This window comes from Drosophila bipectinata, chromosome 4, assembly GCF_030179905.1.
Source record: "Drosophila bipectinata strain 14024-0381.07 chromosome 4, DbipHiC1v2, whole genome shotgun sequence".
NCBI classification, from domain to species: Eukaryota; Metazoa; Arthropoda; class Insecta; order Diptera; family Drosophilidae; genus Drosophila; species Drosophila bipectinata.
Genome location: NC_091740.1, coordinates 6,132,584 through 6,204,672, shown reverse-complemented (window position 1 = coordinate 6,204,672; position 72,089 = coordinate 6,132,584). Strand labels below are relative to the sequence as shown.

At 43.9% G+C, this 72,089-nt stretch overlaps 5 protein-coding genes across 5 annotated transcripts; all 5 read left to right on the top strand.

Annotated features, from left to right (window-relative positions):
• Nucleotides 1-27,327: 27,327 nt before the first annotated feature.
• Nucleotides 27,328-29,822, top strand: LOC122322126 (uncharacterized). The gene is made up of 2 exons (XM_043213567.1): nt 27,328-28,434; nt 28,647-29,822. Exons 1-2 carry the CDS (start codon nt 27,328-27,330, stop codon nt 29,820-29,822), a joined length of 2,283 nt encoding a protein of 760 aa, XP_043069502.1.
• Nucleotides 29,823-29,879: 57 nt separating this feature from the next.
• LOC138926887 (uncharacterized) lies at nt 29,880-30,293 on the top strand. The gene has a single exon (XM_070282493.1). It carries the CDS (start codon nt 29,880-29,882, stop codon nt 30,291-30,293), a length of 414 nt encoding a protein of 137 aa, XP_070138594.1.
• A 7,135-nt stretch (nt 30,294-37,428) lies between these two features.
• LOC122322125 (uncharacterized) lies at nt 37,429-40,644 on the top strand. Its single transcript, XM_043213566.1, has 5 exons — nt 37,429-37,833; nt 37,935-38,528; nt 38,741-39,096; nt 39,133-40,096; nt 40,501-40,644. Exons 1-5 carry the CDS (start codon nt 37,429-37,431, stop codon nt 40,642-40,644), a joined length of 2,463 nt encoding a protein of 820 aa, XP_043069501.1.
• A 1,400-nt stretch (nt 40,645-42,044) lies between these two features.
• LOC122322124 (uncharacterized) lies at nt 42,045-42,764 on the top strand. Its single transcript, XM_043213565.1, has one exon. The coding sequence runs from the start codon at nt 42,045-42,047 to the stop codon at nt 42,762-42,764; it is 720 nt and encodes a 239-aa protein (XP_043069500.1).
• Nucleotides 42,765-57,946: 15,182 nt separating this feature from the next.
• On the top strand, nt 57,947-63,240 carry LOC138926886 (uncharacterized). Its single transcript, XM_070282492.1, has 5 exons — nt 57,947-59,256; nt 59,337-60,621; nt 61,026-61,164; nt 61,852-61,939; nt 62,493-63,240. Exons 1-5 carry the CDS (start codon nt 57,947-57,949, stop codon nt 63,238-63,240), a joined length of 3,570 nt encoding a protein of 1,189 aa, XP_070138593.1.
• Nucleotides 63,241-72,089: the final 8,849 nt, after the last annotated feature.

The following is a 72,089-nucleotide window of genomic DNA, read 5'->3' as shown; positions in this document are numbered from 1 at the left end:
GATAACATATTACATTTTATTATTAAGTTTCCGAAGATAAAGTCGGCCTGCAGCAAGATCACCGTTTTCCCAGTGTCACATCACCACACCATGCTCAGCCTGGAAGACAACGTCATTGCCGAATGCGACAGTGAGATCCACACCGTGGAAAAGTGCTCCCTGATATCAGGAGCTACATTTTGCCGGCTGGCTCGCAGAAGATCATGCGACCAAGAGTTTCACGCTGGAGGCACGGTGCATTGCGAGATCCAACAACGCGATTTACACCCCATCACTTACGTTGATGAAGGGATACTAATTGAAAATGATCCCTCGGCTCACGTGTGTGTGGATAATGGCACCTGTGTCCATATAAAGGGCACATATCTTATCACTTTTGAAAAGAGTGCCATTGTCAACGAAACCCGATTGGTCAATCATGACACAGCCCAGAAGAGGGCTCCAGGAGTGGCCAGCTCACCTTCCCTGAACATCACCATGGAACGTGACGTTCTTAGCCTTCCATACCTTCACCGACTTAGTGAACGTAATCTGGAGCACATCAAAGAGTTCGGGAAGGAGATTAACCACCAGCGACTACATCAGTTGGTGTTCATAGCGGTATTGCTCCCGCTGCGCTTTAATTTCCATCGGCTTGACCTATCGGCGAGTCACTCAGGCCCGAAAAACCGCGGCCCAGCTGAAGGAGATGATTGCCCAAATAGGGTCGGCCGAGGGCGGCCTCATTCTTGAAGGGGGAGTAGTTATCTGAAGTTAACCAAGCAGCGGCAATGTCCGATTATTTAAGAGCTCGCTCTGGCCAAACTGCTGACATAGCGTCTGGCCGGAAGCCCATGCATAGCGGCAAGCACTGCACATTTGCGTGGCCGCTATGAAATACTTTTTGTTAGCTTTAAGTTTCAGTTTGTGTCAGAGTCTCATACAATAAAGAGCATAAAACCAATCTCCGGCACTGCCGTTAATTTGTAAATTCATTTGTTGAATTGGTCACCGCGCCTCAAGGGCCGTGACAACGGGGCAAGTGCTCCCATCATAACTCCTGTCACAGGAAGGATCTCCCCCCGGCAACCGCCAGGGATCTAAACCACTGCCTATAACTGCAATAAAAATCCACATTTTTTATGTACCTGACCCACCTGTTTTTGCAATTTAGGTATAGTCCCAATTTACGGTTTACCTGATATTTACCTCCTCCTAAACCTCCGGTTTACCTCCCAATTTACGGTTTACCTGATATTACCAATTTACTAGGTTTTAATGGGATAATCCCAAAGATTTCTTTAAATAAAAATTTGAGAGTTATCTAAAAAGTAAAGGGTTGTAAACTCAACCGTAACTTTTATGACCGTTTAGCTTATACAAGACGCTGAAAAGGGAGATATGTCTAGTTCAAAAGAGTATTAGTATTAAGAAGGCATCATGTGCTTGATTTTGGAATTATAATTTATAAAATATTCTGCAAGGGTATATCAACTTCGGTTATCATCGCCGCACTAATGTATTTTTAATTTTTTCATTAATCTAATGTAAGCCACTACAAACTCTCCAATTCACAATAATAACCAATTTACAAAGCACTGTTACAACCATTGACTGCAAATAATACTTATGAGTTCAAAAAAATTGAACCACAAAAAAGCCTTTGTGGGGAGTGGGAAAAGGGCACATATACCATTTTTTAACGGTGAATGCAGAAACACAATATACTTTTATTTCGTTTTCTATTGTTAAAATTTAAATATTACTCTTATTTTCCATTTTTATAATAATAGTTAAGAATAAGAATTTTTATTTTTTATTTATAAAGGGCTAACAGATAATTAAAATTATGGGCTAGCAATAATTTTGAGCAATGGCCACTTGGGCCTTCAGCTCGAGATGAACATAATATTTTTAGGATTTCTTATAAGTATTTATTTACATGATCGGCTAAGATAGAATAAAGTTATATGCGGTGGTATAAATTTGTGTTTTTTAGGAATTGTAGGATTGTTGAAATGTTTGGTGGTGTGGGGTTTGAAAGTGCTTCCAGTGGGTTGGTGTTTTGAAACATTTGTTGTCTTTGAATGTTAAGCGCGTTGCAGGTGGAAAGTAAGTGTGTTATTGTTACAGTATCGTTGCAGAAAGGGCAAGTGTTGTTGTAGTTTGGATCGATTTAGTGTGTGTGGGTTAATTTGGTGTGTCCAAGTCTGAGTCTTGTTATTTTTATTTGGTCAAGACGTGAGATGGCTGGGTGGTGGTTTTTGGTGATGTGGTAGCTGTTGAGTTGGAGTTGGTTGATTGATTGGTACCAAGTTGATGTCTTCGTTATGTTTGATAGTGTTTTTTCTTGGTGGGTGTTTATTATATATTTTTGTATATCTTTTGTGTTTAGATTTTCAACTGTTAGAAGTGGTTGCGTGGTTGCGTTTTTGGCTAGGGTGTCCGCCAGTTCGTTACCTGGAATACCAACGTGGCCGGGTATCCAAAGTAGTTTGAATTTAGATTTGAATTTTTGGAGCAGGTTCCATGCGTGTGAGGTGTAGTGTTCGCTGTTGTTAGGGTTTTTTTATTGCATCGATTGCGGAGAGAGAGTCGGAGCATATGCAAAATTTTCCTCTTTTATTTTTAAGTAGTTCGATTCCCTCTATTATTGCTAGAAGCTCGGCGGAGAAAACTGAGGAGTATAAGGCATATTTTTATGACTTCTGTTTCGTTCGTGATTGCGAGACTGGTGATTGAGTTTGCGTGAGATCCATCTGTATAAATGTAGGTGAATTTGTGATTGTCTTTGGTCTTGATTTCTGTGAATAGTGTCCGGAATGTTTGTGGTGATGTGTTTTTTTTGTTGTACGTGCTTAATGTTGTGTTAATTTTTAAAATATCAGTGTTTCAGGGTGGTGTGGTCTGTGAGTGTTGACTAGTCAGCTTAAGTGGGAGATTATGTGCTTCGGATTTTTCTATAATGCGGTCTATTGTTGATTTGTATTGTGGTCGCTTTGGGGGTCGGTATGATTTAAGGATTTTTAATAGTGGGGAGTTTTTGGCATTCATTAAGGGTTTGATTATTTTTGTTGTTAGGAGGTCACGTCTGTCTTCTAGAGTGTCTGCGCGTGCTTCGTACAAAATGTTGTTAATAGGTGTAGTTCGGATTGCACCAAGAGCAGTTCTGAAAGCGGTGTTTATTGTTGCTTTTACCTTCCGTAGGTTTGTTTGAGGGCAATATCCGTAGATTGGGAGACCATAGTCTGCTTTTGCGGTGATAGTCGCTTTTGTGACGTTTAGAAGTGTGGATGTGTTGCAGTTGAATTTTGGGTTTGAGAGGCATTTTATTATGTTTATTGCTTGTTTGAGGTTGTATCATAGTTGTTCTGTGTGTGTTTTCCATCTGTATTTGTTATTGAAATGTACGCCGAGTATTTTAAGTGCTGTTACGTTTTGTATTTGTATGTTGCCAGTGGATAGAGTGCAGTTGCAGTTGTGTTTTCTGCAAACGTGCAAGTGTTTGCATTTTGTGGTTGAAAGCTGATGGCCTGAGTACTCGGTCCAATCTAGTATGGTAGTGATAATGGGGTTGAGATTTGTGTTTATATTTTTCCTTTTTTTTAGTTTTACAATCAAGTTAAAGTCATCCGCATATGCGCTTAGATTAATATTGCGATGGAGGGTGAGATTTTCTGCGAGTTTGTTGTATGCTATAACAAAGAGGATCACGGAGAGTGGAGAGCCTTGAGGTATGCCGTTTTGGATGGATTGAAAGGAAGAAAGGTCGGAGTTGATACGTACTATTATTTTTCTATTTGTCATATAATTTTTTATGTAGTTGGTTATTTTTGGTCCTGTTCTCCAAATGGCAAGTTGGTTGAGTATGGAGTGGATTCCAATTCTGTCGAAGGCTTTTGCGAAATCTAGGGATATGATGGAGGTATGGTTTCTTCTTGAGATAGCTCTTGCTAATAGATAGTCTACGAGCAGTAGACTGTCCATAGCCGACTTACGTTTTCGGAAACCAGTTTGGCTGTTTTGGATGCGTTTGTCGTTTAATACAAACCACCACAGTCGTTTAGCAATAATTTTGTCCAGAATTTTTGAAAGGCATGAGTTTAGTGAGATTGGACGGTATGAGTTTAGGTTGGTTTTGTCTGAGTTTGGTTTTAAAATTGGTACTATTAGGCTATTTTTGTAGGTTTGTGGGATATAGTTGTTAAGGATTGAGTTTTGTAGGCTTATAATTCTATTTTTTGTTGCAATATCTATGTTTTTGATCATTGCGTAGTTAATTCTGTCCAGTCCGGGTGTATTTCCTTTTAGTGTGTTTAAAGCTGCTGAGAATTCTATTGAAGTTATGGGCTTTTCTATTTCTTTTGCTCTTTTGCAGGGATTGTACGATAGGTTGTTTGAGTTACTGATTGAAGTTTGTTTTTGATTTATGAATGATGTGTTAAAGTTTAAGTCGGATGAAATTTCTGAAAAATGTTTGCAAAATAGGTCTGCGATTTCTAATTTGTGGGTGGTGTTTTGATTTGTGGTTGGGTTAAATATGCAGTGTATGTGTTTTTGTGGGTTGAGTCCGCAAAAGCGTCGGATGTTGCTCCAGATTGTTTTTGGCGGTGTTTCGGGTGAGATTTGTGCAGTAAAATTGTTTATACTTCGTTTCTTTTCTTGTTTTAATGTTAGTCTAAATAGGGCGTTAGCTTTTTTGTACTTTAGAATGTTTTCTGTAGATATGTTTCTTTTTAATTCGTTCCATTTCTTCATTTTATCGTCTCTCAATTGGTAAAGTTTGCTATTCCACCATGGTACATTTTGGGGCTTTTTTGTAGGGTGTGTCTGGGGTATAGCCTTATGAGCGCTGGAAATGATGATTGTGTGAATTGTTGCGGCTTCCTTGTTTATGTTTGTGCTTGGTTTTCTCTGTGCGGAGTACACTTCAGTGAGCTTGCAGAATTTTGGCCAGTTTGCTTTGTCGGTTAAAAAAGATGGTTTGCGTGAAGTGACTTGAAGGCTCGTTGTGTTGGAGGTGAAAAGGTTGATTAATATGGGGAAGTGATCGCTGCCAAAAAGATTATCTTCGGTGTGCCAAGAGCTGTCGATTTGGAGAATTGGGCTGCTGAAGTTTAAGTCGACGTTTGTTAGTTTGTGGTGTGTGCTAAAGTGAGTAGGTGACATGTCGTTTAGTAGTATGTAGTTTGATTGAGTTATGAATTTATCTAATGTTTTTCCTCTTGCGTTGTTTTGATTTGAGCCCCAGTTTTTGTGCCAACCGTTAAAGTCGCCAGTGATCAGGGTGGGTATATGTGAGATGTCTAATACGGCCTGAAGGTTTTGCAGTGAGAATGATTTGTTAGGAGCTATGTATGCTGAGATAATTCTGAATTTAAGTTTGGAGTTCAGTTCTATGCATACTGCATCAAAATCGTCTCTAAGGGTTATCTCTCGAGCTTGTAGTGAGTTGTGGGCTAGGAGACTTACGCCACCGTGGGAAGATGAGGTGTTTTTTGAAATAAGTGTGTAATTTATGGGTATGGGAATGTTATTAGTGAATTTTATATGTGTTTCTTGTAAGGATATTATAAGTGGTGCGTGTTTTTTAATGATTGTTTGAAGTTCGCAGTAGTTGTTTAGATAGCCGTTAATGTTCCATTGTATAATTTTCATGGTCGATTTTAAAGATTAGTTGTTTGTCGTTGATGAGGGGTTAGTTGGTTGCTATGGGTACTCTGTTCTTTTTTAACTGCTGCTAAGAGTGTTAAGTGCTTTCAGAATCGCTTATGTTATTGGTGTGTTTGTTTTTTTTTTGACTTTTTGGTTGGTTAGTTTTGGTATGTTTTAGGTTGGTCGCTAGTGTCTTATTTTTGTCTTTTTGAAAAATTCGTAGTTTTGGGTCTTGGGTCCTTTCGCATGCTATGTTGTTTTTTGAAGTGCTGGGGAGGTCGATATCCATGCTGGAGATATCAGTATTTTGATGAGCGGGTGAAGTTAATGGTGTAGTGATGTTTGGAAATGGAGTAGGTGTGTGATGGTCATTAGGGAGATCATGATATGATGTTTGTTTTCTTTGATGTTGTTTCTGTGATGTCGGGGTGTCTTTATTTTGGTTTGTGTATTGGGGTGTGGGTGTTGTTATTTTGTTTGTTATTGTTTTGTCGGTGTTCTGTTTGGATACAATAGATGCAAAGCTGGTGCTGAGCTGTTGGTTGCGACGAGAGTAGTAAATTTCTAGTGCTGTTTGGTGGTCGACTTTTTGTATAGTTTTTATTGTTATCAGTTCTTTTTGTTTTATAAAAGATGGGCAACTGCGGTCTAGTGGGCTATGTTTTGAATCTGCATCGAAAAGGTTTTTGCAGTTAATGCAGTTTTTTTCGTTGTTGCATGACTCGTTTTCTTCTGTGTGGGTTGCCTCGGAGCAGTTCTTGCAAAGCTCTGTGGGGCTTTTGCAGGTTGGGGTCGGGTGTCCAAATCGTAGGCATTTTTGGCATCTTAATGGAAGTGGAATATATGGGCGTAGACGAACTTTTTCGTATCCAACGTTTAGGGATTCTGGGAGTGTATGGGTTTGGAAAGTTATTATAATTAATCCAGTTTCTACCAATGTTTGGTTTTGTTTTTTTAGGATTTTGCGAACTTCAGTAACTTTTTGGGTTTTTAATTCGTTGAGTATTTCTGTTTCGTCTATGTTTCGTAATACATTACAGTATATAACGCCCTTAGAGGAATTTAGAGTTTTATGTTCGGTAGCTTTTACTTCTATGTCTGTGATGTTTTTCAGTCTAAGTAACTTGTTTGCCTGTAAGGTGTTCTTAGTTTTAACCAGCAAATAACCGGCTCGAGTATTTTTGCATGACTCCACTTCTCCTCCGCATGCAAAATCTATGGCTTTTTTAATAATGAAGGGTGAAACATGTTCGAGAGATTTGTTGTCGGTTCTGTTTATGACTATATATTTTGGTTCGCCTAGACGTTTGTGGTATATGGATGTATTACCTATGTCAGGTGGTTTATCCATTGTTGTTGGTTTTTATTGGGCTGGCGCCCGGCACTTGAACACGTGTATTATGTGTTTGTTTTTGTTTTTTCGAATTCTGTTTAATACACTTATTTGCTTTTTTCCTGAGGCTTGTTGTTGGTTTTGATTGGGGATTTGTGCTAGTGGAGCTCAAAGAATACACGTCTTATCTCAAAGAGGTTTGAAGTGAAACTGAAGAATAAGAATTATTTTTCAATTTTTACAATAAAAATTAAAAATAAAAATTATGATTCAGTTTTTATTATTATTGTACAGGCGTTATTTATCTTTTCGATTTATCGCTCCATCTTCACCGAGCTTAGAATCCACCCAGATTTCTCCCTGTAATCTTTGCAAAGCTTTCCTTGTCTGGTCTCTCCCCTAGTAAAGTTATTGTTGTAAGAAGAATCATAGAGCAAGCAAGGCGATCGGAGTAGTGAAGAAGGTCAGAGAAAACCACGCGGGATAAAGGCTGACCCATTAAAATAATTGTAAAACTAATCTTTAGCCCCCTTTGACGTGCAGTGGTGTAGGTCCAACTTGGTATGTCCCTAGTCGGTCCTTTTCCATATTTCCATCTCGCGTAGCCTAATTACCGATAGCGTGGCTATCTTGGCCACCATTATCTCTACAGGTTATAGGTCGAGTATGAAGTCTAGGGCGTCTGTCGGTGCGGTACGTACGCTGCCTGTGATACAGACCTCCGCCACCCTTTTGCGTTTTCCTAACTCTCTCTACATGTGGAGTTTGTAAGAGCAGGCCACCAGAACACCACCCCGTAGAAAAGGATGGATCTTATGACCGCTGTGTAAAGCCATCTGACTATTTTTGGGGACGCGATTGTTGCCTGTTTAGCTCTATCCATAGTGTTTGATTTCCAGTCCAGTTTCCTGTCTAGCGTAATCCCTAGGTTTTTAGCGCTACCGCTGAGGGAGAGTGTTTCTCCTGATCGTTTTGGGAGCCTTAAGGTATTTTTTACTTCCTGGTGAAGAGGACGAGCTTGGTTTTGGACGGGTTTACACCTAGTCCATTCCTAACTGCCCATGTTGAGAGGACCCTAAGTTTGTCCGTCATGCGGTCACATAGAGTCTGGGGAAATTTCCCAGAGGAGGCATTTGCGACATCATCCGCATAAGCGATAACTTTGCAACCACCACCATCTAGGGATCGCAGTAGGCTATTAACCGCCACGTTTCACAGTAGGGGCGAGAGCACGCATTCTTGCGGAGTGCCTCTTCTGACGTATCTATGAGCAAAAGCAATGAGTGCGTACTTCTTGTCACTAAGTGCCTTTTCGACAAAAGTTGTGGTCTCGAAGTTGTGGATTGCCGTCTCCGTGGATGGGCCTTTCCTATACGCATGATGTGATTCCGAGATATCATCTGGGTTGATGGTAAGATTAATGTGGAGGCTGATTAGTCTCTCAATTGTCTTAAGAAGGAAGGACGACAGGCTTATTGGTCTAAAGCCCTAAGGGGTGCAGTGCGATGGTTTTCCCGCCTTGGGTATGAATACGACCTTCGTCCGCAACCACATTGCGGGTACGATGCCTATTCTGAAAATTGCTAATAAAGCTTTCCTGACCCAAGACCTCAGATTGGATCCGGCTTTAACTAGTTGAGCCGGGACAATGCCATCTGGACCTGGGGATTTGAAAGGCTTGAAGCTATTTATCGCCCAGCTGAGATACCTGTCACTCAATAGGTATTCAAGTTGTTTAGGGAGAAAGGGGCTGTCCCCCTGTCTCTGCGTTTCCAGGGTTGTTTCTTCTAGAGAGAATCCCGGGAAAGGTGCCTCTGTGAGAGGCTCTAAGCTTTGCTGGACGTTGTCCAGTTACCTTCCAAAGTTTTAATGTATCCTACGTTTGGAGCAGTAGTTGCAAGGACCTTCCGGAGTCGGGAGGCCTCTGATGTTTGTTGAATGTTCGTGCAGAACTTGGTCCGGGCATTCCTTTTTTTCCCTACGCAATTCTTTGTTGTATTGCCTAAGGTTTGCTTTGTACGTCTCCCAGTCTGTCTCCGTGTTTACCTTGCTGGCAAAATAAAAGGCTTTGCGGGCCCTGGTCTTAAAGGGCGCAAGTGTTTGCGACCAGCACGGTGGGTTCTTTGACTTGCTATTGCCCGATCTACTTTTGGGACAAGCTTTATTGAATGCCCTGGCGCACGCCGCCGTTAGCGTGTCCGCCAAGACATCCAAGACTTCCCTACTATCAACGTCCCTTGTTGGAGGTTTCCCAAAGGATCTTTCTAGTTTTTCCTTGTATAACTCCCAGTTCGCTTTTCTCGGGTTGCGTACGGTTAGTCGAATAAAGTTCTCAAAATTGACCACTAATTCTATGTATAGATGGTCCGAGAAAGAGTGTTTCTCTAGGACTCCCTATCTAACAATCTTGTCAGCTAGGGAGTCAGAGTAAAGAGTAATGTCAAGTACAGTAGAATCCGGTTAAAGTGCTTTCAAGGTCAAGGGACCGACGATTTTACGGCGTTTTATCCGGACGACGATCCGGAAAAATAACGTTCTTACCGGACGTTCTTACCGGAGTTCCTTTCATATAAGTTTGTATGTGGACCAACCAGTTTTCGAGTTTTCGTCGCAATAACCGGACGGCCGCTATAAGCGGAGTCGTTATAGCCGGATTCTACTGTACTTCCCTTCTGTTCTTGACTTTGAAGGTGGGTTCTGTACCCCTGTTACCCACCAGAAGATTGGAGCCTAGGATAAAATCGAAGATTGACTCCCCCCTTTCGTTCGTGTCAGGGCTTTCGCACTGATGATGATGGGCGTTGGCATCGCAACCTATAATCAGGTCGATCTTGTGCTTCCTGCTCCAGGTGCGAGGGGATGGCTTCCTGGTCATGGCCCATATACGCAGAACACACCCTTAGAGGGCCATTTTGGCTCTCTGTGGCAGCGGCTACGTGGTCTTCATTACTGAAATTGGGTAGCAAAAAGTGGTTAAGGTTCTTTTTTGAGAGGATGCAGGCTCACCTTTTTTCTGTTGTTGTTTTTACCGACTTTGCAGAGCCTATACTCCGACGCCCCCAACACAAGAATCCTGTCTCCAAGGATCCAGGGTTGCTGGATGAGGGCCACATCGGCGAGGTGGAGTAGGAAGGCACCTGACGCCGCTTTACTGCGATCGAGGTTTATCTGCAAGATTGTCAGGGACATTCTTTTAATTCTCCACCACAGTTACTTCTGCCTCCGTCTCGGAGCTCAGCAGAGAATCCTCTTCCATTCCGACTCCACTAAGTGCCCTTGCCAAGTCGCTCTCCTCTGAGGTGTACCCTTCCAGGATATCCTCCTCCTCATCCGACATTCCCTCCGGGTGCCCCTCTTCGGTCGGCTCCTCTAAGTCTGGCTCTTGCGCGTCTGCCTCCAGCCCGATATCTCCTTGTTTGGTCTTCGCATCGGATTTGTAAATACCGGCCGTCACATGTTCAAATCCGTACTTTAACCGGTGCTCCGACCTTCCCAGGGCTTCTACGGTCTCCTCGTTGAGTGTGAGGACGACCTGCCTCCGCAGTCCCACCGCCTCCTCGACCTTGGCGACTCTCCAGTCCGCCGTGGGAAGCGTCGGATTGCACATCTTAAGCATAGTTAAGATGGTCTTAGGGTCGGCTGGCTTTTCTGTGAGCCACACTCGCGCCCTCGGTTTGCTTGGGATCTCCTCCCTGTCAACCGCCACCAGCTTAGCTCCGGGCTAGACCGCTGCAAGCGATGCTACCATTCGCTTGTGGTCTCCCTACAACCACTCGTCGCCAAAGGTCCTTGGGGATGAGCCCATCTTTGGAACCCTTGTCCAGGACTCCAATTAGGGCTCTTCCCTTCGTCACTTCGGCGAATGAGCGGCTTGACGGCTGCGGCTGGGCCTTCCTCTTCTTGGCCTGGGGGCCTTCTCTCTCCGTGGATCTCGGCCTTTTCACGCTTTAAGCGATCTCCTTGGCAGGATCTGACCCAGTACGTTTTTTCGGATCCAGCCTCACACCCGCCTTTTCCGGTTTAAAATCGGGCAGGACCTCCCTTGCCCACTTAATAATCTCGGCCTGGTCCGGGTTGGCTTCGGCCGATGGGTCCGCCCTCATTAAAATGAAGGATGCTCTTCTCCTATCTTTATAAGAGCACTTTCGCTGCGTCGAGTAAGACGCTCCCGGACCGGGGTTCGCCTTAGGGGCCCCGCCAGTTGGTTTAGAGGTTGACTCTGGGGCTTCCTCTCCACGCCGTTCGCGTGGAACGGCCAAGCCCCGCTTTGGAAGAAGAAGCCTTGGCAACCTCGGCCGCACCGGCGCGTCCCGCCTCCAGATGCCTCCGCCTCCTTACCCCTCTGTGGGGGGCTTCTCCACCTAAGCAACTCCTTGGCTTTTGAGGGCCTTCGAGTATGACGGGTCACTCACCCCATTTCCGGACTTTTTAAGGGAGTTCCGTTCTCCGCTTAGGTTTTTATTAGGAAAGTTTGAATTAGTCGGGAAGGGGTTCGTCCATTATGACATAGCCCGCTTGTCACGATAAGCCTGGTTAAAACTGGGAGGTTGGCCGGTCCCCCAGAGTTCGCTTATTAGCGTCCAGGGCCGCCTTTGGACACGCATCCTTCGGCATATGCTGTTCCACCTTGGATTGGGGTGGTTTAAGGAAGGGAGTGTTCTTCTCCCCGCCCGACTACCATTAGCCAGCATCCTCGGTAGAGACATGACCTTACCGGGACCTGTTACCAGCCGCCCTCACGTGGAGAGTATAGTCGCACTACCAGCGGTGTTCGTTACGATAAGCCTGGTTAAAACTGGGAGGTTGGCCGGTCCCCCAGAGTTCGCTTATTAGCGTCCAGGGCCCCCTTTGGACACGCATCCTTCGGCATATGCTGTTCCACCTTGGATTGGGGTGGTTTAAGGAAGGGAGTGTTCTTCTCCCCGCCCGACTACCATTAGCCAGCATCCTCGGTAGAGACATGACCTTACCGGGACCTGTTACCAGCCGCCCTCACGTAGAGAGTATAGTCGCACTACCAGCGGTCCCCCAGAGTTCGCTTATTAGCGTCCAGGGCCCCCTTTGGACACGCATCCTTCGGCATATGCTGTTCCACCTTGGATTGGGGTGGTTTAAGGAAGGGAGTGTTCTTCTCCCCGCCCGACTACTATTAGCCAGCATCCTCGGTAGAGACATGACCTTACCGGGACCTGTTACCAGCCGCCCTCACGTGGAGAGTATAGTCGCACTACCAGCGGTGTACACAATTACGGCACGCAATTGCTTGCGTGTAAGTCCCCCTGTTGTACCCGTTGGCTGAAGGCCAAGTTTATAAGTAAGAATCTACTATTATAGCTAGAGATATAAAAGTAGCAAAGGTGTTGCAGATGCGGAGTAACTAATTTTTCAAATAACTTTGGAATGGCCGACAATTTAGAGATACCTCTGTAATTGGCGGCATCGGACTTTTTCCCTTTTTTATGTAAGGGAATTATGAAAGATTCCTTCCACTTAAGGCGAAAAATCGAGGTTTCCAAAGATAAGGTGAAAAGTCTTAGAAGGTGTTTGAACAAAGCCCTGGCACAGTATTTTAGCACACAGCCTCGTACTCCATCAGGGTCGGGCGAATAAATGGGTTTGACCTTTAGAAGATCAGATAATAAGCTACTCTCGGAAAAAAACAGACAGAAAACAAGATTAGCTGATTGAATGTTGTATGGATTAGGCTGATCTGTCAATTTAAGCGGAGAATAAGTTGTTTAAAAAAATTCTGCGAATAGATGGGCAATGGCCTGATCAGAGGTCGCAGATGAATGTTAAAACGTAAGAAATGGTGGGAAAGATACATGTTTACGCTTTGTGATTACAAAATTATAAAACTGCTTCGGATCCTGAGTAAATTGTATCAAGCAGCGACGAATATAATTCCTGAAACATTCAGCGTTATGCACAGTAAAATTTGACCTCGCTAGTAGATATCTTGAGAAATCAATACTACTGCGTGTTTTTTTTTAATTTAAGTAAGATCCTATTAAACCAAGGAGGATTTGTTGAAGCGGACGGATATTTCACACAGGAGTCAAAAAATGTATATAAAGTACAGTAAAATGTTTCTAAGGTGACATTAAGATCAGTGCATGCCAGAATATCGGACCAGTTATGGTTTCGATTGAGACCTCCAGCGTGCGGTGATATGGATCTTCTGGGGTTGAAAGGAGGAAAGCTGTGGAGAGAGCGGTACCATCGGGATCAGATACAGCATAAGTCTATAAGCCGACCTAACGAATTTCTAACATGGTTTATTTGACGTAGGGACATGTCAAACATGCCCGCGGTGAAGTCATGATGAGTGATAAGGGTCAAAGATGGTGAGTGATCGACGTTGGACCACTTTTATACTGGGATATTAAAGTCGCCCGCAGCGACGAGCTGGTCATGATCAGTCATAAGATTAAAAACGGATTGAATGGCGAACAAATGCTGCCAATATGTGGGCGGTTCAGATATAGGAGGTGTATATGAACATGTAATGTGTAAAGATTTCACGGCAAAATGATTTGAATGCAAATAAATTCTATGTCACCAAAATCTTGTGATTTCACCTCTTCAGAAGCAAGAGTGGCGTCTACCGAACTGAGGTCTTGAATTGTGTGAGGTCTTGAATTGAGGTGTGAATTACCCTTTTGGGTGACTCTAACGGGGGTTTCATTCACCTGTGCTATCACTTGAAGGGATGCACGGAGGACATATCGGATAATTGTTCATTTTTCTTGAGAAATTCGGACGGCGAAATGTTCTCAGTTCTAGCTCTTGGGTTGGCTAAAGATATGAGCAGCTGCGTCATTGACGGCTGAGCAGGCTGAGGCGGATCACAAACAGCGGATTTTTTAAAGCCGCTAAACTGAGGGTCAAGCGCACAGAGCTGGTCATTGATTTTACGAAAACCAGTGATCTACTCTTTAAATCCATTCTTAGTCTGTCTTATGAACGACCTCATTTCGTATTGGACAGCACGTCCATTTTCAAAACAATATTGTAAGCCAGACCTATGGGAAATGGCATCCGAAACTGGGGCAGTGAACCCGGGGTAGGAGATGCACAGTGGTCCGGCTTGTATGAAGAGAGCGGCCAAAAATACTTCTAGTTGAGGTAGGGACTGGAAACTTGGCACAAAATATTTATATTTTTATTCTATAATAATATATTAAAATCAGCCAGATCGGGCAACTATATCATATAGCTGCCATACAACTGATTGATCGAAAATGCTATAACTTGGGTGTTTTTACAGTTAGAGAGTTCAATTTTTGTAAGAATGCTATATTTGACAAAATAACACGATCTACTACATTTCATAAGGATCAGCCGACTATATCCTATAGCTGCCATATAACTGATTGATCGGAAATGATATAACTTCGGTGTTTTTAAAGCTAGAGAATTCTGATTTGGTACGAATGCTCTTTTTAAGAAAATAATTCAACATGCCAAATTTCATAAGGATCAGCCGACTATATCCTATAGCTGCCATATAACTGAAAAAACGGAAATTACCCAACTTTCATGTTAAGATGGTGTTAGTATTTTTACGATATTAGACACATAGGCAAATTTTGGCAAAAAATTTTTGCACATTTGTTACCCTTGGAGACCGACAAACACATTGGTATATAAACGAATTGTAGAATTTTGTGGGATCACTACTAAAACTTCAGCTAAACATGAAAAATACGTTCAAAATATAGGAAAAAAAACATGCATTAGTTCATAGTAATATAATAATAACAATAATTATTATAAATATATCAAATTTGTACGGTCGTTTGTCGTTTTGTACGTAAGAGCCACAGCATTCCTAAGCTCATTTCAGCAAATATCCAATCAATTTGCATACTAAATTTCATAAGGATCAGCCGACTATATCTTATAGCTGCCATATAACTGATTGATCGGAAATGATATAACTTCGGTGTTTTTAAAGCTAGAGAATTCTGATTTGGTACGAATGCTCTTTTTAAGAAAATAATTCAACATGCCAAATTTCATAAGGATCAGCCGACTATATCCTATAGCTGCCATATAACTGAAAAAACGGAAATTACCCAACTTTCATGTTAAGATGGTGTTAGTATTTTTACGATATTAGACACATAGGCAAATTTTGGCAAAAAATTTTTGCACATTTGTTACCCTTGGAGACCGACAAACACATTGGTATATAAACGAATTGTAGAATTTTGTGGGATCACTACTAAAACTTCAGCTAAACATGAAAAATACGTTCAAAATATAGGAAAAAAAACATGCATTAGTTCATAGTAATATAATAATAACAATAATTATTATAAATATATCAAATTTGTACGGTCGTTTGTCGTTTTGTACGTAAGAGCCACAGCATTCCTAAGCTCATTTCAGCAAATATCCAATCAATTTGCATACTAAATTTCATAAGGATCAGCCGACTATATCTTATAGCTGCCATATAACTGATTGATCGGAAATGATATAACTTCGGTGTTTTTAAAGCTAGAGAATTCTGATTTGGTACGAATGCTCTTTTTGGGAAAATAATTCAACATGCCAAATTTCATAAGGATCAGTCGACTATATCCTATAGCTGCCATATAACTGAAAAAACGGAAATTACCCAACTTTCATGTTAAGATGGTGTTAGTATTTTTACGATATTAGACACATAGGCAAATTTTGGCAAAAAATTTTTGCACATTTGTTACCCTTGGAGACCGACAAACACATTGGTATATAAACGAATTGTAGAATTTTGTGGGATCACTACTAAAACTTCAGCTAAACATGAAAAATACGTTCAAAATATAGGAAAAAAAACATGCATTAGTTCATAGTAATATAATAATAACAATAATTATTATAAATATATCAAATTTGTACGGTCGTTTGTCGTTTTGTACGTAAGAGCCACAGCATTCCTAAGCTCATTTCAGCAAATATCCAATCAATTTGCATACTAAATTTCATAAGGATCAGCCGACTATATCTTATAGCTGCCATATAACTGATTGATCGGAAATGATATAACTTCGGTGTTTTTAAAGCTAGAGAATTCTGATTTGGTACGAATGCTCTTTTTGGGAAAATAATTCAACATGCCAAATTTCATAAGGATCAGTCGACTATATCCTATAGCTGCCATATAACTGAAAAAACGGAAATTACCCAACTTTCATGTTAAGATGGTGTTAGTATTTTTACGATATTAGACACATAGGCAAATTTTGGCAAAAAATTTTTGCACATTTGTTACCCTTGGAGACCGACAAACACATTGGTATATAAACGAATTGTAGAATTTTGTGGGATCACTACTAAAACTTCAGCTAAACATGAAAAATACGTTCAAAATATAGGAAAAAAACATGCATTAGTTCATAGTAATATAATAATAACAATAATTATTATAAATATATCAAATTTGTACGGTCGTTTGTCGTTTTGTACGTAAGAGCCACAGCATTCCTAAGCTCATTTCAGCAAATATCCAATCAATTTGCATACCAAATTTCATAAGGATCGGCCGACTATATCCTATAGCTGCCATATAACTGATTGATCGGAAATGCTATAACTTCAGCGATTTTAAAGTTATAGAGTTCAAATTTAATACGAATGCTATTTTTGGCAAAATAATACGACAAACCAAATTTTATAACGATCGGCCGACTATATCTTATAGCTGCCATATAACTGATTGATCGGAAATGGTATAACTTTGGTGTTTTTTGAGTTAGAGACTTCAGATTTTGTAAATGCTATTGTTAGCAACATAATACGACATACCAAATTTCATAAGGATCGGCCGACTATATCCTATAGCTGCCATATAACTGATTGATCGGAAATGGTATAACTTTGGTGTTTTTAGAGTTAAAGAGTTCAAATTTGGCATGAGAGCTATTTTTGGCAAAACATTACGTCATGCCAAATTTCATAACGATCGGCCGACTATATCCTATAGCTGCCATATAACTGAACGATCGGAAATGGTATTTGGTAGAAATATCAACTTTCGTATTTTCGAAGATAGAAGCTTGCAACTTTTTTTTAGATTTTTTATTGTAATAAATTGGATTATATATTCCTATTCCCATAAGGATCGGCCAACTATATCCGATGTTTGCGATATATATCCGGTTTTAACTGCAAGGGTATATAAACTTCGGCTCCGCCCGAAGTTAGCTTTCCTTTCTTGTTTTTGTATGAACTAGTTAAAAAAAGGATTGATGCTAGTTTCCGTGATATTTATTATGAATCCTCACATACTCAGCCCCCTCACCACGACAAGGTCTCAATCCACGAGAGGGAAATATAATAACTTAAATCTATATTGCACATTATAAACCAACAATTTATTACAATATTTAAATAAAATACAAATCTCTTATTATTATAATAAAATATATACAATTCATATAAATAAATAAAATACGAAAATAATAAATAAATTAATAAAAAAATCTTAGCTATATTTAAGAAAAATTCCATCATGATGACTATAGGTCGTTTTGTACGTAAGAGCCACAGCATTCCTAAGCTCATTTTCAGCAAATATCCAATCAATTTGCATACCAAATTTCATAAGGATCGGCCGACTATATCCTATAGCTGCCATATAACTGATTGATCGGAAATGCTATAACTTCAGCGATTTTAAAGTTATAGAGTTCAAATTTAATACGAATGCTATTTTTGGCAAAATAATACGACAAACCAAATTTTATAACGATCGGCCGACTATATCTTATAGCTGCCATATAACTGATTGATCGGAAATGGTATAACTTTGGTGTTTTTTGAGTTAGAGACTTCAGATTTTGTAAATGCTATTGTTAGCAACATAATACGACATACCAAATTTCATAAGGATCGGCCGACTATATCTTATAGCTGCCATATAATTGATTGATCGGAAATGCTATAACTTCGGCGATTTTAAAGTTATAGTGTTCAAATTTAGTACGAATGCTATTTTTGGCAAAATAATACGACAAACCAAATTATATAACGATCGGCCGACTATATCTTATAGCTGCCATATAACTGAACGATTTGAAATTACCAAACTTTCGCGTTTTTGAAAACAGAAAGTTTAATCTTCTATTTGCGAATAATTTCGCGTAAAGACCGGCTGATTGATCCGACCTACCAAATTGCATAAGGATTGGTTCACTATATCCTATAGCAGCCATATATCAGATTAATCGGTTTTTTTATGAGCGTCGATATACACATATATATATATATTTTTTATACCCTTGCAGAGGGTATTATAATTTTGTCCAAAAGTGTGCAACGCAGTGAAGGAGACATCTCCAACCCTATAAAGTATATATATTCTTGATCAGGATCACCTCCTGAGTTGATATGAGCATGTCCGTCTGTCCGTCTGTCTGTCTGTCTGTTTCTACCCAAACTAGTCTCTCAGTTTTAAAGCTATCGTCTTGAAACTTTGCACACACCCTTCTTTTCTTTACACGCAGTATATAAATCGGAACGGCTGGGATCGGCCGACTATATCCTATAGCTGCCATATAACTGAATGATCGGAAATGGTATTCGTACATACTACATAAAAACATACTTCGGTGTTTTTAGAGTAAGAGAGTTCAAATTTGACATGAGAGCTATTTTTGGCAAAACATTACGACGTGCCAGATTTCATAAGGATCGGCCGACTATATCCTATATCTATATATCTAGGATGCTGGGCTAACAATATTAACTTTGGAAAGTGCCACTGCACTCAACCCCTGCAGCTCCATTGCTATCATCCTATTTCGAGTTAAAAGCATCTCGAATAGGTGCCCAGTATTAATTTGGGATTTTTTTGCTGACCTCAGAAGTTGGTTGACGGTAGCGGAAATTTTATTGATTTGAATTTGTACTTTGTTGTTAATATTAACCTGCCTATTGTTTGCATTCGTTAATTGGAATTCATTAAATTTAATTCTTTCAAAATCTTCTGCGTCCGGCGTTCCTGCCACCACCTTTAGCGCAGTCCCTAAGAAGTCTAAACTTCTTGCTACCCTATGATGGATGCTCAAAGAGTCGAGCATGTCGCGAAGGTGGGCAACATCAACAACTAGGAGTTTCTGCATGTGGGATTGCGGGAACATGACGGTCATCCCATTAGTTTCTTCGATGACGCGCCTTATTCCGAGAGATTTGCTGAGTGCTTTACAAAAGCAAATTCCTCCTATATTAGGATTCGGCCATCAACGATGGGAATGTATTTGGCTTTGGATTAGTCCGTGACGCGTGCCGATGTTGTGGTCAAAAGGAAAATCAGGGATATAGTTGAAAACCTGTAATTTGGATTGTTATGAATTTTGTTGAAGTTGGGTAGCCCACCACCAAAGCATGATTAAAATAATAAAGGGCGCAAAACTTATGCCAAGTGGCTAGGAAAAAGATAATAAAAAGAGAAATTATCAGGCGAGCGATAAGATGGTCGCGCTCGGCCTACCTAAGGTTGTCTTTGTGGACCACCCTCCCCTTAATGAGGATTGTGGTCCCCATGTCCGCCTCAACGGTTTTCTCTTCACATAACGGTGGGAGTTTCTTGCCTAGGCGTCTGTTGGACTTCACTGGGACTTTTTCGCCAACCTCGAATACTCTATTTTGGCGGGAAGAGTTTTCCCTGTCCCGGAGCTTGTCTTGGGCGAGTTTAATTTTATCTTGTATTTCATATTGCGGCTCATCTGATTGTGCCTGCACCACGTCAGCCGGCCTCTTGTCGATCACCGAGTGGATAGAGTTGTTATATCTGGCCGTGACCAGAAGTATCAGCTCTACGGTATCGCTGATGCCATTATCGATCTTAAGACATCTAGCAAGCTCTACCAAAGTGCTGTGGAAGCGCTAAACTTGGCCGTTGGAGACATCGAAATGGTTTTCCAGCATGGTCACGATGGAGTGCGAGTTCAACGATGGTTCGTTGTCGCAATATACGACATTGGCTATTTTTGGCAAAATATTACGACGTGCCAGATTTCATAAGGATCGGCCGACTATATCCTATAGCTGCCATATAACTGAACGATCGGAAATGACCCAACTTTCGTGTGTTAGATGATAGAAAGCTGGAATTTAGTACAGATTCTATTTTTGGTCAGTTGATCCAACCTACCAAATTTCATTAGGATCGGCCGACTATATCCTATAGCTGCCATATAACTGAACGATCGGAAATGGTATTTGGTAGCAATATCAACTTTCGCATATTTGAAGATAGAAGCTTGGGACTTTTTTAGATTTTTTATTTTAGTTAATTGGTTTTATTATGATATTCTCATAAGGATCGGCCAACTGTATCCGATGTTTGCGATATATATCCGGTTTTAGCTGCAAGGGTATATCAACTTCGGCTCCGCCCGAAGTTAGCTTTCCTTTCTTGTTTTTAAAATTAAATTAAAGTTTTTTTCTAAATTACTAAGAAAAAACTTCACTTTAAAAAAAAATTCCATATAAAACAAGAAAGGAAAGCTAACTTCGGGCGGAGCCGAAGTTTATATACCCTTGCAGTTAAAACCTGATACATATCGCAAACATCGGATATAGTTGGCCGATCCTTATGAGAATATGATAATATAACCCAATTTATTATAATACAAAAACCAAACCTAAAAATGTCCCAAACTTCTATCTTCAAAAACACGAAAGTTGGGTCATTTCCGATCGTTCAGTTATATAGCAGCTATAGGATGTAGTCGGCCGATCCTTATGAAATTTGGCATGTCGTAATGTTTTGCCAAAAAATGCTCTCATGTCGAATTTGAACTCTCTAACTTTAAAAACGTCAAAGTTATACCATTTCCGATCAATCAGTTATATGGCAGCTATAGAATATAGTCGGCCGATCCGGGCCGTTCCGACTTATATACTGCGTGCAAAGGAAAGAAGGGTGTGTGCAAAGTTTCAAAACGATAGCTTTAAAACTGAGAGACTAGTTCGCGTAGAAACGGACAGACAGACGGACTGACGGACCGACGGACAGACGGACATGCTCATATCAACTCAGGAGGTGATCCTGATCAAGAATATATATACTTTATAGGGTCGGATATGTCTCCTTCACTGCGTTGCACACATTTGGGCAAAATTATAATACCCTCTGCAAGGGTATACAAATTTATAATAACAGACTGAAAAAGTCAAAGTGAAGATTTGTGTCTGCTCACATGCAGAACGACAAAAACTTAAAAGCAATATGCGTTTTAAGTGCTGTCGACTCAAATATAGCCTGTTTCTATCTCAGTATACTAATTTTGAATGATTCGTAAAAATATAAATACAAATTAATAAAATAAGATTTGTGTGTTAATGTGTAATAGTTTATTATCCCTCGCTGCAGTCAGTGATGCCTCAGACGTATGAGAAATATTGGGTTGATTATCCCTGGCGGTTGCCGGGAGGGAGTTTGCCTTCCCTTGCAGGTGGCGAGCTTTGATTATATCCCTGGCGGTTGCCGAGGGAAATCCTCTTTACGACAGGAGTTACGATGGGAACACTTGCCCCGTTGTCACGGCCCTTGAGGCGAGGTGACCAATTCAACAAAATTAATTTACAGTTTAACGGCTGTGCCGGAGATTGGTTTTAATACTGCTCATTATTCAATGAGACTCTGACACAAACTGAACCTTAAAGCTAACAAAAAGTATTTCATAGCGGCCACGCAAATGTGCAGTGCTTGCCGCTGTGCATGGGCTTCCGGCCAGACGCTGTGTCAGCAGTTTGGCCAGAGCGAGCTCTTAAATAATCGGACATTGCCGCTGATCGGTTAACTTCAGATAACTACTCCCCCTTCAAGAATGAGGCCGCCCTCGGCCGACCCTATTTGGGCAATCATCTCCTTCAGCTGGGCCGTGGTTTTTCGGGCCTGAATGACTCGCCGATAGGTCAAGCCGATGCAAATTAAAGCGCAGCATATTGCTCCCGCTATGAACACCAACTGATGTATGTAAATGATGGTGGTTAATCTCCTTCCCGAACTCTTTGATGTGCTCCAGATTACGTTCACTCAGTGGTGAAGGTAAGGAAGGCGTGTGTTCCATGGTGACGTTCAGGGAAGGTGAGCTGGCCACTCCTGGAGCCCTCTTCTGGGCTGTGTCATGATTGACCAATCGGGTTTCGTTGACAATGGCACTCTTTTCAAAAGTGATAAGATATGTGCCCTTTATATGGACACAGGTGCCATTATCCACACACACGTGAGCCGAGGGATCATTTTCAATTAGTATCCCTTCATCAACGTAAGTGATGGGGTGTAAATCGCGTTGTTGGATCTCGCAATGCACCGTGCCTCCAGCGTGAAGCTCTTGGTCGCATGATCTTCTGCGAGCCAGCCGGCAAAATGTAGCTCCTGATATCAGGGAGCACTTTTCCACGGTGTGGATCTCACTGTCGCATTCGGCAATGACGTTGTCTTCCAGGCTGAGCATGGTGTGGTGATGTGACACTGGGAAAACGGTGATCTTGCTGCAGGCCGACTTTATCTTCGGAAACTTAATAATAAAATGTAATATGTTATCGGACTGTAAGATCTTAACGGACGATACGGACAAAGCATCTCTAATCGTGGTCTCGGTAGGCTCTTCCATCCACACACCTTCCAGGTCTGCATGATCTAGGATGCTGGGGCTAACAATATTAACTTTGGAAAGTGCCACTGCTAGCATCAACCCCTGCAGCTCCATTGCTATCATCCTATTTCGAGTTAAAAGCATCTCGAATAGGTGCCCAGTATCAATTTGGGATTTTTTTGCTGACCTCAGAAGTTGGTTGACGGTAGCGGAAATTTTATTGATTTGAATTTGTACTTTGTTGTTAATATTAACCTGCCTATTGTTTGCATTCGTTAATTGGAATTCATTAAAATTAATTCTTTCAAAATCTTCTGCGTCCGGCGTTCCTGCCACCACCTTTAGCGCAGTCCCTAAGAAGTCTAAACTTCTTGCTACCCTATGATGGATGCTCAAAGAGTCGAGCATGTCGCGTAGGTGGGCAACATCAACAACTAGGAGTTTCTGCATGTGGGATTGCGGGAACATGACGGTCATCCCATTAGTTTCTTCGATGACGCGCCTATATTCCGAGAGATTTGCTGAGTGCTTTACAAAAGCAAATTCGTCAATTTCCTGAGCCGCGCTTGAAGCTGCGGCGGTATATTTGCTCCCGGTTTCGCTCGCGCCCTGCGCGACGTGATTAACCCTCTGCCTTTTGTGTGGGGCAGATCGATCGGACTCAGCCGGCTTCCTTTTTTGGTATGCCGGGGCTTGGGATGGCCTCAGCATCTTGGACAGCGATGGGTCGATGTTGTGTTGTTTGACGTAGTACGGATTTTTTTTCCAGCCTTATGAAATTTGGCACGTCGTAATGTTTTGCCAAAAAATGCTCTCATGTCGATTTTGAACTCTCTAACTTTAAAAACGTCAAAGTTATACCATTTCCGATCAATCAGTTATATGGCAGCTATAGGATACAGTCGGCCGATCCGGGCCGTTCCGACTTATATACTGCGTGCAAAGGAAAGAAGGGTGTGTGCAAAGTTTCAAAACGATAGCTTTAAAACTGAGAGACTAGTTCGCGTAGAAACGGACAGACAGACGGACTGACGGACCGACGGACAGACGGACATGCTCATATCAACTCAGGAGGTGATCCTGATCAAGAATATATATACTTTATAGGGTCGGAGATGTCTCCTTCACTGCGTTGCACACATTTGGACAAAATTATAATACCCTCTGCAAGGGTATACAAATTTATAATAACAGACTGAAAAAGTCAAAGTGAAGATTTGTGTCTGCTCACATGCAGAACGACAAAAACTTAAAAGCAAAATACGTTTTAAGTGCTGTCGACTCAAATATAGCCTGTTTCTATCTCAGTATACTAATTTTGAATGATTCGTAAAAATATAAATACAAATTAATAAAATAAGATTTGTGTGTTAATGTGTAATAGTTTATTATCCCTCGCTGCAGTCAGTGATGCCTCAGACGTTGGAGAAATATTGGGTTGATTATCCCTGGCGGTTGCCGGGAGGGAGTTTGCCTTCCCTTGCAGGTGGCGAGCTTTGATTATATCCCTGGCGGTTGCCGAGGGAAATCCTCTTTACGACAGGAGTTACGATGGGAACACTTGCCCCGTTGTCACGGCCCTTGAGGCGAGGTGACCAATTCAACAAAATTAATTTACAGTTTAACGGCTGTGCCGGAGATTGGTTTTAATACTGCTCATTATTCAATGAGACTCTGACACAAACTGAACCTTAAAGCTAACAAAAAGTATTTCATAGCGGCCACGCAAATGTGCAGTGCTTGCCGCTGTGCATGGGCTTCCGGCCAGACGCTGTGTCAGCAGTTTGGCCAGAGCGAGCTCTTAAATAATCGGACATTGCCGCTGATCGGTTAACTTCAGATAACTACTCCCCCTTCAAGAATGAGGCCGCCCTCGGCCGACCCTATTTGGGCAATCATCTCCTTCAGCTGGGCCGTGGTTTTTCGGGCCTGAATGACTCGCCGATAGGTCAAGCCGATGCAAATTAAAGCGCAGCATATTGCTCCCGCTATGAACACCAACTGATGTATGTAAATGATGGTGGTTAATCTCCTTCCCGAACTCTTTGATGTGCTCCAGATTACGTTCACTCAGTGGTGAAGGTAAGGAAGGCGTGTGTTCCATGGTGACGTTCAGGGAAGGTGAGCTGGCCACTCCTGGAGCCCTCTTCTGGGCTGTGTCATGATTGACCAATCGGGTTTCGTTGACAATGGCACTCTTTTCAAAAGTGATAAGATATGTGCCCTTTATATGGACACAGGTGCCATTATCCACACACACGTGAGCCGAGGGATCATTTTCAATTAGTATCCCTTCATCAACGTAAGTGATGGGGTGTAAATCGCGTTGTTGGATCTCGCAATGCACCGTGCCTCCAGCGTGAAGCTCTTGGTAGCATGATCTTCTGCGAGCCAGCCGGCAAAATGTAGCTCCTGATATCAGGGAGCACTTTTCCACGGTGTGGATCTCACTGTCGCATTCGGCAATGACGTTGTCTTCCAGGCTGAGCATGGTGTGGTGATGTGACACTGGGAAAACGGTGATCTTGCTGCAGGCCGACTTTATCTTCGGAAACTTAATAATAAAATGTAATATGTTATCGGACTGTAAGATCTTAACGGACGATACGGACAAAGCATCTCTAATCGTGGTCTCGGTAGGCTCTTCCATCCACACACCTTCCAGGTCTGCATGATCTAGGATGCTGGGGCTAACAATATTAACTTTGGAAAGTGCCACTGCTAGCATCAACCCCTGCAGCTCCATTGCTATCATCCTATTTCGAGTTAAAAGCATCTCGAATAGGTGCCCAGTATCAATTTGGGATTTTTTTGCTGACCTCAGAAGTTGGTTGACGGTAGCGGAAATTTTATTGATTTGAATTTGTACTTTGTTGTTAATATTAACCTGCCTATTGTTTGCATTCGTTAATTGGAATTCATTAAATTTAATTCTTTCAAAATCTTCTGCGTCCGGCGTTCCTGCCACCACCTTTAGCGCAGTCCCTAAGAAGTCTAAACTTCTTGCTACCCTATGATGGATGCTCAAAGAGTCGAGCATGTCGCGTAGGTGGGCAACATCAACAACTAGGAGTTTCTGCATGTGGGATTGCGGGAACATGACGGTCATCCCATTAGTTTCTTCGATGACGCGCCTATATTCCGAGAGATTTGCTGAGTGCTTTACAAAAGCAAATTCGTCAATTTCCTGAGCCGCGCTTGAAGCTGCGGCGGTATATTTGCTCCCGGTTTCGCTCTCGCCCTGCGCGACGTGATTAACCCTCTGCCTTTTGTGTGGGGCAGATCGATCGGACTCAGCCGGCTTCCTTTTTTGGTATGCCCGGGCTTGGGATGGCCTCAGCATCTTGGACAGCGATGGGTCGATGTTGTGTTGTTTGACGTAGTACGGATTTTTTTTCCAGCGTTTGTTTGTGAATTTACCTGCGCAGGCGCCTGTCGGTATTCTTGCGCTTTTGGGTGCTGTTTTTTATCTTTGTCCTCTTGGCTTTTGGCAAATCAAGCCGCGAAGAAGTATCTTTCGTGGTTAGATTCCACATCTTGTGCCAAAGCGAGAGCTGAAGGCATATCTTTCGGCTTTGCCGAAAAAAGGACATCCGTGAGGCTGCGCTTAAGCCCCGAGATAAATACTCGGAGTGCGTCATCCCGGAATTTGTCACATAAGACCTTTGCCGCCGAGGCTTCGTACGACATAGTGGCCTTGTTTGTAAGTAAGGTGAGTTTTTTCTCGACCTCGTCATAGTATTGTAGAAGGGTCATATTTCCCTGCCTAAGAGTACCCATTTCCTGCTCGATAACGTGCATCTGCCGCTTATCATTTTACGTAAAATCGAGTCGATTTATAATCGCGTCGAAATTCAGTACAGTGCCAAACGAAGACAGTATGGCATCGGCAGGGCCCCTTATATTATTCCTAATAATAATAACTGCCTGATAATGGCGCGAGCTATTTTCGTAATTTCGTAATTAATAATTTTCGTAATAAAAACAACAAAATGCCACACACTGTATGTGCAGCCGTATCGTGTTCTCGAGAATGGAGTGGGGAAACAAAACGGAAAAGAAAAATAAATAACCAAAGCTGCGCGGCTAATACCAAGAATTCTTGTATAACAAAAAAGACATATAAAAGGTGAATTAAATACACCCGATGTACGGGCGTTATTTATCTTTTCGATTCATCGCTCTATCTTCAGCGAGCTTAGAATACACCCAGATTTCTGTAATCTTTGCAAAGCTTTTCCTTGTCTGGTCTCTCCCCTAGTAAAGTTATTATTATAAGAAGAATCATAGAGCGATCGGAGTAGTAAAGGTCAGAGAAAACCACGCGGGCTAAAGGCTGACCCATTCAAATAATTGTAAAACTAATCAACATAAATTAAGCAAGTAAAATAAAATGAAGTTCAATGCATAACTGTGTCTAGTCGTTTGGATTCAAAACCCCCGAGCAGAACTGTGCTCATCTATGACATTACGCCCATGAACGGCATTTGTCACAATATTTTTGGTGGCCCATGAGGGGATCAATCCACACACGACTCCACAATCCATGGTCATCTCCAACATTTCCATCAAAATCGTTAATGGAAACCTAATCTCAACACGGAACCATTATTCTCCTTTTCAACTCCTTTATTCTCTTTGACAAAGAGGAAGCCAAAATAACGGAATCAAACTTTGCATCGCACGTGTCGCGAAAACGCTTGCCCATTGTCGCTCTCTCACTTTGGAAGATACGTACGTGAGTGTGAGTGCATACCCAAAATGAGCAAGCCCAAGCCAGCAAGCACTTCCAGTGCAGAGTCTGAAACAATGGCAAAGGGTGGCAACGCCGACAGCTTGTTTGCGCTCCAGAAAGATCTTCACAGTCAGCTCAATCAACTCCAAGTAAACTTCAAGAAGGACAGCACGTCTCGGAAAACTAAGCCCTATTTCCAACTGCGCCTTTCCAAACTCAACTTAATAAGCCAGCAATTCAACAAGAATCATCAAGAGTTTGTAAGCGCTGGCTACCCCACACACCCTTACTTCGACGATAATTTAGCGGACCAGTTCGAAGAGGAATTTATCACAGCGTTCTGTTTAATCTCTACGGAGTCCGAAACACTTTTCCCCACTCAGCTACCAGCGTGCGCCGAGCAACAAGCGACACCTGTTCCTAAAATGCTCGGCCCTGGTGCGGCAGTCCAACTTCCAAAGTTGCCAGTACCTAACTTTTCCGGAAAGTATACAGATTGGCCAGCTTTCCATGATCTGTTTATGCAACTCATTCACCAGAACCAGGCGTTGTCAAATATTCAGCGATTCCATTTTCTCAAGCAAGCACTGCCTAAAGAGCAGGACCAAGATGTACACCAAATGGAACTAACGGATGGCGCCTACACAATCGCATGGGATCTCATCATCAAACGCGATGATAACCCCCGTTTACAATTCATGCACCACATGAACGCCCTCTACGACTTACCCTTTATCTCAAGGGAAAGCTCATCAGAGATCGAACATATGCTGAACGTAACCAACGTATGCATCAACGAGTTCAATCGTCTCAAAACTAATATCCATTCTAGCACGCAATGGATAGTCCATCATTTGATCGCTAGATTACCTACGACAACTGTACAAGCCTGGGAGCATTGCTTGGGAAACTCCAGCGACATTCCGAGTTTCCTCGACTTGAAAACCTTCCTCAACAATCGCCTCGTCAGCATGAACATCATTGAGAACCGGAAATGTTCACAGCCCACGCACAACTCTACGATCAACAAATCGACAAACTATCCACGCCAAAATCCCAAGCAAAAGGGTTCCGGCTTCTACAAGGGCAGCACGTTCCACACCACGACTGGAACCAGCGGTCCCATCTCTTGCGTACACTGTAAGGGGCAACACATTTTGCGGCGGTGTCCTGATTTTTTATCTAAGGATTGCTTTGCCCGCAAACGAATCATTGACCATACAAAGGCATGCCTAAATTGCCTCAGCATCCATCATCCCTTGTCGCAGTGTGGCAGTAACAAGAATTGTTTACAATGCGGACAGCGTCACCATACCCTGCTTCACTTCCCCACGACGTATACCAGCCCATCACCGATTATTCAGAACGCAGCAAGCGAGAGCTCCGATCTTGCTCATCCTCCCGATTCCACTACAGTGCTGATGGCCACTGCCGCGCAGTCAACTCGATCCATTTTGCTCTAGTACAACTACATAATAACAGCACCGGACAAACTGCCGTTATTCGAGCCTTGATCGATCATGGCTCTGAGGGCACGTTAATCACAGAACGTGCCGCTCAGTTGCTGGGACTTCCACGTCACCAAGTCACAGCACAGATCACCGGGGTCGGTGATAGCTCAAAGAACATCTGTAGATTTAGTACAGAGTTCTCCATAAGCTCATGTACGGACCCTCAATTTCACCATCTGGTGCGACCAGCGTATGTCCTCAACTCGATAACCTCTCATTTACCAAGAAGCAATGTCAACGTGGACACTTGTCAGCATCTTCAGGGATTACACTTGGCCGATCCCACCTTTACCAGGCCAGGCCGCATCGACGCGTTATTTGGAGTAGATCTAATACCATATTTGTTGCTGCCAGATTTACGGAAAGGAGCTTCAAATCAACCTATTGCTCAACTCACTCAATTGGGTTGGATCGTGTTTGGCCATAGCAATGAAACAAGGGCAAATTTGGTAACCATTCGTTGCCATCAGACTAATCTGGATGCACTGGTAAAGGGTTTCTTCGATCTTGATCAAATCAGCTCTGAGAGGACCTTAACAGCAGAAGAACAATGGTGTGAGGATCATTTCCAGCGTACCTGCATCCGACAACCCAATGGAAAATACCTGGTCCGGCTTCCGTTAAAAACTGAATTTGACAAGGAACAAGTCATCGGAAAGTCTCACCAAATCGCACTCAATAGATTCCATCTCTTAGAACGTCGGCTAAACAGAAACGACACACTTAAACAACAATATCACTCCACCATTAAGGAATATTTTGTTCTTAAGCAACTCTCCAAAGTCACTACCGCAGAAACTCGACATCAAATGATCACTCCAAGAGGTCAACAGTATTTCTCATCATGTACTCTCCCACACCACGCCGTGATAAAGGAGGACAGTACAACGACCAAAGTTCGGGTGGTGTACGATGCATCATGTACCACTTCGAACGGAAAATCCCTTAACGACATATTGTGCATCGGCCCACCGCTACAAAATGATTTAGGAGGAGTCATCATGAAATAAAGGCTACATCGTTACGTGTTTGCAGCAGATATCCAACGAATGTATCGCTGTATCAACATGCACCAGGAGGATGCCCAATTTCAACGCATCTTATGGAGGAATGATCAAAACGAAATAGCCGAGTACAGCCTAAATACTGTCACCTTTGGGACTGCATCAGCACCGTATACAGCCATACGCGTAATCCGTCAACTCGCTCACGACGAACAACATCGCTACCCATTAGCAACTCCAGTCTTATTAAATGAAGTATATGTCGACGACGTCCAAACTGGGCACAATACTGTTCATGGAGCATTGGAAATACGAAATCAATTCATTGCTACATTAAAATCGGCTGGAATGGAACTCAGGAAATGGGCATCAAATCATCCACAGATCTTATCCGGAATTCCTGACCAGCACATGGCTCAAAAGAGGCATGTAGAAGTAAATTTCCAGGAGACTATTAAAACTCTGGGACTTTATTGAAGCCCACACGAGGATTTATATAACTTCAAGGTTCGATTTGACCTTCCTGCCTCCTTTACTAAACGTTCCTTTCTTTCAGTAGTCGCTCGACTCTATGATCCCTTAGGCTTTATAGTTCTTGTCACTACTACTGCAAAGAGTATTCTAAAGGACATCTGGCAGTGGCGACCCGAGACATCCGACAAGACCGAACCCACTCTCGATTGGGACGGCCCGTTACCCCCAATACTTCAAGCCCGATGTGAAGAATTCCGACATCATTTACCAAACATTGAACAGTTGAAAATACCTCGGTGGCTTGCTCACCAGACCGGTGAGCCACAGTCACACCAACTACACGTCTTTTGTGACGGCTCCTCGCAAGCTTACGCAGCCTGTGTTTATCTCCGAATACAATATCCATCCGGGAGAGTGAGCACCGTCCTCTTGACCGCACGGAGTCGAGTCACGCCCACGAAGCCGCTAACGATCCCTCGAATAGAACTCTCTGGTGCAGTGTTGGCTGCACAACTGGCTAAATGGGTACTAACGCAGTTTTCATCCACCGGAATTCCTATGTCAGTTAATTTCTGGACGGATGCATCAATCGTTTTATATTGGATTAAAGGAAATCCCACCCGTTGGAAGACTTTCGTCTCCAACCGAATTGGCAAGATTTTGGAATTAAGTACTACAACCCAATGGCAGCACGTACCTTCGGGAGAAAACCCAGCCGATTGCGCTTCAAGGGGTCTTACTCCTCACCAACTAGCCAGGCATGACATCTGGTGGTTCGGTCCCGAGTGGCTACGGCAGGATGAAAATCGGTGGCCGAAGAACACGTACTCTCCTCCCCCTGACCAACATCACGAAGAAAGACGACAACCAACCAACATCACAGCACATGTTTATTCACTTGGCGACTCAATCATAACCTCTTACTCATCATATAACAAATTGTTATTTGTTATGGCTTACATCCACAGGTATCTGCATAACTTACGCCACCCACAAGAACTTCGTCATGTGGGCACGATTCGAGTACCAGAATTACGAGAAGCTCTACATAAAATCGTAAGGATGGTTCAGAAAGAAGCCTTTTCTCAAGAGATCAGCCGAGTCCTGACACGGAAATCTCTATCCGCGGCACAGTGCCCTCAGCGCTCTTTGTCCGTTTTTAGACGACTTTGGGATTCTGCGACTCAAAGGACGACTGAAGAACGCTCGACAACTGTCCCAAGCACAGAAAAATCCGATCATTATACCCAAAATGCATCATTTTACTGACCTCGTAATCAAAAATGCGCACCTAAACACTCTTCATGGAGGCACCGAGCTCACCTTAGCAACCATTCGCCACACATTCTGGATAGTCAATGGGAAACAAGCAGTAAAAAGAATTCTACGACAATGTGTCCAATGCTTCAAACATCGCCCAAAGCCTGCCTAACAGTTAATGGGGGATCTGCCACTACATCGAGTCAACCCACCTGGTCGAGCCTTTGAAGCCACTGGCGTCGACTACACGGGCGCCTTTTACTTGAAAGCATCCAGATTCCGTGGGCATCACACATACAAGGCATATATCGCAGTGTTTATATGTTTAGCTACCAAGGCGATACATCTAGAAGCGGTCACTGTCTAATATCTGTCTACTGTCTACTGTCTAAACGACTATCTACTCAACACTTCCTTTGGGCTCTTCAACGCTTTATTGGACGTAGAGGTTTGTGCAAGCATCTATACAGCGATGGAGAAACCAATTTCATCGGAGCAGACAATTCTCTTCGCATATGGCAAAAGGAGCTACTCTTACGGCCCGTGGCATCCAATGGCTTTTCAACCCACCGCACAGTCCTAATTTTGGAGGACTGTAGGAGGCGAACGTAAAGGCCGTCAAAACTCATCTGTATCGTTCCTTCAAACTCACTGCTATGACCTATGAAGAACTATCCACGGTGCTCACCCAAATCGAATCATATTTAAACTCATGTCCACTCTGCCCCTTATCAGCAGATCCAAACGATTTGTCCCCACTTACTCCCGGGCATTTCCTTATAGGAGGACCTTTATTGGCACCTCCGGAACCTTCTCTTTCAGACAAGTCCATCAACGCACGCTTCGTCGACGGTCAACGGCTCCTGAGACAATTTTGGCATCGATGGAGCGCCGATTGGCTTTCACATCTACAAGCACGTCCGAAATGGCGCCAAGAACGAACGAATCTGCAAATTGACGATCTAGTTGTAATCAAGGATGACCGGCTCCCCCCAAACGAATGGAAGATGGCTCGAATAATCGATTTGCATCCTGGAGAAGATGGACTAGTTCGCGTCGCCTCACTGAAAACCGTTTCTGGAACCTATAAGAGATCCCTGTCCAAGCTATGTCCATTGCCAATATCCACCAATCCTACTCCGAAACCTGAAGAAGTCCAATAATACAATAGAAGCTATTTCATACTGATCCCAGCATTCCGGGGGCGGCATGTACGGGCGTTATTTATCTTTTCGATTCATCGCTCTATCTTCAGCGAGCTTAGAATCCACCCAGATTTCTGTAATCTTTGCAAAGCTTTTCCTTGTCTGGTCTCTCCCCTAGTAAAGTTATTATTATAAGAAGAATCATAGAGCGATCGGAGTAGTGAAGGTCAGAGAAAACCACGCGGGATAAAGGCTGACCCATTCAAATAATTGTAAAACTAATCAACATAAATTAAGCAAGTAAAATAAAATGATGTTCAATGCATAACTGTGTCTAGTCGTTTGGATTCAAAACCCCCGAGCAGAACTGTGCTCAACTATGACATTACGCCCATGAACGGCATTTGTCACTACACCCGATTATATAAATTATTTCCGATTGAAATTTAAAATTTTCTGCCAGCGTTTTTTTGTTTTGGTTAGGAATTTTTATTCCGCACTTTTTGTGTTATATAGAAATATTCATTTATTTATTCACAAAAAACAGAAATGCAAACAATATTGGGACAATAATTGGTTTACAAAAAAATGGTTTATACATTTTATAATAGATAAAAAAAAGTTCATGCTAAACCGTCAGCCAACTAATGAAGATTAATTAAATTTAAAAAGTTGATGGGGCTGCAGTTTTTTGTTGGCGTAAGCCACAATATTTCACTATTCTTGTCTTTCTACTCATTTTTTTTTATACAAAAAAATTCAACAAAATTAATTTACAGTTTAACGGCTGTGCCGGAGATTGGTTTTAATAGTGCTCTTTATTCAATGAGACTCTGACACAAACTGAACCTTAAAGCTAACAAAAAATATTTCATAGCGGCCACGCAAATGTGCAGTGCTTGCCGCTATGCATGGGCTTCCGGCCAGACGTTGTGTCAGCAGTTTGGCCAGAGCGAGCTCTTAAATAATCGGACATTGCCGCTGATCGGTTAACTTCAGATAACTACTCCCCCTTCAAGAATGAGGCCGCCCTCGGCCGACCCTATTTGGGCAATCATCTCGTTCAGCTGGGACGCGGTTTTTCGGACCTGAATGACTCGCCGATAGGTCAAGCAAATTAAAGCACAGCATATTGCTTCCGCTATGAACACCAACTGATGTATGTAACTGATGGTGGTTAATCTCCTTCCCGAACTCTTGATGTGCTCCAGATTACGTTCACTCAGTCGGTGAAGGTAAGGAAGGCTAAGAACGTTACGTTCCATGGTGACGTTCAGGGAAGGTGAGCTGGCCACTCCTGGAGCCCTCTTCTGGGCTGTGTCATGATTGACCAATCGGGTTTCGTTGACAATGGCACTCTTTTCAAAGGTGAATTATCTGGTTTTGAAAGCAATTGAGGAGCTTGTTCGTTGATTGGATTGTGTGGGTTAGCGACAGCTCACTGTGAATTGTGGCCGCGCTTGAGAATGCCTCTTCTTCTTCTACAACGTTGAGTTGTTGCCTCGAGAGGGCATCCGCAACTAGGTTGACCTTGCCAGGCATGTAATGGACTTTGGCATCGATGCGTTCTTTCCATCTTTGATTTTTGTATTCGGATTGGAATCCGAAACCGCGTAGGTCAGCGGTTGGTGGTCAGTGTAGATGTTTAAATCTTTGACCCCATAAAGGTTATTTGGTCATTGATGATTTTCAATGCCATTAAAATAAAACGAAGAAGTTAATTAAGTTCAACGTTATAAACTTTATTCAGGCCGCATATGAAATTTGGATTTATGAGGATTTATGAACAATATGGGAAATCCAATTAAGGATGTGAGCGCAGTAAGAAGACGAACGAGAGTGGCGCCAACCTTCCAGAATAGACTGAGCGGATACTCGCTAACCTTAAACGCCGAATTAGCAAAGCCGAGCGGCCGAAAGAGAGTCGGCTTGCGACCAACAAAACATCAGTTACTACTTAATTATTATGTTTAAATTAGTTGCTTGCTGCTTGACCCGACATTCTCCCCCAGGTGGGCCTTCTACTCCAACTTCATCCTTTAGGGGCAAAAGGCACAGGTTAGTCAATGCTCGCTTGGTAATTCCAGATGAGGTTTTTATCACCGCCACTCGAAAGAAACCATCCCGATCAGGGCTTAGCTCCATTATGCTCGCAAGCGGCCATTTCATCGGAGGTATATTTTCGTCCTTTACTAGCACCACATCGTTCGGGGCCAAGTTAGGACCGGAGGCGCGCCATTTGAAGCGCTGCTGGAGAAGTCTAAGCTACTCCTCCTTCCATCGGTACCAGAAAGACTGCTGCAGGAAAGACACGCGCTACCAGCTGTCCAACCGGTTGAAGTTCAGCTTTCTGGGCTGTGTCATGATTGACCAATCGGGTTTCGTTGACAATGGCACTCTTTTCAAAAGTGATAAGATATGTGCCCTTTATATGGACACAGGTGCCATTATCCACACACACGTGAGCCGAGCGATCATTTACAATTACTATCCCTTCATCAACGTAAGTGATGGGGTGTAAATGGCGTTGTTGGATCTCGCAATGCACCGTGCCTCCAGCGTGAAGCTTTTGGTCGCATGATCTTCTGCGAGCCAGCCGGCAAAATGTAGCTCCTGATATCAGGGAGCACTTTTCCACGGTGTGGATCTCACTGTCGCATTCGGCAATGACGTTGTCTTCCAGCCTGAGCATGGTGTGGTGATGTGACACTGGGAAAACGGTGATCTTGCTGCAGGCCGACTTTATCTTCGGAAACTTAATAATAAAATGTAATATGTTATCGGACTGTAAGATCTTAACGGACGATACGGACAAAGCATCTCTAATCGTGGTCTCGGTAGGCTCTTCCATCCACACACCTTCCAGGTCTGCATGATCTAGGATGCTGGGGCTAACAATATTAACTTTGGAAAGTGCCACTGCTAGCATCAACCCCTGCAGCTCCATTGCTATCATCCTATTTCGAGTTAAAAGCATCTCGAATAGGTGCCCAGTATCAATTTGGGATTTTTTTGCTGACCTCAGAAGTTGGTTGACGGTAGCGGAAATTTTATTGATTTGAATTTGTACTTTGTTATTAATATTAACCTGCCTATTGTTTGCATTCGTTAATTGGAATTCATTAAATTTAATTCTTTCAAAATCTTCTGCGTCCGGCGTTCCTGCCACCAGTTTAATTTTTAGTTTAATTTTATCTTGTATTACATATTGCGGCTCATCTGATTGTGCCTGCACCACGTCAGCCGGCCTCTTGTCGATCACCGAGTGGATAGAGTTGTTATATCTGGCCGTAACCAGAAGTATCAGCTCTACGGTATCGCTGATGCCATTATCGATCTTAAGACATCTAGCAAGCTCTACCAAAGTGCTGTGGAAGTGCTAAACTTGGCCGTTGGAGACATCGAAATGGTTTTCCAGCATGGTCACGATGGAGTGCGAGTTCAACGATGGTTCGTTGTCGCAATATACGACATTGGCTAGTTTGAGATCCTCTATGGTTCTAGAGGGAACGGTTGGACTACGGCAAATTTGGAGAATTTGTCGATGCACGTAAGGAAATACTTTTTAACCGTGGAGAAGATGTCTATGTGTAGCATTTCTCCTACATTTCATTTCTCATTTCTCTCCTGCGAGCTCCTCCAGCAATGACTCCTCGCAAGTGAAGTCAATAATATGCCGTCTCTTGTTTCCAAAGAGAACGAAGCTCCGCTTTGACGGAGAGCGTGCTTTCTCCAGAATTATCTGGTTTTGAAAGCAATTGAGGAGCTTGTTCGTTGATTGGATTGTGTGGGTTAGCGACAGCTCACTGTGAATTGTGGCCGCGCTTGAGAATGCCTCTTCTTCTTCTACAACGTTGAGTTGTTGCCTCGAGAGGGCATCCGCAACTAGGTTGGCCTTGCCAGGCATGTAATGGACTCTGGCATCGATGCGTTATTTCCATCTTTGATTTTTGTACTCGGATTGGAATCCGAAACCGCGTAGGTCAGCGGTTGGTGGTCAGTGTAGATGTTTAAATCTTTGACCCCATAAAGGTTGTTTGGTCATTGATGATTTTCAATGCCATTAAAATAAAACGAAGAAGTTAATTAAGTTCAACGTTATAAACTTTATTCAGGCCGCATATGAAATTTGAATTTATGAGGATTTATGAACAATATGGGAAATCCAATTAAGGATGCCAGCGCAGTAAGAAGACGAACGAGAGTGGCGCCAACCTTCCAGAATAGGCTGAGCGGATATTATTATAAGATATATATATTCCCGTTATTATTATAAGAAGAATAAGAAGAAACCACGCGGGATAAAGGCTGACCCATTCAAATAATTGTAAAACTAATCAACATAAATTAAGCAAGTAAAATAAAATGAAGTTCAATGCATAACTGTGTCTAGTCGTTTGGATTCAAAACCCCCGAGCAGAACTGTGCTCAACTATGACATTACGCCCATGAACGGCATTTGTCACAACATTTTTGGTGGCCCATGAGGGGATCAATCCACACACGACTCCACAATTCATGGTCATCTCCAAAATTTCCATCAAAATCGTTAATGGAAACCTAATCTCAACACGGAACCATTATTCTCCTTTTCAACTCCTTTATTCTCTTTGACAAAGAGGAAGCCAAAATAACGAAATCAAACTTTGCATCGCACGTGTCGAGAAAACGCTTGCCCATTGTCGCTCTCTCACTTTGGAAGATACGTACGTAAGTGTGAGTGCATACCCAAAATGAGCAAGCCCAAGCCAGCAAGCACTTCCAGTGCAGAGTCTGAAACAATGGCAAAGGGTGGCAACGCCGACAGCTTGTTTGCGCTCCAGAAAGATCTTCACAGTCAGCTCAATCAACTCCAAGTAAACTTCAAGAAGGACAGCACGTCTCGGAAAACTAAGCCCTATTTCCAACTGCGCCTTTCCAAACTCAACTTAATAAGCCAGCAATTCAACAAGAATCATCAAGAGTTTGTAAGCGCTGGCTACCCCACACACCCTTACTTCGACGATAATTTAGCGGACCAGTTCGAAGAGGAATTTATCACAGCGTTCTGTTTAATCTCTACGGAGTCCGAAACACTTTTCCCCACTCAGCGTGCGCCGAGCAACAAGCGACACCTGTTCCTAAAATGCTCGGCCCTGGTGCGGCAGTCCAACTTCCAAAGTTGCCAGTACCTAACTTTTCCGGAAAGTATACATATTGGCCAGCTTTCCATGATCTGTTTATGCAACTCATTCACCAGAACCAGGCGTTGTCAAATATTCAGCGATTCCATTTTCTCAAGCAAGCACTGCCTAAAGAGCAGGACCAAGATGTACACCAAATGGAACTAACGGATGGCGCCTACACAATCGCATGGGATCTCATCATCAAACGCGATGATAACCCCCGTTTACAATTCATGCACCACATGAACGCCCTCTACGACTTACCCTTTATCTCAAGGGAAAGCTCATCAGAGATCGAACATATGCTGAACGTAACCAACGTATGCATCAACGAGTTCAATCGTCTCAAAACGAATATCCATTCTAGCACGCAATGGATAGTCCATCATTTGATCGCTAGATTACCTACGACAACTGTACAAGCCTGGGAGCATTGCTTGGGAAACTCCAGCGACATTCCGAGTTTCCTCGACTTGAAAACCTTCCTCAACAATCGCCTCGTCAGCATGAACATCATTGAGAACCGGAAATGTTCACAGCCCACGCACAACTCTACGATCAACAAATCGACAAACTATCCACGCCAAAATCCCAAGCAAAAGGGTTCCGGCTTCTACAAGGGCAGCACGTTCCACACCACGACTGGAACCAGCGGTCCCATCTCTTGCGTACACTGTAAGGGGCAACACATTTTGCGGCGGTGTCCTGATTTTTTATCTAAGGATTGCTTTGCCCGCAAACGAATCATTGACCATACAAAGGCATGCCTAAATTGCCTCAGCATCCATCATCCCTTGTCGCAGTGTGGCAGTAACAAGAATTGTTTACAATGCGGACAGCGTCACCATACCCTGCTTCACTTCCCCACGACGTATACCAGCCCATCACCGATTATTCAGAACGCAGCAAGCGAGAGCTCCGATCTTGCTCATCCTCCCGATTCCACTACAGTGCTGATGGCCACTGCCGCGCAGTCAACTCGATCCATTTTGCTCTAGTACAACTACATAATAACAGCACCGGACAAACTGCCGTTATTCGAGCCTTGATCGATCATGGCTCTGAGGGCACGTTAATCACAGAACGTGCCGCTCAGTTGCTGGGACTTCCACGTCACCAAGTCACAGCACAGATCACCGGGGTCGGTGATAACCCAAAGAACATCTGTAGATTTAGTACAGAGTTCTCCATAAGCTCATGCACGGACCCTCAATTTCACCATCTGGTGCAACCAGCGTATATCCTCAACTCGATAACCTCTCATTAACCAAGAAGCAATGTCAACGTGGACACTTGTCAGCATCTTCAGGGATTACACTTGGCCGATCCCACCTTTACCAGGCCAGGCCGCATCGACGCGTTATTTGGAGTAGATCTAATACCATATTTGTTGCTGCCAGATTTACGGAAAGGAGCTTCAAATCAACCTATTGCTCAACTCACTCAATTGGGTTGGATCGTGTTTGGCCATTGCAATGAAACAAGGGCAAATGTGGTAACCATTCGTTGCCATCAGACTAATCTGGATGCACTGGTAAAGGGTTTCTTCGATCTTGATCAAATCAGCTCTGAGAGGACCTTAACAGCAGAAGAACAATGGTGTGAGGATCATTTCCAGCGCACCTGCATCCGACAACCCAATGGAAAATACCTGGTCCGGCTTCCGTTAAAAACTGAATTTGACAAGGAACAAGTCATCGGAAAGTCTCACCAAATCGCACTCAATAGATTCCATCTCTTGGAACGTCGGCTAAACAGAAACGACACACTTAAACAACAATATCACTCCACCATTAAGGAATATTTTGTTCTTAAGCAACTCTCCAAAGTCACTACCGCAGAAACTCGACATCAAATGATCACTCCAAGAGGTCAACAGTATTTCTCATCATGTACTCTCCCACACCACGCCGTGATAAAGGAGGACAGTACAGCGACCAAAGTTCGGGTGGTGTACGATGCATCATGTACCCCTTCGAACGGAAAATCCCTTAACGACATATTGTGCATCGGCCCACCGCTACAAAACGATTTAGGAGGAGTCATCATGAAATGGAGGCTACATCGTTACGTGTTTGCAGCAGATATCCAACGAATGTATCGCTGTATCGACATGCACCAGGAGGATGCTCAATTTCAACGCATCTTATGGAGGAATGATCAAAACGAAATAGCCGAGTACAGCCTAAATACTGTCACCTCTGGGACTGCATCAGCACCGTATACAGCCATACGCGTAATCCGTCAACTCTCTCACGAACTCCAGTCTTATTAAATGAAGTATATGTCGACGACGTCCAAACTGGTCACAATACTGTTCAGGGAGCATTGGAAATACGAAATCAACTCATTGCTACATTAAAATCGGCTGGAATGGAACTCAGGAAAAGGGCATCAAATCATCCACAGATCTTATCCGGAATTCCTGACCAGCACATGGCTCAAAAGAGGCATGTAGAATTAAATTTCCAGGAGACTATTAAAACTCTGGGACTTTATTGAAGCCCACACGAGGATTTATATAACTTCAAGGTTCGATTTGACCTTCCTGCCTCCTTTACTAAACGTTCCTTTCTTTCAGTAGTCGCTCGACTCTATGATCCCTTAGGCTTTATAGTTCCTGTCACTACTACTGCAAAGAGTATTCTAAAGGACATCTGGCAGTGGCGACCCGAGACATCCGACAAGACCGAACCCGCTCTCGATTGGGACGCCCGTTACCCCCAATACTTCAAGCCCGATGTGAAGAATTTCGACATCATTTACCAAACATTGAACAGTTGAAAATACCTCGGTGGCTTGGTCACCAGACCGGTGAGCCACAGTCACACCAACTACACGTCTTTTGTGACGGCTCCTCGCAAGCTTACGCAGCCTGTGTTTATCTCCGAATACAATATCCATCCGGGAGAGTGAGCACCGTCCTCTTGACCGCACGGAGTCGAGTCACGCCCACGAAGCCACTAACGATCCCTCGAATAGAACTCTCTGGTGCAGTGTTGGCTGCACAACTGGCTAAATGGGTACTAACGCAGTTTTCATCCACCGGAATTCCCATGTCAGTTAATTTCTGGACGGATGCATCAATCGTTTTATATTGGATTAAAGGAAATCCCACCCGTTGGAAGACTTTCGTCTCCAACCGAATTGGCAAGATTTTGGAATTAAGTACTACAACCCAATGGCAGCACGTACCTTCGGGAGAAAACCCAGCCGATTGCGCTTCAAGGGGTCTTACTCCTCACCAACTAGCCAGGCATGACATCTGGTGGTTCGGTCCCGAGTGGCTACGGCAGGATGAAAATCGGTGGCCGAAGAACACGTACTCTCCTCCCCCTGACCAACATCACGAAGAAAGACGACAACCAACCAACATCACAGCACATGTTTATTCACTTGGCGACTCAATCATAACCTCTTACTCATCATATAACAAATTGTTATTTGTTATGGCTTACATCCACAGGTATCTGCATAACTTACGCCACCCACAAGAACTTCGTCATGTGGGCACGATTCGAGTACCAGAATTACGAGAAGCTCTACATAAAATCGTAAGGATGGTTCAGAAAGAAGCCTTTTCTCAAGAGATCAGCCCAGTCCTGACACGGAAATCTCTATCCAGGCACAGTGCCCTCAGCGCTCTTTGTCCGTTTTTAGACGACTTTGGGATTCTGCGACTCAAAGGACGACTGAAGAACGCTCGACAACTGTCCCAAGCACAGAAAAATCCGATCATTATACCCAAAATGCATCATTTTACTGACCTCGTAATCAAAAATGCGCACCTAAACACTCTTCATGGAGGCACCGAGCTCACCTTAGCAACCATTCGCCACACATTCTGGATAGTCAATGGGAAACAAGCAGTAAAAAGAATTCTACGACAATGTGTCCAATGCTTCAAACATCGCCCAAAGCCTGCCTCACAGTTAATGGGGGATCTGCCACTACATCGAGTCAACCCACCTGGTCGAGCCTTTGAAGCCACTGGCGTCGACTACACGGGCGGCTTTTACTTGAAAGCATCCAGATTCCACTGCTTTCAGTGCATCCAGTGTTTATATGTTTAGCAACCAAGGCGATACATCTAGAAGCGGTCACTGGACTATCTACTCAACACTTCCTTTGGGCTCTTCAACGCTTTATTGGACGTAGAGGTTTGTGCAAGCATCTATACAGCGATGGAGGAACCAATCATCGGCGCAGACAATTCCCTTCGCATATGGCAAAAGGAGTTTCGAAATTCCATCGACACGGACATCGCACCCACTCTTACGGCCCGTGGCATCCAATGGCATTTCAACCCACCGCACAGTCCTAATTTTGGGGGACTGTGGGAGGCGAACGTAAAGGCCGTCAAAACTCATCTGTATTGTTCCTTCAAACTCACTGCTATGACCTATGAAGAATTATCCACGGTGCTCACCCAAATCGAATCATGTTTAAACTCACGTCCACTCTGCCCCTTATCAGCAGATCCAAACGATTTGTCCCCACTTACTCCCGGGCATTTCCTTATAGGAGGACCTTTATTGGTACCTCCGGAACCTTCTCTTTCAGAAAAGTCCATCAACGCACGCTTCGTCGACGGTCAACGGCTCCTGAGACAATTTTGGCATCGATGGAGCGCCGATTGGCTTTCACATCTACAAGCACGTCCGAAATGGCGCCAAGAACGAACGAATCTGCAAATTGACGATCTAGTTGTAATCAAGGATGACCGGCTCCCCCCAAACGAATGGAAGATGGCTCGAATAATCGATTTGCATCCTGGAGAAGATGGACTAGTTCGCGTCGCCTCACTGAAAACCGTTTCTGGAACCTATAAGAGATCCCTGTCCAAGCTATGTCCATTGCCAATATCCACCAATCCTACTCCGAAACCTGAAGAAGTCCAATAATACAATAGAAGCTATATCATGCTGATCCCAGCATTCCAGGGGCGGCATGTACGGGCGTTATTTATCTTTTCGATTAATCGCTCTATCTTCAGCGAGCTTAGAATCCACCCAGATTTCTGTAATCTTTGCAAAGCTTTTCCTTGTCTGGTCTCTCCCCTAGTAAAGTTATTATTATAAGAAGAATCATAGAGCGATCGGAGTAGTGAAGGTCAGAGAAAACCACGCGGGATAAAGGCTGACCCATTCAAATAATTGTAAAACTAATCAACATAAATTAAGCAAGTAAAATAAAATGAAGTTCAATGCATAACTGTGTCTAGTCGTTTGGATTCAAAACCCCCGAGCAGAACTGTGCTCAACTATGACATTAGTTGAGCCCATGAACGGCATTTGTCACAACACCCGATTATATAAATTATTTCCGATTGAAATTTAAAATTTTCTGCCAGCGTTTTTTTGTTTTGGTTAGGAATTTTTATTCCGCACTTTTTGTGTTATATAGAAATATTCATTTATTTATTCACAAAAAACAGAAATGCAAACAATATTGGGACAATAATTGGTTTACAAAAAAATGGTTTATACATTTTATAATAGATAAAAAAAAGTTCATGCTAAACCGTCAGCCAACTAATGAAGATTAATTAAATTTAAAAAGTTGATGGGGCTGCAGTTTTTTGTTGGCGTAAGCCACAATATTTCACTATTCTTGTCTTTCTACTCATTTTTTTTTATACAAAAAAATTCAACAAAATTAATTTACAGTTTAACGGCTGTGCCGGAGATTGGTTTTAATAGTGCTCTTTATTCAATGAGACTCTGACACAAACTGAACCTTAAAGCTAACAAAAAATATTTCATAGCGGCCACGCAAATGTGCAGTGCTTGCCGCTATGCATGGGCTTCCGGCCAGACGTTGTGTCAGCAGTTTGGCCAGAGCGAGCTCTTAAATAATCGGACATTGCCGCTGATCGGTTAACTTCAGATAACTACTCCCCCTTCAAGAATGAGGCCGCCCTCGGCCGACCCTATTTGGGCAATCATCTCGTTCAGCTGGGACGCGGTTTTTCGGACCTGAATGACTCGCCGATAGGTCAAGCAAATTAAAGCACAGCATATTGCTTCCGCTATGAACACCAACTGATGTATGTAACTGATGGTGGTTAATCTCCTTCCCGAACTCTTTGATGTGCTCCAGATTACGTTCACTCAGTCGGTGAAGGTAAGGAAGGCTAAGAACGTTACGTTCCATGGTGACGTTCAGGGAAGGTGAGCTGGCCACTCCTGGAGCCCTCTTCTGGGCTGTGTCATGATTGACCAATCGGGTTTCGTTGACAATGGCACTCTTTTCAAAGGTGAATTATCTGGTTTTGAAAGCAATTGAGGAGCTTGTACGTTGATTGGATTGTGTGGGTTAGCGACAGCTCACTGTGAATTGTGGCCGCGCTTGAGAATGCCTCTTCTTCTTCTACAACGTTGAGTTGTTGCCTCGAGAGGGCATCCGCAACTAGGTTGACCTTGCCAGGCATGTAATGGACTTTGGCATCGATGCGTTCTTTCCATCTTTGATTTTTGTACTCGGATTGGAATCCGAAACCGCGTAGGTCAGCGGTTGGTGGTCAGTGTAGATGTTTAAATCTTTGACCCCATAAAGGTTGTTTGGTCATTGATGATTTTCAATGCCATTAAAATAAAACGAAGAAGTTAATTAAGTTCAACGTTATAAACTTTATTCAGGCCGCATATGAAATTTGGATTTATGAGGATTTATGAACAATATGGGAAATCCAATTAAGGAGGCGAGCGCAGTAAGAAGACGAACGAGAGTGGCGCCAACCTTCCAGAATAGACTGAGCGGATACTCGCTAACCTTAAACGCCGAATTAGCACAGCCAGGTATATTTTCGTCCTTTACTAGCACCACATCGTTCGGGGCCAAGTTAGGACCGGAGGCGCGCCATTTGAAGCGCTGCTGGAGAAGGCTAAGCTACTCCTCCTTCCATCGGTACCAGAAAGACTGCTGCAGGAAAGACACGCGCTACCAGCTGTCCAACCGGTTGAAGTTCAGCTTTCTGGGCTGTGTCATGATTGACCAATCGGGTTTCGTTGACAATGGCACTCTTTTCAAAAGTGATAAGATATGTGCCCTTTATATGGACACAGGTGCCATTATCCACACACACGTGAGCCGAGCGATCATTTACAATTACTATCCCTTCATCAACGTAAGTGATGGGGTGTAAATGGCGTTGTTGGATCTCGCAATGCACCGTGCCTCCAGCGTGAAGCTCTTGGGCGCATGATTTTCTGCGAGCCAGCCGGCAAAATGTAGCTCCTGATGTCGGGGAGCACTTTTCCACGGTGTGGATCTCTTTGTCTCATTCGGCAATGACGTTGTCTTCCAGCCTGAGCATGGTGTGGTGATGTGACACTGGGAAAACGGTGATCTTGCTGCAGGCCGACTTTATCTTCGGAAACTTAATAATAAAATGTAATATGTTATCGGACTGTAAGATCTTAACGGACGATACGGACAAAGCATCTCTAATCGTGGTCTCGGTAGGCTCTTCCATCCACACACCTTCCAGGTCTGCATGATCTAGGATGCTGGGGCTAACAATATTACCTTTGGAAAGTGCCACTGCTAGCATCAACCCCTGCAGCTTCATTTCTATCATCCTATTTCGAGTTAAAAGCATCTCGAATAGGTGCCCAGTATCAATTTGGGATTTTTTTGCTGACCTCAGAAGTTGGTTGACGGTAGCGGAAATTTTATTGATTTGAATTTGTACTTTGTTGTTAATATTAACCTGCCTATTGTTTGCATTCGTTAATTGGAATTCATTAAATTTAATTCTTTCAAAATCTTCTGCGTCCGGCGTTCCTGCCACCAGTTTAATTTTTAGTTTAATTTTATCTTGTATTTCATATTGCGGCTCATCTGATTGTGCCTGCACCACGTCAGCCGGCCTCTTGTCGATCACCGAGTGGATAGAGTTGTTATATCTGGCCGTAACCAGAAGTATCAGCTCTACGGTATCGCTGATGCCATTATCGATCTTAAGACATCTAGCAAGCTCTACCAAAGTGCTGTGGAAGCGCTAAACTTGGCCGTTGGAGACATCGAAATGGTTTTCCAGCATGGTCACGATGGAGTGCGAGTTCAACGATGGTTCGTTGTCGCAATATACGACATTGGCTAGTTTGAGATCCTCTATGGTTCTAGAGGGAACGGTTGGACTACGGCAAATTTGGAGAATTTGTCGATGCACGTAAGGAAATACTTTTTATCCGTAGAGAAGATGTCTATGTGTAGCATTTCTCCTACATTTCATTTCTCATTTCTCTCCTGCGAGCTCCTCCAGCAATGACTCCTCGCAAGTGAAGTCAATAATATGCCGTCTCTTGTTTCCAAAGAGAACGAAGCTCCGCTTTGACGGAGAGCGTGCTTTCTCCAGAATTATCTGGTTTTGAAAGCAATTGAGGAGCTTGTTCGTTGATTGGATTGTGTGGGTTAGCGACAGCTCACTGTGAATTGTGGCCGCGCTTGAGAATGCCTCTTCTTCTTCTACAACGTTGAGTTGTTGCCTCGAGAGGGCATCCGCAACTAGGTTGACCTTGCCAGGCATGTAATGGACTTTGGCATCGATGCGTTCTTTCCATCTTTGATTTTTGTACTCGGATTGGAATCCGAAACCGCGTAGGTCAGCGGTTGGTGGTCAGTGTAGATGTTTAAATTTTTGACCCCATAAAGGTTGTTTGGTCATTGATGATTTTCAATGCCATTAAAATAAAACGAAGAAGTTAATTAAGTTCAACGTTATAAACTTTATTCAGGCCGCATATGAAATTTGAATTTATGAGGATTTATGAACAATATGGGAAATCCAATTAAGGATGCCAGCGCAGTAAGAAGACGAACGAGAGTGGCGCCAACCTTCCAGAATAGGCTGAGCGGATATTATTATAAGATATATATATTCCCGTTATTATTATAAGAAGAATAAGAAGAAACCACGCGGGATAAAGGCTGACCCATTCAAATAATTGTGAAACTAATCAACATAAATTAAGCAAGTAAAATAAAATGAAGTTCAATGCATAACTGTGTCTAGTCGTTTGGATTCAAAACCCCCGAGCAGAACTGTGCTCAACTATGACATTACGCCCATGAACGGCATTTGTCACAACATTTTTGGTGGCCCATGAGGGGATCAATCCACACACGACTCCACAATCCATGGTCATCTCCAACATTTCCATCAAAATCGTTAATGGAAACCTAATCTCAACACGGAACCATTATTCTCCTTTTCAACTCCTTTATTCTCTTTGACAAAGAGGAAGCCAAAATAACGGAATCAAACTTTGCATCGCACGTGTCGCGAAAACGCTTGCCCATTGTCGCTCTCTCACTTTGGAAGATACGTACGTGAGTGTGAGTGCATACCCAAAATGAGCAAGCCCAAGCCAGCAAGCACTTCCAGTGCAGAGTCTGAAACAATGGCAAAGGGTGGCAACGCCGACAGCTTGTTTGCGCTCCAGAAAGATCTTCACAGTCAGCTCAATCAACTCCAAGTAAACTTCAAGAAGGACAGCACGTCTCGGAAAACTAAGCCCTATTTCCAACTGCGCCTTTCCAAACTCAACTTAATAAGCCAGCAATTCAACAAGAATCATCAAGAGTTTGTAAGCGCTGGCTACCCCACACACCCTTACTTCGACGATAATTTAGCGGACCAGTTCGAAGAGGAATTTATCACAGCGTTCTGTTTAATCTCTACGGAGTCCGAAACACTTTTCCCCACTCAGCTACCAGCGTGCGCCGAGCAACAAGCGACACCTGTTCCTAAAATGCTCGGCCCTGGTGCGGCAGTCCAACTTCCAAAGTTGCCAGTACCTAACTTTTCCGGAAAGTATACAGATTGGCCAGCTTTCCATGATCTGTTTATGCAACTCATTCACCAGAACCAGGCGTTGTCAAATATTCAGCGATTCCATTTCCTCAAGCAAGCACTGCCTAAAGAGCAGGACCAAGATGTACACCAAATGGAACTAACGGATGGTGCCTACACAATCGCATGGGATCTCATCATCAAAACGCTATGATAACCCCCGTTTACAATTCATGCACCACATGAACGCCCTGTACCACTTACCCTTTATCTCAAGGGAAAGCTCATCAGATATAAAAAACATGTGCTGAACGTAACCAACGTATGCATTAACGAGTTCAATCGTCTCAAAACGAATATCCATTCTAGCACGCAATGGATAGTCCATCATTTGATCGCTAGATTACCTACGACAACAGTACAAGCCTGGGAGCATTGCTTGGGAAACTCCAGCGACATTCCGAGTTTCCTCGACTTGAAAACCTTCCTCAACAATCGCCTCGTCAGCATGAACATCATTGAGAACCGGAAATGTTCACAGCCCACGCACAACTCTACGATCAACAAATCGACAAACTATCCACGCCAAAATCCCAAGCAAAAGGGTTCCGGCTTCTACAAGGGCAGCACGTTCCACACCACGACTGGAACCAGCGGTCCCATCTCTTGCGTACACTGTAAGGGGCAACACATTTTGCGGCGGTGTCCTGATTTTTTATTTAAGGATTGCTTTGCCCGCAAACGAATCATTGACCATACAAAGGCATGCCTAAATTGCCTCAGCATCCATCATCCCTTGTCGCAGTGTGGCAGTAACAAGAATTGTTTACAATGCGGACAGCGTCACCATACCCTGCTTCACTTCCCCACGACGTATACCAGCCCATCACCGATTATTCAGAACGCAGCAAGCGAGAGCTCCGATCTTGCTCATCCTCCCGATTCCATTACAGTGCTGATGGCCACTGCCGCGCAGTCAACTCGATCCATTTTGCTCTAGTACAACTACATAATAACAGCACCGGACAAACTGCCGTTATTCGAGCCTTGATCGATCATGGCTCTGAGGGCACGTTAATCACAGAACGTGCCGCTCAGTTGCTGGGACTTCCACGTCACCAAGTCACAGCACAGATCACCGGGGTCGGTGATAACCCAAAGAACATCTGTAGATTTAGTACAGAGTTCTCCATAAGCTCATGTACGGACCCTCAATTTCACCATCTGGTGCAACCAGCGTATGTCCTCAACTCGATAACCTCTCATTTACCAAGAAGCAATGTCAACGTGGACACTTGTCAGCATCTTCAGGGATTACACTTGGCCGATCCCACCTTTACCAGGCCAGGCCGCATCGACGCGTTATTTGGAGTAGATCTAATACCGTATTTGTTGCTGCCAGATTTACGGAAAGGAGCTTCAAATCAACCTATTGCTCAACTCACTCAATTGGGTTGGATCGTGTTTGGCCATAGCAATGAAACAAGGGCAAATGTGGTAACCATTCGTTGCCATCAGACTAATCTGGATGCACTGGTAAAGGGTTTCTTCGATCTTGATCAAATCAGCTCTGAGAGGACCTTAACAGCAGAAGAACAATGGTGTGAGGATCATTTCCAGCGTACCTGCATCCGACAACCCAATGGAAAATACCTGGTCCGGCTTCCGTTAAAAACTGAATTTGACAAGGAACAAGTCATCGGAAAGTCTCACCAAATCGCACTCAATAGATTCCATCTCTTAGAACGTCGGCTAAACAGAAACGACAAACTTAAACAACAATATCACTCCACCATTAAGGAATATTTTGTTCTTAAGCAACTCTCCAAAGTCACTACCGCAGAAACTCGACATCAAATGATCACTCCAAGAGGTCAACAGTATTTCTCATCATGTACTCTCCCACACCACGCCGTGATAAAGGAGGACAGTACAACGACCAAAGTTCGGGTGGTGTACGATGCATCATGTACCCCTTCGAACGGAAAATCCCTTAACGACATATTGTGCATCGGCCCACCGCTACAAAACGATTTAGGAGGAGTCATCATGAAATGGAGGCTACATCGTTACGTGTTTGCAGCAGATATCCAACGAATGTATCGCTGTATCGACATGCACCAGGAGGATGCTCAATTTCAACGCATCTTATGGAGGAATGATCAAAACGAAATAGCCGAGTACAGCCTAAATACTGTCACCTCTGGGACTGCATCAGCACCGTATACAGCCATACGCGTAATCCGTCAACTCGCTCACGAACTCCAGTCTTATTAAATGAAGTATATGTCGACGACGTCCAAACTGGTCACAATACTGTTCAGGGAGCATTGGAAATACGAAATCAACTCATTGCTAAATTAAAATCGGCTGGAATGGAACTCAGGAAATGGGCATCAAATCATCCACAGATCTTATCTGGAATTCCTGACCAGCACATGGCTCAAAAGAGGCATGTAGAATTAAATTTCCAGGAGACTATTAAAACTCTGGGACTTTATTGAAGCCCACACGAGGATTTATATAACTTCAAGGTTCGATTTGACCTTCCTGCCTCCTTTACTAAACGTTCCTTTCTTTCAGTAGTCGCTCGCCACTATGATCCCTTAGGCTTTATAGTTCCTGTCACTACTACTGCAAAGAGTATTCTAAAGGACATCTGGCAGTGGCGACCCGAGACATCCGACAAGACCGAACCCGCTCTCGATTGGGACGCCCGTTACCCCCAATACTTCAAGCCCGATGTGAAGAATTACAACATCATTTACCAAACATTGAACAGTTGAAAATACCTCGGTGGCTTGGTCACCAGACCGGTGAGCCACAGTCACACCAACTACACGTCTTTTGTGACGGCTCCTCGCAAGCTTACGCAGCCTGTGTTTATCTCCGAATACAATATCCATCCGGGAGAGTGAGCACCGCCCTCTTGACCGCACGGAGTCGAGTCACGCCCACGAAGCCGCTAACGATCCCTCGAATAGAACTCTCTGGTGCAGTGTTGGCTGCACAACTGGCTAAATGGGTACTAACGCAGTTTTCATCCACCGGAATTCCCATGTCAGTTAATTTCTGGACGGATGCATCAATCGTTTTATATTGGATTAAAGGAAATCCCACCCGTTGGAAGACTTTCGTCTCCAACCGAATTGGCAAGATTTTGGAATTAAGTACTACAACCCAATGGCAGCACGTACCTTCGGGAGAAAACCCAGCCGATTGCGCTTCAAGGGGTCTTACTCCTCACCAACTAGCCAGGCATGACATCTGGTGGTTCGGTCCCGAGTGGCTACGGCAGGATGAAAATCGGTGGCCGAAGAACACGTACTCTCCTCCCCCTGACCAACATCACGAAGAAAGGCGACAACCAACCAACATCACAGCACATGTTTGTTCACTTGGCGACTCAATCATAACCTCTTACTCATCATATAACAAATTTTTATTTGTTATGGCTTACATCCACAGGTATCTGCATAACTTACGCCACCCACAAGAACTTCGTCATGTGGGCACGATTCGAGTACCAGAATTACGAGAAGCTCTACATAAAATCGTAAGGATGGTTCAGAAAGAAGCCTTTTCTCAAGAGATCAGCCCAGTCCTGACACGGAAATCTCTATCCAGGCACAGTGCCCTCAGCGCTCTTTGTCCGTTTTTAGACGACTTTGGGATTCTGCGACTCAAAGGACGACTGAAGAACGCTCGACAACTGTCCCAAGCACAGAAAAATCCGATCATTATACCCAAAATGCATCATTTTACTGACCTCGTAATCAAAAATGCGCACCTAAACACTCTTCATGGAGGCACCGAGCTCACCTTAGCAACCATTCGCCACACATTCTGGATAGTCAATGGGAAACAAGCAGTAAAAAGAATTCTACGACAATATGTCCAATGCTTCAAACATCGCCCAGAGCCTGCCTCACAGTTAATGGGGGATCTGCCACTAAATCGAGTCAACCCACCTGGTCGAGCCTTTGAAGCCACTGGCGTCGACTACACGGGCGGCTTTTACTTGAAAGCATCCAGATTCCACTGCTTTCAGTGCATCCAGTGTTTATATGTTTAGCAACCAAGGCGATACATCTAGAAGCGGTCACTGGACTATCTACTCAACACTTCCTTTGGGCTCTTCAACGCTTTATTGGACGTAGAGGTTTGTGCAAGCATCTATACAGCGATGGAGGAACCAATTTCATCGGCGCAGACAATTCCCTTCGCATATGGCAAAAGGAGTTTCGAAATTCCATCGACACGGACATCGCACCCACTCTTACGGCCCGTGGCATCCAATGGCATTTCAACCCACCGCACAGTCCTAATTTTGGGGGACTGTGGGAGGCGAACGTAAAGGCCGTCAAAACTCATCTGTATTGTTCCTTCAAACTCACTGCTATGACCTATGAAGAACTATCCACGGTGCTCACCCAAATCGAATCATGTTTAAACTCACGTCCACTCTGCCCCTTATCAGCAGATCCAAACGATTTGTCCCCACTTACTCCCGGGCATTTCCTTATAGGAGGACCTTTATTGGCACCTCCGGAACCTTCTCTTTCAGACAAGTCCATCAACGCACGCTTCGTCGACGGTCAACGGCTCCTGAGACAATTTTGGCATCGATGGAGCGCCGATTGGCTTTCACATCTACAAGCACGTCCGAAATGGCGCCAAGAACGAACGAATCTGCAAATTGACGATCTAGTTGTAATCAAGGATGACCGGCTCCCCCCAAACGAATGGAAGATGGCTCGAATAATCGATTTGCATCCTGGAGAAGATGGACTAGTTCGCGTCGCCTCACTGAAAACCGTTTCTGGAACCTATAAGAGATCCCTGTCCAAGCTATGTCCATTGCCAATATCCACCAATCCTACTCCGAAACTTGAAGAAGTCCAATAATACAATAGAAGCTATATCATGCTGATCCCAGCATTCCAGGGGCGGCATGTACGGGCGTTATTTATCTTTTCGATTCATCGCTCTATCTTCAGCGAGCTTAGAATCCACCCAGATTTCTGTAATCTTTGCAAAGCTTTTCCTTGTCTGGTCTCTCCCCTAGTAAAGTTATTATTATAAAAAGAATCATAGAGCGATCGGAGTAGTGAAGGTCAGAGAAAACCACGCGGGATAAAGGCTGACCCATTCAAATAATTGTAAAACTAATCAACATAAATTAAGCAAGTAAAATAAAATGAAGTTCAATGCATAACTGTGTCTAGTCGTTTGGATTCAAAACCCCCGAGCAGAACTGTGCTCAACTATGACATTAGTTGAGCCCATGAACGGCATTTGTCACAACACCCGATTATATAAATTATTTCCGATTGAAATTTAAAATTTTCTGCCAGCGTTTTTTTGTTTTGGTTAGGAATTTTTATTCCGCACTTTTTGTGTTATATAGAAATATTCATTTATTTATTCACAAAAAACAGAAATGCAAACAATATTGGGACAATAATTGGTTTACAAAAAAATGGTTTATACATTTTATAATAGATAAAAAAAAGTTCATGCTAAACCGTCAGCCAACTAATGAAGATTAATTAAATTTAAAAAGTTGATGGGGCTGCAGTTTTTTGTTGGCGTAAGCCACAATATTTCACTATTCTTGTCTTTCTACTCATTTTTTTTTATACAAAAAAATTCAACAAAATTAATTTACAGTTTAACGGCTGTGCCGGAGATTGGTTTTAATAGTGCTCTTTATTCAATGAGACTCTGACACAAACTGAACCTTAAAGCTAACAAAAAATATTTCATAGCGGCCACGCAAATGTGCAGTGCTTGCCGCTATGCATGGGCTTCCGGCCAGACGTTGTGTCAGCAGTTTGGCCAGAGCGAGCTCTTAAATAATCGGACATTGCCGCTGATCGGTTAACTTCAGATAACTACTCCCCCTTCAAGAATGAGGCCGCCCTCGGCCGACCCTATTTGGGCAATCATCTCCTTCAGCTGGGACGCGGTTTTTCGGGCCTGAATGACTCGCCGATAGGTCAAGCCGATGCAAATTAAAGCACAGCATATTGCTTCCGCTATGAACACCAACTGATGTATGTAACTGATGGTGGTTAATCTCCTTCCCGAACTCTTTGATGTGCTCCAGATTACGTTCACTCAGTCGGTGAAGGTGAGGAAGGCTAAGAACGTTACGTTCCATGGTAACGTTCAGGGAAGGTGAGCTGGCCACTCCTGGAGCCCTCTTCTGGGCTGTGTCATGATTGACCAATAGGGTTTCGTTGACAATGGCACTCTTCTCAAAGGTGAATTATCTGGTTTTGAAAGCAATTGAAGGGCTTGTTCGTTGATTAGATTGTGTGGGTTAGCGACAGCTAACTGTGAATTGTGGCCACGCTTGAGAATGCCTCTTCTTCTTCTACAACGTTGAGTTGTTGCCTCGAGAGGGCATCCGCAACTAGGTTGGGCTTGCCAGGACTTTGGCATCGATGCGTTCTTTCCATCTTTGATTTTTGTATTCGGATTGCAATCCGAAACCGCGTAGGTCAGCGGTTGGTGGTCAGTGTAGATGTTTAAATCTTTGACCCCATAAAGGTTGTTTGGTCATTGATGATTTTCAATGCCATTAAAATAAAACAAAGAAGTTAATTAAGTTCAACGTTATAAACTTTATTCAGGCCGCATATGAAATTTGGATTTATGAGGATTTATGAACAATATGGGAAATCCAATTAAGGATGCGAGCGCAGTAAGAAGACGAACGAGCGTGGCGCCAACCTTCCAGAAGAGGCTGAGCGGATACTCGCTAACCTTAAACGCCGAATTAGCAAAGCCGAGCGGCCGAAAGAGAGTCGGCTTGCGACCAACAAAACATCAGTTACTACTTAATTATTATGTTTAAATTAGTTGCTTGCTGCTTGACCCGACATTCTCCCCCCAGTTGGGCCTTCTACTCCAACTTCATCCTTTAGGGACAAAAGGCACAGCTTAGTCAATGCTCGCTTGGTAATTCCAGATGAAGTTTTTATCACCGCCACTCGAAAGATACCATCCCGACCAGGGCTTAGCTCCATTATGCTCGCAAGCGGCCATTTCATCGGAGGTAGATTTTCGTCCTTTACTAGCACCACATCGTTCGGGGCCAAGGCAGGACCGGAGGCGCGCCATTTGAAGCGCTGCTGGAGAAGGCTAAGCTACTCCTCCTTCCATCGGTACCAGAAAGAATGCTGCAGGAAAGACACGCGCTACCAGCTGTCCAACCGGTTGAAGTTCAGCTTTCTGGGCTGTGTCATGATTGACCAATCGGGTTTCGTTGACAATGGCACTCTTTTCAAATGTGATAAGATATGTGCCCTTTATATGGACACAGGTGCCATTATCCACACACACGTGAGCCGAGCGATCATTTACAATTACTATCCCTTCATCAACGTAAGTGGTGTAAATCGCTTTGTTGGATCTCGCAATGCGGCGTGCCTCCAGCGTGAAGCTCTTGGGCGCATGATTTTCTGCGAGCCAGCCGGCAAAATGTAGCTCCTGATGTCGGGGAGCACTTTTCCACGGTGTGGATCTCTTTGTCTCATTCGGCAATGACGTTGTTTTCCAGGCTGAGCATGGTGTGGTGATGTGACGATGAGAAAACGGTGATCTTGCTGCAGGCCGTTTTTATCTTCGGAAACTTAATAATAAAATGTAATATGTTATCGGACTGTAAGATCTTAACGGACGATACGGACAAAGCATCTCTAATCGTGGTCTCGGTAGGCTCTTCCATCCACACACCTTCCAGGTCTGCATGATCTAGGATGCTGGGGCTAACAATATTAACTTTGGAAAGTGCCACTGCTAGCATCAACCCCTGCAGCTCCATTGCTATCATCCTATTTCGAGTTAAAAGCATCTCGAATAGGTGCCCAGTATCAATTTGGGATTTTTTTGCTGACCTCAGAAGTTGGTTGACGGTAGCGGAAATTTTATTGATTTGAATTTGTACTTTGTTGTTAATATTAACCTGCCTATTGTTTGCATTCGTTAATTGGAATTCATTAAATTTAATTCTTTCAAAATCTTCTGCGTCCGGCGTTCCTGCCACCACCTTTAGCGCAGTCCCTAAGAAGTCTAAACGTCTTGCTACCCTATGATGGATGCTCAAAGAGTCGAGCATGTCGCGTAGGTGGGCAACATCAACAACTAGGAGTTTCTGCATGTGGGATTGCGGGAACATGACGGTCATCCCATTAGTTTCTTCGATGACGCGCCTTATTCCGAGAGATTTGCTGAGTGCTTTACAAAAGCAAATTCCTCCTATATTAGGATTCGACCATCAACGATGGGAATGTATTTGGCTTTGGATTAGTCCGTGACGCGTGCCGATGTTGTGGTCAAAAGGAAAATCAGGGATATAGTTGAAAACCTGTAATTTGGATTGTTATGAATTTTGTTGAAGTTGGGTAGCCCACCACCAAAGCATGATTAAAATAATAAAGGGCGCAAAACTTATGCCAAGTGGCTAGGAAAAAGATAATAAAAAGATAAATTATCAGGCGAGCGATAAGATGGTCGCGCTCGGCCTACCTAAGGTTGTCTTTGTGGACCACCCTCCCCTTAATGAGGATTGTGGTCCCCATGTCCGCCTCAACGGTTTTCTCTTCACATAACGGTGGGAGTTTGTTGCCTAGGCGTCTGCTGGACTTCACTGGGACTTTTTCGCCAACCTCGAATACTCTATTTTGGCGGGAAGAGTTTTCCCTGTCCCGGAGCTTGTCTTGGGCGAGTTTAATTTTATCTTGTATTTCATATTGCGGCTCATCTGATTGTGCCTGCACCACGTCAGCCGGCCTCTTGTCGATCACCGAGTGGATAGAGTTGTTATATCTGGCCGTGACCAGAAGTATCAGCTCTACGGTATCGCTGATGCCATTATCGATCTTAAGACATCTAGCAAGCTCTACCAAAGTGCTGTGGAAGCGCTAAACTTGGCCGTTGGAGACATCGAAAAGGTTTTCCAGCATGGTCACGATGGAGTGCGAGTTCAACGATGGTTCGTTGTCGCAATATACGACATTGGCTAGTTTGAGATCCTCTATGGTTCTAGAGGGAACGGTTGGACTACGGCAAATTTTGAGAATTTGTCGATGCACGTAAGGAAATACTTTTTATCCGTAGAGAAGATGTCTATGTGTAGCATTTCTCCTACATTTCATTTCTCATTTCTCTCCTGCGAGCTCCTCCAGCAATGACTCCTCGCAAGTGAAGTCAATAATATGCCGTCTCTTGTTTCCAAAGAGAACGAAGCTCCGCTTTGACGGAGAGCGTGCTTTCTCCAGAATTATCTGGTTTTGAAAGCAATTGAGGAGCTTGTTCGTTGATTGGATTGTGTGGGTTAGCGACAGCTCACTGTGAATTGTGGCCGCGCTTGAGAATGCCTCTTCTTCTTCTTCAACGTTGAGTTGTTGCCTCGAGAGGGCATCCGCAACTAGGTTGACCTTGCCAGGCATGTAATGGACTCTGGCATCGATGCGTTCTTTCCATCTTTGATTTTTGTATTCGGATTGGAATCCGAAACCGCGTAGGTCAGCGGTTGGTGGTCAGTGTAGATGTTTAAATCTTTGACCCCATAAAGGTTGTTTGGTCATTGATGATTTTCAATGCCATTAAAATAAAACGAAGAAGTTAATTAAGTTCAACGTTATAAACTTTATTCAGGCCGCATACGAAATTTGGATTTATGAGGATTTATGAACAATATGGGAAATCCAATTAAGGATGCGAGCGCAGTAAGAAGACGAACGAGAGTGGCGCCAACCTTCCAGAATAGGCTGAGCGGATATTATTATAAGATATATATATTCCCGTTATTATTATAAGAAGAATAAGAAGAAACCACGCGGGATAAAGGCTGACCCATTCAAATAATTGTAAAACTAATCAACATAAATTAAGCAAGTAAAATAAAATGAAGTTCAATGCATAACTGTGTCTAGTCGTTTGGATTCAAAACCCCCGAGCAGAACTGTGCTCAACTATGACATTACGCCCATGAACGGCATTTGTCACAACATTTTTGGTGGCCCATGAGGGGATCAATCCACACACGACTCCACAATCCATGGTCATCTCCAACATTTCCATCAAAATCGTTAATGGAAACCTAATCTCAACACGGAACCATTATTCTCCTTTTCAACTCCTTTATTCTCTTTGACAAAGAGGAAGCCAAAATAACGGAATCAAACTTTGCATCGCACGTGTCGCGAAAACGCTTGCCCATTGTCGCTCTCTCACTTTGGAAGATACGTACGTAAGTGTGAGTGCATTCGCAAAATGAGCAAGCCCAAGCCAGCAAGCACTTCCAGTGCAGAATCTGAAACAATGGCAAAGGGTGGCAACGCCGACAGCTTGTTTGCGCTCCAGAAAGATCTTCACAGTCAGCTCAATCAACTCCAAGTAAACTTCAAGAAGGACAGCACGTCTCGGAAAACTAAGCCCTATTTCCAACTGCGCCTTTCCAAACTCAACTTAATAAGCCAGCAATTCAACAAGAATCATCAAGAGTTCGTAAGCGCTGGCTACCCCACACACCCTTACTTCGTCGATAATTTAGCGGACCAGTTCGAAGAGGAATTTATCACAGCGTTCTGTTTAATCTCTACGGAGTCCGAAACACTTTTCCCCACTCAGCTACCAGCGTGCGCCGAGCAACAAGCGACACCTGTTCCTAAAATGCTCGGCCCTGGTGCGGCAGTCCAACTTCCAAAGTTGCCAGTACCTAACTTTTCCGGAAAGTATACAGATTGGCCAGCTTTCCATGATCTGTTTATGCAACTCATTCACCAGAACCAGGCGTTGTCAAACATTCAGCGATTCCATTTTCTCAAGCAAGCATTGCCTAAAGAGCAGGACCAAGATGTACACCAAATGGAACTAACGGATGGCGCCTACACAATCGCATGGGATCTCATCATCAAACGTTATGATAACCCCCGTTTACAATTCATGCACCACATGAACGCCCTCTACGACTTACCCTTTATCTCAAGGGAGAGCTCATCAGAGATCAAACATATGCTGAACGTAACCAACGTATGCATCAACGAGTTCAATCGTCTCAAAACTAATATCCATTCTAGCACGCAATGGATAGTCCATCATTTGATCGCTAGATTACCTACGACAACAGTACAAGCCTGGGAGCATTGCTTGGGAAACTCCAGCGACATTCCGAGTTTCCTCGACTTGAAAACCTTCCTCAACAATCGCCTCGTCAGCATGAACATCATTGAGAACCGGAAATGTTCACAGCCCACGCACAACTCTACGATCAACAAATCGACAAACTATCCACGCCAAAATCCCAAGCAAAAGGGTTCCGGCTTCTACAAGGGCAGCACGTTCCACACCACGACTGGAACCAGCGGTCCCATCTCTTGCGTACACTGTAAGGGGCAACACATTTTGCGGCGGTGTCCTGATTTTTTATCTAAGGATTGCTTTGCCCGCAAACGAATCATTGACCATACAAAGGCATGCCTAAATTGCCTCAGCATCCATCATCCCTTGTCGCAGTGTGGCAGTAACAAGAATTGTTTACAATGCGGACAGCGTCACCATACCCTGCTTCACTTCCCCACGACGTATACCAGCCCATCACCGATTATTCAGAACGCAGCAAGCGAGAGCTCCGATCTTGCTCATCCTCCCGATTCCATTACAGTGCTGATGGCCACTGCCGCGCAGTCAACTCGATCCATTTTGCTCTAGTACAACTACATAATAACAGCACCGGACAAACTGCCGTTATTCGAGCCTTGATCGATCATGGCTCTGAGGGCACGTTAATCACAGAACGTGCCGCTCAGTTGCTGGGACTTCCACGTCACCAAGTCACAGCACAGATCACCGGGGTCGGTGATAACCCAAAGAACATCTGTAGATTTAGTACAGAGTTCTCCATAAGCTCATGTACGGACCCTCAATTTCACCATCTGGTGCAACCAGCGTATGTCCTCAACTCGATAACCTCTCATTTACCAAGAAGCAATGTCAACGTGGACACTTGTCAGCATCTTCAGGGATTACACTTGGCCGATCCCACCTTTACCAGGCCAGGCCGCATCGACGCGTTATTTGGAGTAGATCTAATACCGTATTTGTTGCTGCCAGATTTACGGAAAGGAGCTTCAAATCAACCTATTGCTCAACTCACTCAATTGGGTTGGATCGTGTTTGGCCATAGCAATGAAACAAGGGCAAATGTGGTAACCATTCGTTGCCATCAGACTAATCTGGATGCACTGGTAAAGGGTTTCTTCGATCTTGATCAAATCAGCTCTGAGAGGACCTTAACAGCAGAAGAACAATGGTGTGAGGATCATTTCCAGCGTACCTGCATCCGACAACCCAATGGAAAATACCTGGTCCGGCTTCCGTTAAAAACTGAATTTGACAAGGAACAAGTCATCGGAAAGTCTCACCAAATCGCACTCAATAGATTCCATCTCTTAGAACGTCGGCTAAACAGAAACGACAAACTTAAACAACAATATCACTCCACCATTAAGGAATATTTTGTTCTTAAGCAACTCTCCAAAGTCACTACCGCAGAAACTCGACATCAAATGATCACTCCAAGAGGTCAACAGTATTTCTCATCATGTACTCTCCCACACCACGCCGTGATAAAGGAGGACAGTACAATGACCAAAGTTCGGGTGGTGTACGATGCATCATGTACCCCTTCGAACGGAAAATCCCTTAACGACATATTGTGCATCGGCCCACCGCTACAAAACGATTTAGGAGGAGTCATCATGAAATGGAGGCTACATCGTTACGTGTTTGCAGCAGATATCCAACGAATGTATCGCTGTATCGACATGCACCAGGAGGATGCTCAATTTCAACGCATCTTATGGAGGAATGATCAAAACGAAATAGCCGAGTACAGCCTAAATACTGTCACCTTTGGGACTGCATCAGCACCGTATACAGCCATACGCGTAATCCGTCAACTCGCTCACGAACTCCAGTCTTATTAAATGAAGTATATGTCGACGACGTCCAAACTGGTCACAATACTGTTCAGGGAGCATTGGAAATACGAAATCAACTCATTGCTAAATTAAAATCGGCTGGAATGGAACTCAGGAAATGGGCATCAAATCATCCACAGATCTTATCTGGAATTCCTGACCAGCACATGGCTCAAAAGAGGCATGTAGAATTAAATTTCCAGGAGACTATTAAAACTCTGGGACTTTATTGAAGCCCACACGAGGATTTATATAACTTCAAGGTTCGATTTGACCTTCCTGCCTCCTTTACTAAACGTTCCTTTCTTTCAGTAGTCGCTCGCCACTATGATCCCTTAGGCTTTATAGTTCCTGTCACTACTACTGCAAAGAGTATTCTAAAGGACATCTGGCAGTGGCGACCCGAGACATCCGACAAGACCGAACCCGCTCTCGATTGGGACGCCCGTTACCCCCAATACTTCAAGCCCGATGTGAAGAATTACAACATCATTTACCAAACATTGAACAGTTGAAAATACCTCGGTGGCTTGGTCACCAGACCGGTGAGCCACAGTCACACCAACTACACGTCTTTTGTGACGGCTCCTCGCAAGCTTACGCAGCCTGTGTTTATCTCCGAATACAATATCCATCCGGGAGAGTGAGCACCGCCCTCTTGACCGCACGGAGTCGAGTCACGCCCACGAAGCCGCTAACGATCCCTCGAATAGAACTCTCTGGTGCAGTGTTGGCTGCACAACTGGCTAAATGGGTACTAACGCAGTTTTCATCCACCGGAATTCCCATGTCAGTTAATTTCTGGACGGATGCATCAATCGTTTTATATTGGATTAAAGGAAATCCCACCCGTTGGAAGACTTTCGTCTCCAACCGAATTGGCAAGATTTTGGAATTAAGTACTACAACCCAATGGCAGCACGTACCTTCGGGAGAAAACCCAGCCGATTGCGCTTCAAGGGGTCTTACTCCTCACCAACTAGCCAGGCATGACATCTGGTGGTTCGGTCCCGAGTGGCTACGGCAGGATGAAAATCGGTGGCCGAAGAACACGTACTCTCCTCCCCCTGACCAACATCACGAAGAAAGGCGACAACCAACCAACATCACAGCACATGTTTGTTCACTTGGCGACTCAATCATAACCTCTTACTCATCATATAACAAATTTTTATTTGTTATGGCTTACATCCACAGGTATCTGCATAACTTACGCCACCCACAAGAACTTCGTCATGTGGGCACGATTCGAGTACCAGAATTACGAGAAGCTCTACATAAAATCGTAAGGATGGTTCAGAAAGAAGCCTTTTCTCAAGAGATCAGCCGAGTCCTGACACGGAAATCTCTATCCAGGCACAGTGCCCTCAGCGCTCTTTGTCCGTTTTTAGACGACTTTGGGATTCTGCGACTCAAAGGACGACTGAAGAACGCTCGACAACTGTCCCAAGCACAGAAAAATCCGATCATTATACCCAAAATGCATCATTTTACTGACCTCGTAATCAAAAAATGCGCACCTAAACACTCTTCATGGAGGCACCGAGCTCACCTTAGCAACCATTGGCCACACATTCTGGATAGTCAATGGGAAACAAGCAGTAAAAAGAATTCTACGACAATGTGTCCAATGCTTCAAACATCGCCCAAAGCCAGCCTTTTTGAAGCCACTGGCGTCGACTACACGGGCGCCTTTTACTTGAAAGCATCCAGATTCCACTGCTTTCAGTGCATCCAGTGTTTATATGTTTAGCAACCAAGGCGATACATCTAGAAGCGGTCACTGGACTATCTACTCAACACTTCCTTTGGGCTCTTCAACGCTTTATTGGACGTAGAGGTTTGTGCAAGCATCTATACAGCGATGGAGGAACCAATTTCATCGGCGCAGACAATTCCCTTCGCATATGGCAAAAGGAGTTTCGAAATTCCATCGACACGGACATCGCACCCACTCTTACGGCCCGTGGCATCCAATGGCATTTCAACCCACCGCACAGTCCTAATTTTGGGGGACTGTGGGAGGCGAACGTAAAGGCCGTCAAAACTCATCTGTATTGTTCCTTCAAACTCACTGCTATGACCTATGAAGAACTATCCACGGTGCTCACCCAAATCGAATCATGTTTAAACTCACGTCCACTCTGCCCCTTATCAGCAGATCCAAACGATTTGTCCCCACTTACTCCCGGGCATTTCCTTATAGGAGGACCTTTATTGGCACCTCCGGAACCTTCTCTTTCAGACAAGTCCATCAACGCACGCTTCGTCGACGGTCAACGGCTCCTGAGACAATTTTGGCATCGATGGAGCGCCGATTGGCTTTCACATCTACAAGCACGTCCGAAATGGCGCCAAGAACGAACGAATCTGCAAATTGACGATCTAGTTGTAATCAAGGATGACCGGCTCCCCCCAAACGAATGGAAGATGGCTCGAATAATCGATTTGCATCCTGGAGAAGATGGACTAGTTCGCGTCGCCTCACTGAAAACCGTTTCTGGAACCTATAAGAGATCCCTGTCCAAGCTATGTCCATTGCCAATATCCACCAATCCTACTCCGAAACTTGAAGAAGTCCAATAATACAATAGAAGCTATATCATGCTGATCCCAGCATTCCAGGGGCGGCATGTACGGGCGTTATTTATCTTTTCGATTCATCGCTCTATCTTCAGCGAGCTTAGAATCCACCCAGATTTCTGTAATCTTTGCAAAGCTTTTCCTTGTCTGGTCTCTCCCCTAGTAAAGTTATTATTATAAAAAGAATCATAGAGCGATCGGAGTAGTGAAGGTCAGAGAAAACCACGCGGGATAAAGGCTGACCCATTCAAATAATTGTAAAACTAATCAACATAAATTAAGCAAGTAAAATAAAATGAAGTTCAATGCATAACTGTGTCTAGTCGTTTGGATTCAAAACCCCCGAGCAGAACTGTGCTCAACTATGACATTAGTTGAGCCCATGAACGGCATTTGTCACAACACCCGATTATATAAATTATTTCCGATTGAAATTTAAAATTTTCTGCCAGCGTTTTTTTGTTTTGGTTAGGAATTTTTATTCCGCACTTTTTGTGTTATATAGAAATATTCATTTATTTATTCACAAAAAACAGAAATGCAAACAATATTGGGACAATAATTGGTTTACAAAAAAATGGTTTATACATTTTATAATAGATAAAAAAAAGTTCATGCTAAACCGTCAGCCAACTAATGAAGATTAATTAAATTTAAAAAGTTGATGGGGCTGCAGTTTTTTGTTGGCGTAAGCCACAATATTTCACTATTCTTGTCTTTCTACTCATTTTTTTTTATACAAAAAAATTCAACAAAATTAATTTACAGTTTAACGGCTGTGCCGGAGATTGGTTTTAATAGTGCTCTTTATTCAATGAGACTCTGACACAAACTGAACCTTAAAGCTAACAAAAAATATTTCATAGCGGCCACGCAAATGTGCAGTGCTTGCCGCTATGCATGGGCTTCCGGCCAGACGTTGTGTCAGCAGTTTGGCCAGAGCGAGCTCTTAAATAATCGGACATTGCCGCTGATCGGTTAACTTCAGATAACTACTCCCCCTTCAAGAATGAGGCCGCCCTCGGCCGACCCTATTTGGGCAATCATCTCCTTCAGCTGGGACGCGGTTTTTCGGGCCTGAATGACTCGCCGATAGGTCAAGCCGATGCAAATTAAAGCACAGCATATTGCTTCCGCTATGAACACCAACTGATGTATGTAACTGATGGTGGTTAATCTCCTTCCCGAACTCTTTGATGTGCTCCAGATTACGTTCACTCAGTCGGTGAAGGTGAGGAAGGCTAAGAACGTTACGTTCCATGGTAACGTTCAGGGAAGGTGAGCTGGCCACTCCTGGAGCCCTCTTCTGGGCTGTGTCATGATTGACCAATAGGGTTTCGTTGACAATGGCACTCTTCTCAAAGGTGAATTATCTGGTTTTGAAAGCAATTGAAGGGCTTGTTCGTTGATTAGATTGTGTGGGTTAGCGACAGCTAACTGTGAATTGTGGCCACGCTTGAGAATGCCTCTTCTTCTTCTACAACGTTGAGTTGTTGCCTCGAGAGGGCATCCGCAACTAGGTTGGGCTTGCCAGGACTTTGGCATCGATGCGTTCTTTCCATCTTTGATTTTTGTATTCGGATTGCAATCCGAAACCGCGTAGGTCAGCGGTTGGTGGTCAGTGTAGATGTTTAAATCTTTGACCCCATAAAGGTTGTTTGGTCATTGATGATTTTCAATGCCATTAAAATAAAACAAAGAAGTTAATTAAGTTCAACGTTATAAACTTTATTCAGGCCGCATATGAAATTTGGATTTATGAGGATTTATGAACAATATGGGAAATCCAATTAAGGATGCGAGCGCAGTAAGAAGACGAACGAGCGTGGCGCCAACCTTCCAGAAGAGGCTGAGCGGATACTCGCTAACCTTAAACGCCGAATTAGCAAAGCCGAGCGGCCGAAAGAGAGTCGGCTTGCGACCAACAAAACATCAGTTACTACTTAATTATTATGTTTAAATTAGTTGCTTGCTGCTTGACCCGACATTCTCCCCCCAGTTGGGCCTTCTACTCCAACTTCATCCTTTAGGCACAAAAGGCACAGCTTAGTCAATGCTCGCTTGGTAATTCCAGATGAAGTTTTTATCACCGCCACTCGAAAGATACCATCCCGACCAGGGCTTAGCTCCATTATGCTCGCAAGCGGCCATTTCATCGGAGGTAGATTTTCGTCCTTTACTAGCACCACATCGTTCGGGGCCAAGGCAGGACCGGAGGCGCGCCATTTGAAGCGCTGCTGGAGAAGGCTAAGCTACTCCTCCTTCCATCGGTACCAGAAAGAATGCTGCAGGAAAGACACGCGCTACCAGCTGTCCAACCGGTTGAAGTTCAGCTTTCTGGGCTGTGTCATGATTGACCAATCGGGTTTCGTTGACAATGGCACTCTTTTCAAATGTGATAAGATATGTGCCCTTTATATGGACACAGGTGCCATTATCCACACACACGTGAGCCGAGCGATCATTTACAATTACTATCCCTTCATCAACGTAAGTGGTGTAAATCGCTTTGTTGGATCTCGCAATGCGGCGTGCCTCCAGCGTGAAGCTCTTGGGCGCATGATTTTCTGCGAGCCAGCCGGCAAAATGTAGCTTCTGATGTCGGGGAGCACTTTTCCACGGTGTGGATCTCTTTGTCTCATTCGGCAATGACGTTGTTTTCCAGGCTGAGCATGGTGTGGTGATGTGACGATGAGAAAACGGTGATCTTGCTGCAGGCCGTTTTTATCTTCGGAAACTTAATAATAAAATGTAATATGTTATCGGACTGTAAGATCTTAACGGACGATACGGACAAAGCATCTCTAATCGTGGTCTCGGTAGGCTCTTCCATCCACACACCTTCCAGGTCTGCATGATCTAGGATGCTGGGGCTAACAATATTAACTTTGGAAAGTGCCACTGCTAGCATCAACCCCTGCAGCTCCATTGCTATCATCCTATTTCGAGTTAAAAGCATCTCGAATAGGTGCCCAGTATCAATTTGGGATTTTTTTGCTGACCTCAGAAGTTGGTTGACGGTAGCGGAAATTTTATTGATTTGAATTTGTACTTTGTTGTTAATATTAACCTGCCTATTGTTTGCATTCGTTAATTGGAATTCATTAAATTTAATTCTTTCAAAATCTTCTGCGTCCGGCGTTCCTGCCACCACCTTTAGCGCAGTCCCTAAGAAGTCTAAACGTCTTGCTACCCTATGATGGATGCTCAAAGAGTCGAGCATGTCGCGTAGGTGGGCAACATCAACAACTAGGAGTTTCTGCATGTGGGATTGCGGGAACATGACGGTCATCCCATTAGTTTCTTCGATGACGCGCCTTATTCCGAGAGATTTGCTGAGTGCTTTACAAAAGCAAATTCCTCCTATATTAGGATTCGACCATCAACGATGGGAATGTATTTGGCTTTGGATTAGTCCGTGACGCGTGCCGATGTTGTGGTCAAAAGGAAAATCAGGGATATAGTTGAAAACCTGTAATTTGGATTGTTATGAATTTTGTTGAAGTTGGGTAGCCCACCACCAAAGCATGATTAAAATAATAAAGGGCGCAAAACTTATGCCAAGTGGCTAGGAAAAAGATAATAAAAAGATAAATTATCAGGCGAGCGATAAGATGGTCGCGCTCGGCCTACCTAAGGTTGTCTTTGTGGACCACCCTCCCCTTAATGAGGATTGTGGTCCCCATGTCCGCCTCAACGGTTTTCTCTTCACATAACGGTGGGAGTTTGTTGCCTAGGCGTCTGCTGGACTTCACTGGGACTTTTTCGCCAACCTCGAATACTCTATTTTGGCGGGAAGAGTTTTCCCTGTCCCGGAGCTTGTCTTGGGCGAGTTTAATTTTATCTTGTATTTCATATTGCGGCTCATCTGATTGTGCCTGCACCACGTCAGCCGGCCTCTTGTCGATCACCGAGTGGATAGAGTTGTTATATCTGGCCGTGACCAGAAGTATCAGCTCTACGGTATCGCTGATGCCATTATCGATCTTAAGACATCTAGCAAGCTCTACCAAAGTGCTGTGGAAGCGCTAAACTTGGCCGTTGGAGACATCGAAAAGGTTTTCCAGCATGGTCACGATGGAGTGCGAGTTCAACGATGGTTCGTTGTCGCAATATACGACATTGGCTAGTTTGAGATCCTCTATGGTTCTAGAGGGAACGGTTGGACTACGGCAAATTTTGAGAATTTGTCGATGCACGTAAGGAAATACTTTTTATCCGTAGAGAAGATGTCTATGTGTAGCATTTCTCCTACATTTCATTTCTCATTTCTCTCCTGCGAGCTCCTCCAGCAATGACTCCTCGCAAGTGAAGTCAATAATATGCCGTCTCTTGTTTCCAAAGAGAACGAAGCTCCGCTTTGACGGAGAGCGTGCTTTCTCCAGAATTATCTGGTTTTGAAAGCAATTGAGGAGCTTGTTCGTTGATTGGATTGTGTGGGTTAGCGACAGCTCACTGTGAATTGTGGCCGCGCTTGAGAATGCCTCTTCTTCTTCTTCAACGTTGAGTTGTTGCCTCGAGAGGGCATCCGCAACTAGGTTGACCTTGCCAGGCATGTAATGGACTCTGGCATCGATGCGTTCTTTCCATCTTTGATTTTTGTATTCGGATTGGAATCCGAAACCGCGTAGGTCAGCGGTTGGTGGTCAGTGTAGATGTTTAAATCTTTGACCCCATAAAGGTTGTTTGGTCATTGATGATTTTCAATGCCATTAAAATAAAACGAAGAAGTTAATTAAGTTCAACGTTATAAACTTTATTCAGGCCGCATACGAAATTTGGATTTATGAGGATTTATGAACAATATGGGAAATCCAATTAAGGATGCGAGCGCAGTAAGAAGACGAACGAGAGTGGCGCCAACCTTCCAGAATAGGCTGAGCGGATATTATTATAAGATATATATATTCCCGTTATTATTATAAGAAGAATAAGAAGAAACCACGCGGGATAAAGGCTGACCCATTCAAATAATTGTAAAACTAATCAACATAAATTAAGCAAGTAAAATAAAATGAAGTTCAATGCATAACTGTGTCTAGTCGTTTGGATTCAAAACCCCCGAGCAGAACTGTGCTCAACTATGACATTACGCCCATGAACGGCATTTGTCACAACATTTTTGGTGGCCCATGAGGGGATCAATCCACACACGACTCCACAATCCATGGTCATCTCCAACATTTCCATCAAAATCGTTAATGGAAACCTAATCTCAACACGGAACCATTATTCTCCTTTTCAACTCCTTTATTCTCTTTGACAAAGAGGAAGCCAAAATAACGGAATCAAACTTTGCATCGCACGTGTCGCGAAAACGCTTGCCCATTGTCGCTCTCTCACTTTGGAAGATACGTACGTAAGTGTGAGTGCATTCGCAAAATGAGCAAGCCCAAGCCAGCAAGCACTTCCAGTGCAGAATCTGAAACAATGGCAAAGGGTGGCAACGCCGACAGCTTGTTTGCGCTCCAGAAAGATCTTCACAGTCAGCTCAATCAACTCCAAGTAAACTTCAAGAAGGACAGCACGTCTCGGAAAACTAAGCCCTATTTCCAACTGCGCCTTTCCAAACTCAACTTAATAAGCCAGCAATTCAACAAGAATCATCAAGAGTTCGTAAGCGCTGGCTACCCCACACACCCTTACTTCGTCGATAATTTAGCGGACCAGTTCGAAGAGGAATTTATCACAGCGTTCTGTTTAATCTCTACGGAGTCCGAAACACTTTTCCCCACTCAGCTACCAGCGTGCGCCGAGCAACAAGCGACACCTGTTCCTAAAATGCTCGGCCCTGGTGCGGCAGTCCAACTTCCAAAGTTGCCAGTACCTAACTTTTCCGGAAAGTATACAGATTGGCCAGCTTTCCATGATCTGTTTATGCAACTCATCCACCAGAACCAGGCGTTGTCAAACATTCAGCGATTCCATTTTCTCAAGCAAGCATTGCCTAAAGAGCAGGACCAAGATGTACACCAAATGGAACTAACGGATGGCGCCTACACAATCGCATGGGATCTCATCATCAAACGTTATGATAACCCCCGTTTACAATTCATGCACCACATGAACGCCCTCTACGACTTACCCTTTATCTCAAGGGAGAGCTCATCAGAGATCAAACATATGCTGAACGTAACCAACGTATGCATCAACGAGTTCAATCGTCTCAAAACTAATATCCATTCTAGCACGCAATGGATAGTCCATCATTTGATCGCTAGATTACCTACGACAACTGTACAAGCCTGGGAGCATTGCTTGGGAAACTCCAGCGACATTCCGAGTTTCCTCGACTTGAAAACCTTCCTCAACAATCGCCTCGTCAGCATGAACATCATTGAGAACCGGAAATGTTCACAGCCCACGCACAACTCTACGATCAACAAATCGACAAACTATCCACGCCAAAATCCCAAGCAAAAGGGTTCCGGCTTCTACAAGGGCAGCACGTTCCACACCACGACTGGAACCAGCGGTCCCATCTCTTGCGTACACTGTAAGGGGCAACACATTTTGCGGCGGTGTCCTGATTTTTTATCTAAGGATTGCTTTGCCCGCAAACGAATCATTGACCATACAAAGGCATGCCTAAATTGCCTCAGCATCCATCATCCCTTGTCGCAGTGTGGCAGTAACAAGAATTGTTTACAATGCGGACAGCGTCACCATACCCTGCTTCACTTCCCCACGACGTATACCAGCCCATCACCGATTATTCAGAACGCAGCAAGCGAGAGCTCCGATCTTGCTCATCCTCCCGATTCCATTACAGTGCTGATGGCCACTGCCGCGCAGTCAACTCGATCCATTTTGCTCTAGTACAACTACATAATAACAGCACCGGACAAACTGCCGTTATTCGAGCCTTGATCGATCATGGCTCTGAGGGCACGTTAATCACAGAACGTGCCGCTCAGTTGCTGGGACTTCCACGTCACCAAGTCACAGCACAGATGACCGGGGTCGGTGATAACCCAAAGAACATCTGTAGATTTAGTACAGAGTTCTCCATAAGCTCATGTACGGACCCTCAATTTCACCATCTGGTGCGACCAGCGTATGTCCTCAACTCGATAACCTCTCATTAACCAAGAAGCAAAGTCAACGTGGACACTTGTCAGCATCTTCAGGGATTACACTTGGCCGATCCCACCTTTACCAGGCCAGGCCGCATCGACGCGTTATTTGGAGTAGATCTAATACCATATTTGTTGCTGCCAGATTTACGGAAAGGAGCTTCAAATCAACCTATTGCTCAACTCACTCAATTGGGTTGGATCGTGTTTGGCCATTGCAATGAAACAAGGGCAAATGTGGTAACCATTCGTTGCCATCAGACTAATCTGGATGCACTGGTAAAGGGTTTCTTCGATCTTGATCAAATCAGCTCTGAGAGGACCTTAACAGCAGAAGAACAATGGTGTGTGGATCATTTCCAGCGTACCTGCTTCCGACAACCCAATGGAAAATACCTGGTCCGGCTTCCGTTAAAAACTGAATTTGACAAGGAACAAGTCATCGGAAAGTCTCACCAAATCGCACTCAATAGATTCAATCTCTTAGAACGTCGGCTAAACAGAAACGGCAAACTGAAACCACAATATCACTCCACCATTAAGGAATATTTTGATCTTAAGCAACTCTCCAAAGTCACTACCGCAGAAACTCGACATCAAATGATCACTCCAAGAGGTCAACAGTATTTCTCATCATGTACTCTCCCACACCACGCCGTGATAAAGGAGGACAGTACAACGACCAAAGTTCGGGTGGTGTACGATGCATCATGTACCCCTTCGAACGGAAAATCCCTTAACGACATATTGTGCATCGGCCCACCGCTACAAAACGATTTAGGAGGAGTCATCATGAAATGGAGGCTACATCGTTACGTGTTTGCAGCAGATATCCAACGAATGTATCGCTGTATCGACATGCACCAGGAGGATGCTCAATTTCAACGCATCTTATGGAGGAATGATCAAAACGAAATAGCCGAGTACAGCCTAAATACTGTCACCTTTGGGACTGCATCAGCACCGTATACAGCCATACGCGTAATCCGTCAACTCGCTCACGAACTCCAGTCTTATTAAATGAAGTATATGTCGACGACGTCCAAACTGGTCACAATACTGTTCAGGGAGCATTGGAAATACGAAATCAACTCATTGCTACATTAAAATCGGCTGGAATGGAACTCAGGAAATGGGCATCAAATCATCCACAGATCTTATCCGGAATTCCTGACCAGCACATGGCTCAAAAGAGGCATGTAGAAGTAAATTTCCAGGAGACTATTAAAACTCTGGGACTTTATTGAAGCCCACACGAGGATTTATATAACTTCAAGGTTCGATTTGACCTTCCTGCCTCCTTTACTAAACGTTCCTTTCTTTCAGTAGTCGCTCGCCACTATCGCTCCCTTTGTAGGGGGGCGTTGGTTCCGCAAAAGATTCCAGGATTAGGGATGAAATGATAAATAAAAAAGTCGGGGCGTCTTCCAGTGGATATAACGCGGTCAGCTTTATTGGGCTGCTTACATCGAATACTAACTTAACTTAGAAAAGCAAACAAGGCAAAAGTAATAGAAAAAATACGATCGACGACGGCCGACGAAGGAGCGAGAGCGCAAAGGGGGGCGAGCGCGGATGCGCTCTTCAGCGCGGGTGCGCTCTTCAGTGCTGGTGCGCTCTTCAGCGCGGGTGCGCTCTTAAAGTTGCGGCACAACGGCCCCTCACGTAAACATCCTCCCCCCCTTGCAATCGCTCAGGTTGCAATAGATCCTTCGTCGCTAGCTATGCGTCACTGCAGCTAGAGGGCGTACACGGGTCGATGAAGGCCCCCGTGTC

What these genes read in the sequence shown, in the direction of transcription:
- LOC122322126 (XM_043213567.1), top strand. Translation starts at nt 27,328, where the DNA reads ATGAGCAAGCCCAAGCCAGCAAGCACTTCCAGTGCAGAGTCTGAAACA. An exon ending in CCAGCGGTCCCATCTCTTGC is followed by an intron (nt 28,435 to 28,646) that starts GTACACTGTAAG and finishes GACGTATACCAG; the next exon opens with CCCATCACCGATTATTCAGA.
- LOC138926887 (XM_070282493.1), top strand. Translation starts at nt 29,880, where the DNA reads ATGCACCAGGAGGATGCCCAATTTCAACGCATCTTATGGAGGAATGAT.
- LOC122322125 (XM_043213566.1), top strand. Translation starts at nt 37,429, where the DNA reads ATGAGCAAGCCCAAGCCAGCAAGCACTTCCAGTGCAGAGTCTGAAACA. An exon ending in CCAGCGGTCCCATCTCTTGC is followed by an intron (nt 38,529 to 38,740) that starts GTACACTGTAAG and finishes GACGTATACCAG; the next exon opens with CCCATCACCGATTATTCAGA. An exon ending in CACCGTATACAGCCATACGC is followed by an intron (nt 40,097 to 40,500) that starts GTAATCCGTCAA and finishes ACTACTGCAAAG; the next exon opens with AGTATTCTAAAGGACATCTG.
- LOC122322124 (XM_043213565.1), top strand. Translation starts at nt 42,045, where the DNA reads ATGGAGGAACCAATCATCGGCGCAGACAATTCCCTTCGCATATGGCAA.
- LOC138926886 (XM_070282492.1), top strand. Translation starts at nt 57,947, where the DNA reads ATGAGCAAGCCCAAGCCAGCAAGCACTTCCAGTGCAGAATCTGAAACA. An exon ending in CTGCTTCACTTCCCCACGAC is followed by an intron (nt 59,257 to 59,336) that starts GTATACCAGCCC and finishes ATTCCATTACAG; the next exon opens with TGCTGATGGCCACTGCCGCG. An exon ending in GAGAAGCTCTACATAAAATC is followed by an intron (nt 61,940 to 62,492) that starts GTAAGGATGGTT and finishes TATTGGACGTAG; the next exon opens with AGGTTTGTGCAAGCATCTAT.